The 61,221-nt window shown below is 45.4% G+C and overlaps 1 protein-coding gene, 1 pseudogene and 1 gene segment (V, D, J or C); 2 read left to right on the plus strand and 1 right to left on the minus strand.

Moving 5' to 3' along the window:
* Positions 1-5,753: 5,753 nt before the first annotated feature.
* On the plus strand, positions 5,754-7,962 carry LOC120031878. The segment is given in 4 exon segments: positions 5,754-5,813; positions 6,025-6,145; positions 6,794-6,853; positions 7,646-7,962. Coding segments are annotated over 4 exon segments (558 nt in total).
* Positions 7,963-25,300: 17,338 nt separating this feature from the next.
* Positions 25,301-29,225, minus strand: LOC120031879 (annotated as a pseudogene).
* Positions 29,226-33,211: 3,986 nt separating this feature from the next.
* LOC120032170 (protein mono-ADP-ribosyltransferase PARP12-like) lies at positions 33,212-57,154 on the plus strand. 2 transcript variants are annotated; one of them, XM_038978143.1, is made up of 12 exons: positions 33,212-33,653; positions 34,118-34,253; positions 44,877-45,180; positions 47,820-47,870; positions 48,158-48,284; positions 48,588-48,753; positions 48,861-48,981; positions 53,525-53,621; positions 53,781-53,865; positions 53,972-54,102; positions 54,661-54,812; positions 54,923-57,154. In XM_038978143.1, exons 1-12 carry the CDS (start codon positions 33,379-33,381, stop codon positions 56,824-56,826), a joined length of 3,549 nt encoding a protein of 1,182 aa, XP_038834071.1. In that variant the 5' UTR covers positions 33,212-33,378; the 3' UTR covers positions 56,827-57,154. The 2 variants fall into 2 exon arrangements, with proteins under 2 accessions (XP_038834071.1, XP_038834070.1); XM_038978142.1 differs by having other exon boundaries at positions 33,213-33,653; positions 53,778-53,865.
* Positions 57,155-61,221: the final 4,067 nt, after the last annotated feature.

Consider the following 61,221-nt stretch of genomic DNA (forward strand, 5'->3'; position numbering starts at 1 on the left):
AAGCATGTGCTGCCAATACAAAGTGTCATCTCTATGCAAATAGCCCTCCTGGGGCAAGGCACTTACCACCCAATATTAAACAAAACACACACACACACACACACTTGCACACGCACTCACACTCACACACACACACACACACCCACAAACACATAAAATAGATTTATTTGGAACTTGTTTCAAATAATGTATGCCTCATTCGGTAGCATATGGGATATACACTGAGTTTACAAGACATTAGGAACACCTTCCTAATATTGAGTTGCACCCCCTTTGGCCCTCAGAACAGCCTCAATGTGTTGGGCCATGGACTCTAGAAGGTGTCGAATACGTTCCTTCCACAGGGATGCTGGCCCATGTTGACTACAATGCTTCCCACAGTTGTGTCAAGTTGGCTGGTAGTGGATCTCTACTCTGAATTGCTTGTTCTATCTCATCCCACATATGGCCATTTGTATTGAGATCTGGTGACTGGGCAGGCCACTGCAGTCAGCTGAATTTACTGTCATGTTCGTAGAACCGTTCCCGGACAACCCTAGCCTTGTGGCATAGAGCATTATAGAGCTGAAAAAATAGATTTGCAGATGGATACACTGCTGCCTTGAAGTGATGCACATGATTGGAAATGATGTTCAGATTTCCTGTGGTATAAAACGTTGCTCAAGGGGCCCAATGTCTTCCATGCAAACACCCCCACACCATCACACGACCAATGTTGAGATGCGGCATGATGGATACATGCACTCATGTGGTTTTGTCCATACCCTAGTCCTCACATCAGCGTAAAACAGAAGAAAGCGGGATTCATCAGACCGGGCAATGTTTTTCCAATTCTCCAGTGTTTTCGTTTTATACCACAGTGGAAAAGTGGAACTCTGTAAGGTTGTCGGCTGACATACCGCATTCATGTCAAGGTACAACGAGTTGTGCATTCTTTTATGGGTCTTTGGGCACCACTGTTGTACTGGACTGTCAGCTGACTAACTGTAGCCCGTCTGTTGCTCTGCACAATTCATGTCAGCCTCATTTCTCCTCTTTCATCAATGACAGATTTTTGACCACTGGCCTGCTGTTGGCTGGATGTCTTTTGGGTGGTGGACCATTATTGATACACACTGGAAACTGTTGAGCGTGAAAAACCCAGCAGCGTTGAAGTTCTTGGCACACTCAAACCGGTGTGCCTGGCACCTACTACCATACCTTGTTCAAATGCACTTCAATATTTTGTCTCAACCCATACATACACAAACCATGTATTACTTGTCTCAAGTCTTAAAAATCCTTCTATAACCTGTCTCCTCCCCTTCATCTGCCTTTATTGAAGTGGATTTAACAAATGACATCAATAAGGGATCATATTTTTCACCTGTATTCACCTGATCAGTCTGTCATTGAAAGAGCGGTGTATATCATTCATTCTGTGACTGTTTTCAGTTTGAGGTGTTGGTCAGTCAAATAATAAAGGGAACCAATGATACTCTAGACTGTAGTCCTCAACACTATAACTGTGTCTAGTCTCTAACACTATCATTAGTCTGGTCCTCCACACTATTACTGGTTTAGTCCTCAACACTATCACTTGTCTTGTCCATAACACTATCCCTGGTCTAGTCCCTAACACTACCACTTGTCTAGTGCTCAACACTGTCACTGGTCTAGTCCGTAACAATATCACTGGTCAAGTCCTCAACACTATCACTGGTCTAGTCCCTAACACTATCACTGGTCTAGTCCTCAACACCATCACTGGTCTAGTCCGTAACAATATCACTGGTCAAGTCCTCAACACTATCACTGGTCTAGTCCCTAACACTATCACTGGTCTAGTCCTCAACACCATCACTGGTCTAGTCCTCAACACTATCACTGGTCTAGACCTCAACACTATCACTGGTCTAGTCCTCAACACTATCACTGGTCTAGACCTCAACACTATCACTGGTCTAGACCTCAACACTATCACTGGTCTAGACCGCAACACTATCACTGGTCTAGACCTCAACACTATCACTGGTCTAGACCTCAACACTATCACTGGTCTAGTCCCTAACACTACCACTTGTCTAGTGCTCAACACTGTCACTGGTCTAGACCTCAACACTATCACTGGTCTAGACCTCAACACTATCACTGGTCTAGTCCCTAACACTACCACTTGTCTAGTGCTCAACACTGTCACTGGTTTAGTCCTCAACACTATCACTGGTCTAGTCCATAACACTATCCCTGGTCTAGTCCTCAACACTATCACTGGTCTAGTCCATAACACTATCCCTGGTCTAGTCCCTAACACTACCACTTGTCTAGTGCTCAACACTGTCACTGGTCTAGTCCTCAACACTATCACTGGTCTAGTCCATAACACTATCCCTGGTCTAGTCCCTAACACTACCACTTGTCTAGTGCTCAACACTATCACTGGTTTAGTCCTCAACACTATCACTGGTCTAGTCCATAACACTATCCCTGGTCTAGTCCTCAACACTATCACTGGTCTAGTCCATAACACTATCCCTGGTCTAGTCCCTAACCCTACCACTTGTCTAGTGCTCAACACTATCACTGGTCTAGTCCTCAACACTATCACTGGTCTAGTCCATAATATTATCACTGGTGTAGTCCCTAACACTACCACTTGTCTAGTGCTCAACACTGTCACTGGTCTAGTCCTCAACACTATCACTGGTCTAGTCCTCAACACTATCACTGGGCTAGTCCATAATATTATCACTGGTGTAGTCCCTAACACTACCACTTGTCTAGTGCTCAACACTGTCACTGGTCTAGTCCTCAACACTATCACTGGTCTAGTCCATAACACTACCACTTGTCTAGTGCTCAACACTATCACTGGTCTAGTCCTCAACACTATCACTGGTCTAGTCCTCAACACCATCACTGGTCTAGTTCCTAACACTATCACTGGTATAGTCCTGAACACTATCACTTGTCTAGTCCTCAACACTATCACTGGTCTAGTCCTCAACACCATCACTGGTCTAGTCCTCAACACTATCACTGGTCTAGTCCTCAACACTATCACTGGTCTAGACCTCAACACTATCACTGGTCTAGTCCTCAACACTATCACTGGTCTAGACCTCAACACTATCACTGGTTTAGTCCCTAACACTACCACTTGTCTAGTGCTCAACACTGTCACTGGTCTAGTCCTCAACACTATCACTGGTCTAGTCCATAACACTATCCCTGGTCTAGTCCCTAACACTACCACTTGTCTAGTGCTCAACACTGTCACTGGTCTAGTCCTCAACACTATCACTGGTCTAGTCCATAACACTATCCCTGGTCTAGTCCCTAACACTACCACTTGTCTAGTGCTCAACACTATCACTGGTCTAGTCCTCAACACTATCACTGGTCTAGTCCATAATATTATCACTGGTGTAGTCCCTAACACTACCACTTGTCTAGTGCTCAACACTGTCACTGGTCTAGTCCTCAACACTATCACTGGTCTAGTCCATAACACTATCCCTGGTCTAGTCCCTAACACTACCACTTGTCTAGTGCTCAACACTATCACTGGTCTAGTCCTCAACACTATCACTGGTCTAGTCCATAATATTATCACTGGTGTAGTCCCTAACACTACTACTTGTCTAGTGCTCAACACTATCACTGGTCTAGTCCTGAACACCATCACTAGTCTAGTTCCTAACACTATCACTGGTCCAGTCCTCCCCCTCAGCACCTGCAGCAGGTTCCAGCTGTAGCAATGCAGTCACTGTGCAGTCTGACTGAGGGAGGTTATGGATGTCTCTGTATCACTGTGGAACACATGTTTACCATTGGGAAGGTGTAAACTCTGATGGTAGTAATCTCTTGTATCTTCAGCCTGGACACCACTGACGGTCAGAGTGAAGTCACTGCTAGATTCATTGCCACTGAATTGAAATGTAAGTCAAGAGGTGCGAGTTCTAATAGAGTGGATCAGGAGTTTGGTTTTATTGTCAATATATCGGTTGACACCGCAATAAACACTCATGTCCATGTGTACTGTCCTCCTTATGGTATATGCAACCATAATTTGACAGCCAGCCAAACTTTCCGTAAACCTCTAGTTTTATAGTTGAAATTGTGTAAAAGGCAATGCTTTATGAGGGCATAACAAGAAGGATGGCAGAAGATAAACAGCAGTATTATGTCACTCTCTTCCAACAATGAGGCTGAACTGCATAATTTTATACTTCCTGTTTTACCACCAACAAGGAAGTAGCACAGCTTAGTACACGCTAGCTGCGACTACACAAAACAGCCACTGGACGGCGCCAAATCAAAAGGTGCTTACCAAAAGGCAGAATACTCCCCGTCTGGCGTCTGAAAGAGGCCACTATTAATTAATGTTACACACATACCTCAAAGACTAGCAAACCTTCAATCTTCCATGGCTAAAAGGAGTATGACCTCTGAGGCGGGTCTCAGAAACTTCTTAGTGGTCCCCTGAGCAGTAATCTTGAGTTCCACTTTGCACACATTACTGTCACTGCTGGTGAAGGTGGAAGTGACCAGTGCCATGGGCCACTCGTTGCGAGTTAACTGATTGTCTTTTACGAGCATGAGATCCCCCTCTTGTAGGTTGCGGTGAGCTTCAGTCCACTTGCGTCGGCAGGGAGGTACTCACGGCTCACAACTCAAGGTCTTTGTCAGTGAAGTCTCTGGGAGGAGGTGGTGCCCCAAACTTTTGGGTAAGCAGCATAGCGGGAATCAGGATGAATGGTGAGTCTGGATCGGTGGAGACAGGAACTAGAGGTCTGGCATTGATTATGTCTTTGACCTCAGGGTGCACAGAACTTAATGTGAAAGGAGACTTGTTCTGTAGCAGCATGGAGTCAAGGATTCTGTGTGCCACTCCAATCATGCTCTCCTAGGCACCTCCCATGTGTGAAGAGTGAGGAGGGTTGAATTCCCATGTGCAACCTTGTTCACTTAGGTAGCTCTAGACCTCTGACACTGCTCGTTTCCGAGTTCCAACTCCTTACAGGCTCCTATGAAGTTTGTTCCACAATCTGATCTTAGCTTTTTTGCTAGTCCACGAATGGCGAAGAACCTCCTGAGGGCGTTGATGCAGCTGGAGGTGTCCATGGACTTTATGACTTCAATGTGCACTGCCCGAGTGCTCATGTAGATGAAGAGCACTGCCGAGCATTTGCTTTGAGCTTGACCTCCTCTGGTATGGCGAGCAGTGACTGTCCAAGGGACAAAGACATCCAAGCCCATATACGTGAAGGGAGGGGATGTGCTGAGGCGTTCGGGTGGCATGTCTGCCATTTTCTGTTCTTCCTGTTTCCCACAGATTTTCTGGCATGTGAAGCACATGTGTAGGACAGAGCTGATGAGCGGCTCCTTCTGTGAAGTGGTGGCCTTGGTGTTTCACCTGCTCGTGGTAGTACCGTACTAGCAGTGTGGAGATGTAGCTGTGTCTTGGTAGGATAAGTGGATTATTCTCGCCACTGTTCAGCCATGCATGCTTTAGACGGACTCCTACTTTGATGAGACCTTCATCCGAGATGCAATTCAGCTTTGAAAATGAACTGCTCTTAGAAATGTTTATTTTCACTTTGTGTGCAGTGAACACCTCAGGATAGGCTTCTCTTTGAACTGACCTGATGATTAGATTTTTGGTTTGAGACAGCTCTGTTGGAGTGTGGAGTTTGCTGCACTGATACCAACCTCTGCGTTTGTTCGGCTGGCCCGTTGGGTCTGGCTTGAGAGTGCAAGCAACTTGGATGATGAATGCGACAGCTCTCAGTAGGGATTTCCAGGAGGAGAAGCGTTTGAAGTGCTCTGAGGTAAGTGGTTTGTCTTTGACTTGAGTGATGTAGCTTGTCACCTGCGGGACGGGTTTCACCATCCAAGTCTGGACTGACCTTTTCGAAGGGAACTTGCGTCTCTGGGTGAGCTTGGTTAGGTTTGTCACAGAACGCTGGTCCCGTAAACATTGATGTACTGAGCTGGGAAACTGAACCAACCTTGGTCGGCGTGACTGTGTTCTGTGGGCAGAGACTTGAGCCCATCATCCACATAGAAATCTCTCTCCACAAACTGTTGAGTGTCTACTACGTGGTATTGCTCACCTTCTTGAGTGGCTCGACTGAGCCTGTAGATGGCGACGGCCGGAGATGTGCTGTTACCGAAGACGTGGACCTTCATCCTGTACTCAATTATGCCTTTTGGCATGTCATTGTCTCTGTACCATAAAAATCGCAGGTTATATCTGTGATCTTCTCTCACAACGAAGCAATTAAACATCTGTTGGATATCTGCAGTTATTGCTACAAGTTCTTTCCTGGGGCGGATGAGAACTAGCTCATATGAAGTGTTTCTTGTACCTTGTTAAATGGTATTTGTGTTGTTAAATGGTATTTGTGTTGATTATGATTCTGAATGAGTGATCTTCACTGTTACAGCTGCAGCATCACATCACAGAGAGGTTTTTGTACGAGTGGTAATAGGGATTGTATCACTGTGGTGTATTTTTGGTAGCGGCACCAGACTAGATGTTGGAAGTAAGTCAACACCAAAATTAAGAACTTTTTTCACTTTTTGATAGTACTCAAATGTATCTGTAAATTGTGTGACATGTTGAACAATTCTTATTTTTAATAACAATATATTTTATTATAAAACAATTTTTTTTAAATCAAAAAACGATTTAAAATAAAGAATCTAACGTTATATTTGGCGAGTATTCATATGAGTACATGATTTATTTTAAAAAATGTATTAAGTGTTCAACTTGCCCAATGAGTAGGAGGTTTTGTACGAGCAGTAATAGGGATTGTATCACTGTGGTGCACTTTTGGTAGTGGCACCAGACTTGATGTTGGAAGTAAGTTTCTTGATGTTTGTCTGATTCCATTTTTTTTTACTCTTTCATCTCTATTAAAAGATTTACATTTGAGATATTTTACTTTCCCAAAAATATTGTTCTATATTTCTATGACTGTGCCTTGTTTCAACAGTTTATTGAATCGCATTGTTAAATTGTAGGCATTTATTTGCATGTTTGATTTGTATGATTGCAGACTATATAACTCTTGTTCTGGTATGATAACTATAGTATCTCTTATTGTAGTCGTCTCATGATAGCCTACACTGTTAATGTGGATTCTGTATATGAGGTTATTCTGATCAGATACATTCCTAAAAAAATATCTGTATGACTAGTAATGGTAGAGTTAAACACTTCCCACTGGGCACAGACGTCAGTTCAACGTTTAGTTTTGATGTACATTTGTTTGAGTTGTAAACTAAAGTAAAATCAATGTGAAATCAACCAAAAATGTCATTGGATTTAGGTTAAAAGTCGGGTTAAAAAAAACGAACTGCCTTTACTTTGACGACTTTTGGCAAAGCCAATCAGTTTTCCATGTTGATTCAATGTCATCACATATATTTTTGGGGTTGAAATGATGTGGAAACAACGTTGATTCAACCAGTTTTACCCAGTAGGTGCATACTTGAATGCTTTCTACTTGTATACTTGTACTCTGCATTATATAATATTACTGTTTGTGTTTTCTTCAAATCCTTTAGCAATCTAACTATATTCATATACAGTTTTAGAAGTAATTTCCAAAGTGTTTTCTTTGACGTAATTGATGTGTTCTGTTTGTTCCAGGTAACAGTGCCCCCACCCTCACCGTCCTGCCCCCCTCTAGTGAGGAGCTGTCCAGTACAGCAACAGCCACACTAACGTGTCTGGCCAACAAGGGCTTCCCCTCAGACTGGACCATGAACTGGAAAGTGGACGGGACTAGCAAGATCCAGGAGGCCAGTCCCAGGGTCCTGGAGAAGGACGGTTTGTACAGCTGGAGCAGCACCCTGAATCTCACTGCCCAGGAGTGGACCAAGGCAGGAGAGGTGACCTGTGAGGCCCACCAGATCTCCCAGCCTACAGTCACCAAGACCCTGAGGAGGTCTGACTGTTCTGGGTAGGACCCATCAGTCACACACCCTGTAGAGAGAGATTGCTGGTTCCTCTGCTTTGACTTGCTTTGTTCTAAGATCAGTCATTCTCTGATTTAGTGATCACTCTCATATAGACAAACAGGGGGCTTGGCTTGAGTTCATGTAACAATCCATTCTGTATGGATTTTGTTCGTTTTAGATTTGATGTGATCTGTTTTATTCACTATCATGTTTGCTTTGATGCTTCAACTATGTAATAATGGAATCAAATAAAGATGTATTTTTGCAATCCATAATTGTGTTGTTTCTATTAGTTAACTGTATCATAGATATATTTGTAATATTCTGGAAAAATAAATGTCATCAGTAAGGCTGATTCATGGTGTCTTTGAAAACTGTCAGGCCTAAACCTCATTCTCACTTAACATCATCATTGACCAGTAATTAATACCATCTCAATATACTATGATATAATAGAAGAGGCTCTGCCATGGTAGTAGTTGATGACTGTCTTTACTCATCAGGATACTGAGTCTGTGTCAGACCTGCTCGACTTGACAGACTTTACAATATTTAAATAAGAACTATCAAACGGTCAACTGATATCTTGGACTCTCACGTGTGTTATAGGCTGTGATTCGAAGCTAAATACATTTTAAAAAATTACAAATATTACAAGTGCCACTACTTCAAAATATAGCAGCGTTTTGCAAACTCAGTCCTTGGGATCCCAATGGGTGCATGTTTCGTTTTTTCCCTAACACTACATAGCTGATTATCAAAGCCCGATGATTAGTTAATTATTTTTATCAGCTGTGTAAAGCTAGGGCAAAAAACAAAAAAGTGCAACCCTTGGGATCCCAAGGAATGAGTTTAGGAAACGCTGCAATATAGTGTAGTGACAGTCATCTCTACCTCCAACCCCCTGGGACAAAGTGAGCATCTGTTGACAGTGCTGCTCTATTCTGGGACACGCAGAACCACCGAGCCCTGTTTATGTAAATCTGTTTCACTCCCACAGCTACCAGTCTAGTTTCAGTTTCACTGCCTGGACTGGGCCAGATGTGAGTGGGTTGACTAGTTTTACTGTAACCTCTATGGTGGATTCAAGGAGGGGGACTTTCTTACAATGAATAAACCAGCATGTAATAGATGAAATAAAGATGGGTATAACTAAAGACAGGCATTGACAGTTACTGACATCAAATTCTAATTCCTAATTCTGTTGTTACGGACATGTGTGTAATGTCTGAGCTCAAAATATTTTGAGGGAAAGTGAGGGAAAGTGTCCAGATGAAGATGGTGATAAAAGTAATTGTTGATGTGGGTTCTGTTGTCATGAATGACAGCTCTCAGTCATGAAGTGTTCAACTCACAGAATTTCATGGACCCACTGGGAGAGATCTTCTTCTTTGGTATAAGGCCCTGCAGTCCCCAGCATCACTCCCATTCCCCAGGCGCTCTCATTTGTTGACTTGTTGACAACCGTAAAATCATTGGTTTCATGCTTGTTAAACTAAAATTTTAAACTTAAAATAGTGTCTGTGAGTATAACAGAACTGATTTGGAGTATAACAGTATAACATAACCAACCTGGATGTCCTAGCCATGTCTGAATCCTGGTTTAGGAAGGCCACCAAAATTCCTGAAATGTCCATCCCTAACTATAACATTTTCCGACAAGATAGAACTGCCAAAGGGAGCTGTGTTGCAATCTACTGTATAGATAGCCTAGAGATGTGTCCTACTATCCAGGTCTGTGCCCAAACAATTCAAGCTTCTACTTTAAAAAATGCACCTTTCCAGAAACAAGTCTCTCACCGTTGACGCTTGTTATAGACCCCCCTCAGCATCCAGTTGTGCCCTGGACACCGTATGTGAATTAATCATCCCCCATCTATCTTCAGAGTTTGTACTGTTTGGTGACCTAACTGGAAAATGCTTAACATTTAACACAATCTAATCTAGATGCCCTCAATCTCACACAAATCATCAAGGAACCTACCAGGTAAAACCCTAAATCCGTAACCATGGGCACCCTCTTAGATATCATCCTGACCAACCTGCCCTCTAAATACACCTCTGCTGTCTTCAACCAGAATCTCTGCGATCACTGCCTCATTGCCTGCGTGCGTAATGGGTCCGTGGTCAAACGACCACCCCTCATCACTATCAAACGCTCCCTAAAACACTTCTGCGAGCAGGCCTTTCTAATCGACCTGGCTCGGGTATCCTGGAAGGATATTGACTTCATCCCGTCAGTAGAGGATGCCTGGTTGCTCTTCAAAAGTGTTTTCCTCTCCATCTTAAATAAGCATGCCCCATTCAAAAAATGTAGAACTAAGAACAGATATAGTCCTTGGTTCACCCCAGACTTGACTGCCCTTGACCAGAACAAAAACATCCTGTGGCGTAATGCATTAGCATCGAATAGCCCCCGCGATAACTTTTCAGGGAAGTCAGAAACCAATATTCTCAGTCAGTTAGGATAGTGTCAGGACCCGGTGTGAGAAACAGTCACTAATAGTCGGCAGAACCCAGAAGATGAGGCAGACACAGCAGTACTAGAGACGGTGGTTTAATAAAGGAAAAAGATCTTCAGGCAAAAAATATAAATCCACAACGTCAAAAGTAATGCCAAGAGAAAAAATGATTATCCTCCAAGATACAATGAAAATCCACAAAGTGGTAAGAACAGCAGGGAAAGAACAAACCTCAAAAGAATAATCAAAAATAAACAAGAACAAAACCAGAGTACCTCAGGAAATGCATGGCTGGGGCTGGGTGCTAACATACAAACACAGAGCAAAGAACTGAGGAACACTAAGGGTTTAAATACCGACAAGGAAATGAGGCACAGGTGCAAATAATAACTAGAACAAGGGAAAAACAAAAGGTTCAAAAAGGCGCAATGGGGGCATCTAGTGACCAAAACCTTAACAATCCTGGCCAAAACCTGACAGATAGCTAAGGCTAGATTTTCAAACCGAAATTTGCTTCCTGTAGCACTAATTCCAAAAGGTTTTGGGACACTGTAAAGTCCATGGAGAATAAGAGCACAATCATCCCAGCTGCCCACTGCACTGAGGATAGGAAACACGGTCACCACCGATAAATGTATGATAATCGATCATTTCAATAAGCATTTTTCCACGGTGGCCATGCTTTCCACCTGGCTACCTCAACCTTGGCCAACATCTCAGTACTTCCTTCAGCAACTTTCCCCCCCGCTTATCCTTCACCCAAATCCAGACAGCTGATGTTCTGAAAGGACTGCAAAAACTGGGTCCTTACAAATCAGCTGGGCTAGACAATCTGGACCTTCTCTTTTTAAAATTATCAGCAGAAATTGTTGCAACCCCTATTACTAGCCTATTCAACCTCTCTTTCATATTGTCTGAGATCCCCAAAGATTGGAAAGCTGCCGCTGTCATCCCCCTCTTCAAAGGTGGGAGACACTCTAGACCCAAACTGCTTTAGATCTATATCCATCCTGCCCTGACTTTCTAAAAATCTTCGAAAGCCAAGTTAATAAACAGATCACCGACCATTTCGAATCACACCGTACCTTCTCCACTATGCAATCTGGTTTCCGAGCTGGTCATGGGTGCACCTCAGTCACGCTCAAGGTCCTAAACGATATCATAACCGCCATCAATAAAAGACAGTACTGTGCAGCCGTCTTCATCGACCTGGCCAAGGCTTTCGACTCTGTCAATCAACGCATTCTTGTCGGTAGACTCAATAGCCTTGGCTTCTCAAATGACTGCCTCGCCTGGTTCACCAACTACTTCTCAGATAGAGTTCTGTGTGTCAAATCGGAGGGCCTGTTGTCCGGACCTCTTGCATTCTCTATGGGGGTGCCACAGGGTTTAATTCTCGGGCCGACTCTTTTCTCTGTATATATCAATGATGTCGCTCTTGCTGCTGGTGATTCTCTGATCCACCTCTACGCAGACGACACCATTCTGTATACTTCTGGCCCTTCTTTGGACACTGTGTTAACAAACCTCCAAACGAGCTTCAATGCCATACAACACTCCTTCCATGGCCTCCAACTGCTTTTAAATGCTAGTAAAACTAAATGCATGCTCTTCAACAGATTGCTGCCCGCACCCTCCCACCCGACCAGCATCACCACTCTGGACGGTTCTGACCTAGAATATGTGAACAACTACAAATACCTAGGTGTCTGGTTAGACTGTAAACTCTCCTTCCAGACTCACATTAATCTCCAATCCAAAATGAAATCTAGAATCGGCTTCCTATTTCGCAACAAAGCATCCTTTACTCATTTCGCCAAACATACCCTCGTAAAACTGACTATCCTACCGATCCTTGACTTCGGCGATGTCATTTTTCAAAATAGCCCACAACACTCTACTCAGCAAGGTGGATGTAGTCTATCACAGTGCCATCCGTTTTATCACTAAAGCCCCATATACTACCCAACACTGCAACCTGTATGCTCTCGTTGGCTGGCCCTCACTACATATCCGTCGACAAACCCACTGGCTCCAGGTCATCTATAAGTCTTTGCTAGGTAAAACCCCACCTTATCTCAGCTCACTGGTCACCATAGCAACACCGACCTGTAGCACTTACTCCAGCAGGTATATTGCACTGGTCATCCCCAAAGCCAACAATTCCTTTGGCCGCCTTTCCTCCCAGTTCTCTGCTGCCAATGACTGGAACGAATTGCAAAAATCTCTGAAGCTGGAGTCTTATATCTCCCTCTCTAACTTTAAACTTGAGCTGTCTAAGCAGCTTACCAATCACTGTACCTGTACACAGCCAATCTGTAAATGCACACCCGACTACCTCATCCCCATATAATTGCTTACCCTCTTGCTCTTTTGCACCCCAGTATCTCTACTTGCACATCATCATCTGCACATCTATCACTCCAGTATTAATGCTAAATTGTAATTATTTTTGCCTCTATGGCCTGTTTATTGCCTACCTCCCTACTCTTCTACATTTGCACACACTGTATATAGATTTTTCTATTTTTATTTTCTTTTGTGTTATTGACTGTACGTTTGTTTATGTGTAACTATGTTTATGTGTTGTTTTAGTCGCACTGGTTTGCTTTACCTTGGCCAGGTCGCAGCTGTAAATGAGAACTTGTTCTCAACTGGCCTACCTGGTTAAATAAAGGTAAAATAAATAAAATAAATAAAAAAGTCTGTCAAGAGAAATTCATGGAGACAGTGCAGCTCTACAATAGGCAGGGGTACTGAGCTGGCAGATGTATGGTCTATGATGAAGAAGATGACTGAAAGAGGAAACGCCACTTGAATTCCAGTTATGGTTGTGCGTCAATAAATGTTAAAGTAAAAGCTGACTTGTTGGGGAAGACATTTGCTAGAGTACATAGTGGGGTTACTTTGGACAAAGTATATAAGCAACACAGGTGTGAGATTTGAAATGCTCATGTTAATGTGTATAAGAAAAAGGAAACTGTTGACTCTTTGGATGCTGATTTTACCATACATAAGATGCATTCAGTCTTAATAGGCTGTGGATATAGAGCCCCATGTCATGATCATTTGTGCTTTGTAATGTTTAAGCATATACCTGATGAGATAATATAGTGCATCGGTTTACTCTGCTCCTGTCACGTTCCTGACCTGTTTTCTCTTATTTTTGTATGTGTTTAGTTGGTCAGGGCATGAGTTGGGGTGGGCATTCTATGTTATGTGTTTCTATGTTTGTTTAAATGGGTTGCCTGATATGGTTCTCAATTAGAGGCAGGTGTTTGACATTTCCTCTGATTGAGAACCATATTAAGGTAGGATGTTCTCACTGTTTGTTTGTGGGTGATTGTATCTCGTGTCTGTATGTGTTACCACACAGGACTGTTTCGTTTGTGTAGTCTGTTCCTGTTCGTGCGTTCTTCGTGTTTATGTAAGTGCTCAAGTTCAGGTCTGTCTACGTCGTTTTGTTGTTTTGTAATTTTTCAAGTAGATTTTCGTGTTAGTGTTCGTTTACGTCTTGTTAAAGAAATTAATTCATGTCTTCATCACCCGCTGCGCCTTGGTCCAATCTCTCTCCGCAAGACGAACGTTACAGAATCACCCACCAACAAAGGATCAAGCAGCGGGGAAAAGGAAAGCAACAGCGCACGAAGGAGGAATGGACATGGGAGGATGTTTTGGACGGCAAGGGTTGCTACACATGGGAGGAGATCCTGGCTGGTAGAGATCGCCTCCCATGGGAACAGCTGGAGGCAATTAGACGAGCAGAGGCAACCGGAGAGAGGAACCGGCGTTATGAGGGTACGCGGTTAGCACGGAAGCCTGTGAGTCAAGCCCAAAAATTTCTTGGGAGGGGGCTAAAAGGGAGTGTGGTGAAGTCAGGTAGGAGACCTGCGCATACTCCCTGTACTTACCGTGGAGAGCGAGAGTACGGGCAGACACCGTGTTACGCAGTAGAGCGCATGGTGTCTCCTGTACGTGTTCATAGCCCGGTGCGGGTTATTCCACCTCCCCGCACTGGTAGGGCTAGATTGGGCATTGAGCCAGGTGCCATGAAGCCGGCTCAACGCGTCTGGTCTCCAGTGCGTCTCCTCGGGCCGGCACACATGGCACCAGCCTTACGCATGGTGTCCCCGGTTCGCCTACATAGCCCGGTGCGGGTTATTCCACCTCCCCGCACTGGTCGGGCGATGGGGAGCATACAACCAGGTAAGGTTGGGCAGGCTCAGTGCTCAAGGGAGCCAGTACGCCTGCACGGTCCGGTATTTCCGGCGCCACCTCCCCGCCCCAGCCCAGTACCACCAGTGCTTACACCACGCACCAGGCTTCCTGTGCGTCTCCAGAGCCCTGTTCCTCCTCCACGCACTAGCCCTATGGTGCGTGTCTTCAGCCCGGTACCACCAGTTCCGGCACCACGCACCAAGCCTCCTGTGCGTCTCCAGAGCCCTGTTCCTCCTCCACGCACTAGCCCTGTGGTGCGTGTCTCCAGCCCATTACCACCAGTGCCTACGCCACGCACCAAGCCTCCTGTGCGTCTCCAGAGTCCTGTACGCACTGTTCCTTCTCCCCGTACTCGCCCTGATGTGCGTGCCATCAGCCCGGTACCACCAGTGCCGGTACCACGCACCAGGCCTATAGTACGCATTGAGAGTCCAGTGTGCCCTGTTGCTGCTCCCCGCACTAGCCTGAAGGTGCGTGTCCTTAGCCCGGTACCTCCAGTTCCGGCACCACGCACCAGGCATACAGTGCACCTCAGCCGGCCAGAGCTGTCTGTCTGCCAAGCGCCGTCAGAGCTGCCCGTCTGTCCCGAGCCGTCAGAGCTGCCCGTCTGTCCCGAGCCTTCAAAGCCGCCCGTCTGTACTGAGCCTTCAAAGCCGCCCGTCTGTACTGAGCCTGCAAAGCCGCCCGTCTGTACTGAGCCTTCAGAGCCGTCCGCCAGACAGGAGCCGCTAGAGCCGTCCGCCAGACAGGAGCCGCTAGAGCCGTCCGCCAGACAGGAGCCGCTAGAGCCGTCCGCCAGACAGGAGCCGCTAGAGCCGTCCGCCAGACAGGAGCCGCCAGCCAGCCATGAGCAGCCAGAGCCGCCAGCCAGCCATGAGCAGCCAGAGCCGCCAGCCAGCCATGAGCAGCCAGAGCCGCCAGCCAGCCATGAGCAGCCAGAGCCGTCAGCCAGCCATGAGCAGCCAGAGCCGTCAGCCAGCCATGAGCAGCCAGAGCCGTCAGCCAGCCATGAGCAGCCAGAGCCGTCAGCGAGCCATGAGCAGCCAGAGCCGTCAGCGAGCCATGAGCAGCCAGAGCCGTCAGCGAGCCATGAGCAGCCAGAGCCGTCAGCGAGCCATGAGCAGCCAGAGCCGTCAGCGAGCCATGAGCAGCCAGAGCCGTCAGCGAGCCATGAGCAGCCAGAGCCGTCAGCCAGCCATGAGCAGCCAGAGCCGTCAGCCAGTCCGGAGCTGCAGTCCCTCAGTCCGGAGCTGCAGTCCCTCAGTCCGGAGATGCAGTCCCTCAGTCCGGAGCTGCCGTCCCTCAGTCCGGAGCTGCCGTCCCTCAGTCCGGAGCTGCCGTCCCTCAGTCCGGAGCTGCCGTCCCTCAGTCCGGAGCTGCCGTCCCTCAGTCCGGTGCTGCCGTCCCTCAGTCCGGTGCTGCCCCTTATCCCGGTGCTGCCCCTTATCCCGGTGCTGCCCCTTATCCCGGTGCTGCCCCTTATCCCGCTGATGCCCCTTAATTTAGGTGGGTTTATTTGGAGGGTGGTCATTGGGAGGAGGCTACAAAAGCGGGGATTGACTATGGTGGGGTGGGGACCACGCCCAGAGCCTGAGCCGCCACCGTGGACAGATGCCCACCCAGACCCTCCCCTAGACTTTATGCTGGTGCGTCCGGAGTTCGCACCTTGAGGGGGGGGTTATGTCACGTTCCTGACCTGTTTTCTCTTATTTTTGTATGTGTTTAGTTGGTCAGGGCGTGAGTTGGGGTGGGCATTCTATGTTATGTGTTTCTATGTTTGTTTAAATGGGTTGCCTGATATGGTTCTCAATTAGAGGCAGGTGTTTGACATTTCCTCTGATTGAGAACCATATTAAGGTAGGATGTTCTCACTGTTTGTTTGTGGGTGATTGTATCTCGTGTCTGTATGTGTTACCACACGGGACTGTTTCGTTTGTGTAGTCTGTTCCTGTTCATGCGTTCTTCGTGTTTATGTAAGTGCTCAAGTTCAGGTCTGTCTACGTCGTTTTGTTGTTTTGTAATTTTTCAAGTAGATTTTCGTGTTAGTGTTCGTTTACGTCTTGTTAAAGAAATTAATTCATGTCTTCATCACCCGCTGCGCCTTGGTCCAATCTCTCTCCGCAAGACGAACGTTACAGCTCCCCCTGTCCTCTGAGCAGCTCTCTGGGGGCTCGGCCACACTGGCCTGCCTGCTGAGTGGCTACTCCCCCCAGGGGGCGATGGTGAACTGGGAGGTGGACGGAGCGGAGGGGGAGGAGGGGGCCCTGACCACCACAGAAAAAGAGAAGGGTGGCCGCTACAGCACCCTAACCCTGAGCAAGGCATGCTGGGAAGAGGGAGAGGTGTACACATGCAGGGTCTCCCACGACTATACCAGGGAATACGGCTGCCTTCCGGAAAAGTCACTTGTCTAGAGACTGGAGAGGCAATTGTAGTCCCCACATGGTGCTAGTTCTGGAAACATTAGTGTTTTAGAGCTGATGTTACAGTATAATAGTCAATAATATTAGTAGTGCTGTATGCTCAATTAATTTTGGGGTTAAGTTGTGCATTGTCTTCTTGCCTCGGAGTTCAAATACAGCTTGTTTTAATTGAAATATAACCGCAAGTGTTACTTTAATCATGATTCCTGTGAACACTGTCTAATGAAGGCAGCACATTTCATACACATTTTGATTTAAAGGGCACCTGACACTGAAACTGGAGCAGCAATACCAGTGATAATAATTAGTGATATTTAGTGATAAACCTAAGATCTGCTCTCAGAACTCACACTGATAAACAGTACATTTCCATAACTTATTTATTTCAAATGTTTATTTTCTAAAATGATTTTATTCAATTGTTTCTGCTATGGTTTTTAACCATGTGTAGTCTACACTGTAGCTTCCCTGGGTTTTCTCAACTTCCAACTCCCTGGGGACAGGCTGAACATCTGGTGACAGTACTCCTCTACTCTGGGACAAGCAGAACCACTACCTAAATTCTACCAGCACATTGACCGTTGTACCCGATCAAATAACCTCCACCTTAGACCCACTTCAGTTTGCATACCGCCACAACAGGTCCACAGATGATGCAATCGCCATCACACTGCACACTGCCCTATCCCATCTGAACATCTGGACCATTGTAGGAATGCTGTTCATTGACTACAGCTCAGCATTCAACACCAAAGTGCCCTCCAAGCTCATCATTAAGCTTAAGGCCCTGGGTCTCAACACCGCCCTGTGCAATTGGGTCCTGGACTTTCTGACGGGTCGCCCACAGGTGGTGAAGGTAGGGAACAAAATATCCACTTCGCTGATCCTCAACACTGGGGCCCCACAAGGGTGCGTGCTCAGCCCCCTCCTGTACTCCCTGTTCACCCATGACTGCGTGGCCATGCACGCCTCCAACTAAATCATCAAGTTTGCAGCCGACACAACTGTAGTGGGCTAGATTACCAACAACGACGAGACAACCTACAGGGAGGAGGTGAGGGCCCTGGCGGTGTGGTGTCAGGGAAACAACCTCTCACTCAACGTCAACAAAACAAAGGAGATGATCGTAGACTTCAGGAAACAGCAGAGGGAGCACCCCCATCCACATTGACAGGACAGTAGTGGAGAAGGTGGAAGGTTTTAAGTTCCTCGGCCAACACATCACGGACAAACTGAAATGGTCCACCCACACAGACAGCGTGGGGAAGAAGGCGCAACAGCGCCTCTTCAACCTCAGTAGACTGATGAAATGTGGCTTGTCACCTAAAACCCTCACAAACTTTTACAGATACACATTGAGAGCATCCTGTCGGGCAACCGCGACTCGTCAGGGAAGAGCGCTTTCTGCCAGTCCTGTCTGGTCCAGCGATGGTGGGTTTGTGCCCATAGGCGACGTTGTTGCTGGTGATGTCTGGTAGGGACCTGCCTTACAACATGCCTACAAGCCCTCAGTCCAGCCTCTCTCAGCCTATTGCGGACAGTCTGAGCACTGATGGAGGGGTTGTTCGTTCCTGGTGCAACTCGGGCAGTTGTTGTTGCCGTCCTGCACCTTTCCCGCAGGTGTGATGTTCGGATGTACCGATCCTGTGCAGGTGTTGTTACACGTGGTCTGCCACAATCAGCTATCCATGTTTTACAACTGAATGTTACAGTATAATAGTGAATAATATGAGTAGAGCTGTGTGCTAAATTAAGTATTTTGAGATTAAGTTGTACTTGCCCTTGATTTCAAATAAAGCTTATTTTGATTGAAATATAACCCCAAATAATCCTCATTCCAGTCATCACTATCTCATAAATAGGCAGAACATTTCATACTAATTTAGATCAATCATTTCAGCATTGTAGCATATAGCTACTCTCATGTTCTCAAACATAATTAAAAGGACATCTGATCCAACAAATACTCTGCAATCATTTCTACAACTGAATGATCCTGTTATACTGTAGCACCAATACCAATGATAATCATTTGTGGCATTTGATAATAAACCATAATATATATATTTATAACGGTTAATTCCTAATATGGTGACAGTACTGCTCTATTCTGGGACAAGCAAAACCACCCAGCCCTGTCTATGCAAATCTCAGTTTCACTCTCACAGCTATCAGTCTAGCAGTTGAACAGTTTCACTGCATGAAGTACCCTGGACTGGGCTGGTTTTAACCTCTATGGTGGATTTGGGGCGGGAGATATGCCACCATATAATTCATGACAGATAAAATGGATATTAAACTTTATGTAGATAGTGTATGTAGTGTACATGTGTCTCATGTTTGAACCCAGCATCATGTCTCATTCACAGATCTAACAGTCAGGAACCTGCTCATGAAAATAGTTAATATAAGGCTGTGAGATCAAATCCATTTCAATTTGGTTGTGAGCTCCATTTTTGGAATTGTTTTCGGGGCTGAAGTGATTGTAACGTTGAAGTAATGTTGAGGTCATAACATCTTTCGTTTTACTTCTTATTTTGCATTTGGACAGGTATTGTGTTTTCAAAACCTCAAATAACTTTTATATGATCTTTCAGGTCATAAAAAATATAACGAGTCACAACCATGATGATGGAGAACATCTGATTTAAATTAGGCTTTCTATCCTTATTCAAGGTTTCCTCGCTGATCAGTGTTCCATGTCACTGTCTCTTCCCCCTCAGCACCTGCAGTAGGTCCCAGCTGTAGCAGTACAGTCACTGTGCAATCTGACTGAGGGAGGTTTTTGTACGGCTCTGTATCACTGTGTGAACACTGGACCATCGTGGTAACTCTGACAGTAGTAATCTCCTGCATCTTCAGCCTGGACTCCACTGATGGTCAGAGTGAAGTCACTCCCAGATCCACTGCCACTGAATCTAGATGGAGTCCCAGACTGAAGTGTTGTAGCACAGTAAATAAGGAGTTTAGGAGCTCCTCCGGGTTTCTGGTGGTACCAGGCCATACAGGTGTACCAGAATACAGAACAAGCATTTGATACAGTCACACTGGTTTTACAGTTTATAATAACTGTCTGTCCTGGGAGAACAGTTTTCTCTGTAGGAGTCTGAGTCACAGTGACCTGTCCTCTGGATCCTGAAACAGAGACGTTTTAAGTTTTTTTTAACTGTGTTTGTTTTGTCTGAATTTTAAATAATGTCATTCTCTCAAGGAAGAGGCAATAGTTTGATGTAATACTTCGATAAAAAAGTAAATTTAAGAGCATGATATTACAAAATCTTACCCTGAATTAAGAGCATCGATATCCACACAAAGCACCTGATAAAAGTCATTGTTGAAGTTCTGTTGTCATGAAGGACAGCTCTCAGTCATGAAGTGTTAAACTCACAGGGATATAAATACTCCCAGAGCACTGAAGCATGTGCTGTCTATGCAGAGCATCATCACTATGCAAATAATCTTTTGGCCTGCTCCCCATCCACCATTATTCAGTCAACCTAGACCACTAAGGATCCATCAGATTAGAACTGAGAATCTGTTACAACCTGAAGATCTTGCTCCCACAATTGTCACCTAATAATCCTAGAAGTCCATATGAATATTGAAAATAAATCACGTGCATAAATTCAATGCTATTATTGGTTTAAGTACCATAACATATGATCACTATCAATGTTGTTTAGCAAGACAATACCATAATGAATACTGGATAATGTCACTTCTGAACATACAGAATATCACTTTGTCTGTTGACTAGTGTTATGGTAATATGGTATGGTTGATTAGTGTTATGGTAATATGGAATGGTTGATCGTGTTATGTAATATGGTATGGTTGATTAGTGTTATGGTAATATGGTATGGTTGATTCGTTTTATGGTAATATGGTATGGTTGATTAGTGTTATGTAATATGGTATGGTTGATTAGTGTTATGGTAATATGGTATGGTTCATTAGTGTTAATGTAATATGGTATGGTTGATTAGTGTTAATGTAATATGGTATGGTTGATTAGTGTTATGTAATATGGTATGGTTGATTAGTGTTATGGTAATATGGTATGGTTCATTAGTGTTAATGTAATATGGTATGGTTGATTAGTGTTAATGTAATATGGTATGGTTGATTAGTGTTATGGTAATATGGTATGGTTCATTAGTGTTAATGTAATATGGTATTGTTGATTAGTGTTATGGTAATATGGTATGGTTCATTAGTGTTAATGTAATATGGTATGGTTGATTAGTGTTAATGTAATATGGTATGGTTGATTAGTGTTATGGTAATATGGTATGGTTCATTAGTGTTAATGTAATATGGTATTGTTGATTAGTGTTATGGTAATATGGTCTGGTAAAATATTGATATCTATGGAAAAGAGGAATACCAGTCAGTTTCCACCTCCCGGTGATCACTGAATCACATCCGGCCATGATTGGGAGTCCCATAGGGCGGTGCATAATTGGCCCAGCGTCGTCCGGGTTTGGCTGGAGTAGGCTGTCATTGTAAATTAGAATTTGTTCTTAACTGGCTTGCCTAGTTATCTTTATTTTTTTGTTGTTTATGGTAATGTGCCTCCCCCTGCAGGGAGAGTTGTGTTAGTGCAGGGAGCTATGTGGACTGCTGGACTACTGGACTGATACTGAGAGAAGAGGGGCTCCACTGTGCAGGACTGCTACTCTGTTCCTGACTGAGTTCAGCTCCCTCCCTCCTCTCCTGTGTCTCTGATCAGACCATCATTACAGTACATGAAACCCAGCATCTCCTCAACTTCTTAATAATACAATGTCCAATGGGTCTGAAGTCATTTTTTTTAAATGTCAAGGTATCAGGAAGTCTGTTTTGTATGATACTAGATTTGAAGGATTTTTGAAGATACGGTTCTCCATGACCTCAAGAAAAATGTGTCAAAGAACCCATGGGATAGTGGCTGAATATGATCTAACAGCTTTGAGTTATCAGAAAAAGATATTGTTGTTCAGCTCTACTACACACTGTGTCATTGTACTGGATCATCTCCTCCCCTCAGCACCTGCAGTAGGTCCCAGCTGTAGCAGTATAGTCACTGCGCAGTCTGACTGAGGGAGGTTTTTGTCAGACTCTGTATCACTGTGTGAACACTCCACCACTGTGGTAACTCTGACAGTAGTAATCTCCTGCAGCTTCAGCATGGACTCCACTGATGGTCAGAGTGAAGTCAATATGAGTTCCACTGCCACTGAATCTAGATGGAGTCCCAGACTGAAGTGTTGTAGTATAGTAAATAAGGAGGTTAGGAGCTCCTTCAGGGTTCTGTTGATACCAGGCTAGGTAGACATCACCGCTGGTTTACTGCTGGTTTTACAGTCAATAGTGACTTTCTGTCCTGGGAGAAGTCACAATGTACTGTCCTCTGGATTCTGAAAAATAGAATAAAAACATGTATATGAAATAAATATTACATATAGTAATGAATAGTTCTGAATATAAATATTATTATTGATATACAGTGGGGAGAACAAGTATTTGATAACCTGCAAAATCGGCAGTGTTTCCTACTTACAAAGCATGTAGAGGTCTGTAATTTTTATCATAGGTACACTTCAACTGTGAGAGACAGAATCTAAAACAAAAATCCAGAAAATCACATTTTATGATTTTTAAGTAATTCATTTGCATTTTATTGCATGACATAATTATTTGATACATCAGAAAAGCAGAACTTAATATTTGGTACAGAAACCTTTGTTTGCAATTACAGAGATCATACGTTTCCTGTAGTTCTTGACCATGTTTGCACACACTGCAGCAGGGGTTTTGGCCCACTCCTCCATACAGACCTTCTCCAGATCCTTCAGATTTCGGGGCTGTCGCTGGGCAATACGGACTTTCAGCTCCCTCCAAAGATTTTCTATTGGGTTCAGGTCTGGAGACTGGCTAGGCCACTCCAGGACCTTGAGATGCTTCTTACGGAGCCACTCCTTAGTTGCCCTGGCTGTGTGTTTCGGGTCGTTGTCATGCTGGAAGACCCAGCCAAGACCCATCTTCAATGCTCTTACTGAGGGAAGGAGTTTGTTGGCCAAGACCTCGCGATACATGGCCCCATCCATCCTCCCCTCAATACGGTGCAGTCGTCCTGTCCCCTTTGCAGAAAAGCATCCCCAAAGAATGATGTTTCCACCTCCATGCTTCATGGTTGGGATGGTGTTGTTGGGGTCGTACTCATCCTTCTTCTTCATCCAAACACGGCGAGTGGAGTTTAGACCAAAAAGCTCTATTTTTGTCTCATCAGACCACATGACCTTCTCCCATTCCTCCTCTGGATCATCCAGATGGTCATTTGTAAGTTGCTCTGGATAAGAGCGTCTGCTAAATGACTTAAATGTAAATGTAAAAATTGGCAAACTTCAGACGGGCCTGGATATGCGCTGGCTTGAGCAGGGAGACCTTGCGTGAGCTGCAGGATTTTAATCCATGACGGCGTAGTGTGTAACTAATGGTTTTCTTTGAGACTGTGGTCCCAGCTCTCTTCCGGTCATTGACCAGGTCCTGCCGTGTAGTTCTGGGCTGATCCCTCACCTTCCTCATGATCATTGATGCCCCACGAGGTGAGATCTTGCATGGAGCCCCAGACCGAGGGTGATTGACCGTCATCTGAACTTCTTCCATTTTCTAATAATTGCACCAACAGTTGTTGCCTTCTCACCAAGCTGCTTGCCTATTGTCCTGTAGCCCATCCCAGCCTTGTGCAAGTCTACAATGTTATCCCTGATGTCCTTACACAGCTCTCTGGTCTTGGCCATTGTGGAGAGGTTGGAGTCTGTTTGATTGAGTGTGTGGACAGGTGTCTTTTATACAGTTAACGAGTTCAAACAGGTGCAGTTAATACAGGTAATGAGTGGAGAACAGGAGGGCTTCTTAAATAAAAACTAACAGGTCTGTGAGAGCCGGAATTCTTACTGGTTGGTAGGTGATCAAATACTTATGTCATGCAATAAAATGCAAATGAATTACTTAAAAATCATACAATGTGATTTTCTGGATTTTTGTTTTAGATTCCGTCTCTCACAGTTGAAGTGTACCTATGATACAAATTACAGACCTCTACATGCTTTGTAAGTAGGAAAACCTGCAAAATCGGGCAGTGTATCAAATACTTGTTCTCCCCACTGTATATTACTGTGGTATAGATTTAATTAATTTAACAATAAATTCAGAAAATGTTAACCTTGAAAGCAGACAGCCAGTGTCCAGATGAGGATGGTGATAAAAGTAATGGTTGTTGTGGTTCTGTTGTCATGAAGGACAGCTCTCAGTCATGAAGTGTTAAACTCACAGGGATATAAACACTCCCAGAGCACTGAAGCATGTGCTGTCTATGCAAAGTGCCCTCTCTATGCAAATGGTCTTCCCGAGGAACAACCAACATCATCAATGCTGAGAACAGGATTTGTTTCAACGGCTATCTCACTGTGGTATCTAAAAAATAACATATGAGAAAGCAAAAAGTAGGGGCCTGTGATTCCAGAATTCTAGTGGCTACTTACTGTGGGACTCCAGAAAATCGGTTGAGGATAAAATAAGATCGTCTCAGTCTCCCCCAGTTGTTAGAGCTGGTAACAACAGAAAAATCAGTGTTTGGATGAACCTAGATATAGGATTAAAGACATTGAGAGAAAGATATAGCACAGTAACAGAAATGATACAGTAGCCAACTAGTCAGGCAATTACACCCCACTCAAAAGGAATTTAATCTAAATTAGTTCACTTGAAATTGGGCCTAAAAGCATAGAGTTTGCTAAAAACACAAATTGCAAATCATAATGCAAAATCAAGATGTTCAGAATGTCATATGGTTTACCAATTCTCGTTAAAGGATTCACTCAATCCAATCCATTTTAAAGGTTTCGTTAAGTTAATTGAATAGGTCCCTCTGTCACAACACACATACTATACATGACATAAAACATTCAGATAGTCCATTACACTTAGATCAAAGCACCTATACAAAAGTGAAATATGTGTCTGATTTCCGACAGAAAAAGTGGAATGGATGTTCAGTCTCTTCAGCAATATCCAACAAAGCAACAGTGCCTCTTTGATAGAATACAGAACCTCTCCAAAAACAACGCAGGAGACAAGAGAGACACAGGTCATTGTAATTGTTAATACACCTCTTTTCCAAAGTCATTGTTGTGTCATTGCAGCTTTCCTGTGGTGCTACAAAACTGTCTTCAGATGTTCCCTAATGCTTCCTCGTCTTCAGATTGGAATAATACTCAGGTTCAGTTGCGTCGCCCTCGTCTGGCACTGCTCTGCTGTTTTCATGAAGCCCTGGTCAGCCATCATTTGAGAGATCTCTGTATAAATGTGTTCCAGTTCAGTGTTTCCCCTCAGGACCTTTTGGATTCTGTCACTTCCCCACATGTCGAGGAGGGCTTCAGTCTCCTCAATGCTCCAGCGGAGATCTAGTTCCCATGGTGATGGACAGCTGCCTGATTCTGGAGAGCCTAAAAAAAACAAAAAAACAAAGGCCCAACGTTGATAGTATAACGTAAAAATAGCATTTACTGTACAGAGATTAGGAGATTGTTTCCTTACCTGTTTCTTGGACTTGTCCACCTGGGACCTCTCCCATGTCTGTGGCGCCGTTTGATTCCTCAGCCAGAGAGTCACAGGATAGATACTTGTTCCCAAATATTTGCACAAACTGATCCTAGAATTTGCACTCCACTTTTTCCCCTCCAACCCTGGGAAAATAGAACATAACATTTGGTTGTTGACTCAATGCTTATTCCTCATATCTGGTTAGTTAATGAGCTTTGCTTATCTAAAATGAGCATGGCAAACCTCTGACCATGAATACACAACTGTTCCATCAGTATGGAACAGTATGGAACAGAATCATAATCAATTCACAATTATAAATAGAGGTTATCAATTTCAGATCCATATCTTACTGTTTGCTCTCACAGAACTGGCGGAAGTTGGCCTTTAGCCGCTTCACTCTAGACGGGCACTGTTCGGCTGTCCTCAGGTAGCCCTCGTTGGCCATGGCCTGAGAGATCTCGGTGGAAATGTGTCTGTTTTTGGTGCAGCCCTTCAGATCCTCCTGGACCTCGTCACTCCCCCAGATACTGAGGAGGACCTGGGTCTCACTGTCGCTCCAGGGGAACTTGGAACCGTCGATTAAAGGACGGCTAGCTGAAGACAAAGACACCCAATGAAGACATTGTTTTCAATTGGAAGGGGGTTAGATTACTTGAAATAAGACAACTCATAGAATGTTTCATGAACATTTAAAGGTATGGTATGGCTTTGTTTTACCTTTCCTTTGGTCAACTTCATGTGTAGACTCCCAGACAGCAGCTTCCTCATTGTCTAACGAATCTTCGGCCAAACTGTCGACGTTGAGCTCTCTAGAGAAAATCTCCTCCATCTGGTCGTAGAACTTACATTCCCTTCTGAGGAAAGGGAAGATTAGACACACTTTTCAGAGGGAATTTCAGTTGGATCATTATATCCTCTGACCACATGTACTATGTAACAATAACAGTGATATAAACAAGACTGCAATTACTTAATTTCATCTCATTTAATAAACTAAGTAAAGCATCAATTTATATCCGATGTTGTGGTGTAATTTATAAAGTATAGACATAAAACAGTAGTTATAAATCCTTTGCACTCACTTGTCATGGTGGAAGCTGGCCTTGAGTCGTTTGATGCGGGTGTGGCACTGCTCAGCCATCCTTATGAATCCTTGGGCCGTCATCCTCCGTGAGATGTACTCAAACACGTGTCTGTTCTTCAAGCAGCCGCGGAGGGAGAGCTGCACGTGGTCCTCACCCCAGACCTCCAGCAGAGCCTGGGTCTCCCGATCGGACCAGGGCATCTTTCTGCTGGTCTCTGTCACAGCGTAACTGACTGAGCCCTGGCCTTCAAAAAACAAAAATGAGACACGCATATGGAAGGTATGAGCGGTAGGGATTAACCTGCGCAATATGTTTTTGAGAGGCTTTAGGTGGCTACTAAAATATATTTTTTAAGATTGATTATGACTAGGGTCCTGATTTGACCTGACCGGGACAAACAACTGCTGGCACTGACACAGGAAAAACACAGGGCCCTAATTATATTAGACTTAGAGGGTTAGGATGATGAGGAGGCACTATACATGTTTCCTGATCTGGTTCCTCAGTGGGATCTGGATTGAAGTCATCACACAAATCACAATCTCTGCATCGAGGGAGAGAGTGTTGTTGCCTAGCACCGGCTCCAGGAACCTGTAGTATCTGAAGAGTAAGGGCTCCCCTCCGTTTCTGTAGGTACAGAAATAGAGGGAGGTGGAGAACAGAGGCGAAGGGTTCATTTGTAACAGGTCCCAATTTAGGCACCATGACTCGCCTTACCCACAAATAATCTGTGTTTTGCACTTACGTCCTGCTGTGGAGACACCGTCGGTAAGTTTTCCTCAGCCGCTTAACCCTCGAGTGGCACTGCTCAGCCGTTTTGAAGTGCCCCATGGTGGCCAGCTTCTCCGCGATGTCGGCGAAAATGTGCCCGTTGCCGACGCAACCTCGGAGGCTTGTCTGGACCTCCGCGTTCCCCCACAGCTCAATGAGGGCCAGCGTCTCTGGCTCTGACCACGGGGTGTATCTCATCCCATCAGCACCTGCTCCGGGAGACATATACATTGGCAACCTCCAGATCGTAGGTACGGCTCTGCTGATCGGATTGACTGAGTCTTCAGTGTAAACAGACAACTGTCTGTACTACCACTGTACCTGTGTCCTGGTCTACTGTTTGATCATCTCTTTCATCATACTCATCAATGGAGACCGCTTCATGACCAAGTATTCGCTCCAACTGATTGTAGAACTTGTATTCCAGTCCCTTTCTTCCACATCTGAGAACAGCAGACAGAAAATGAAGCCATTTAAAAAATTGAGATGGAGTATTCTGGCTATGGGTTAGACTAGAGTATACTTATTTGTATGTTTCTGCAAATTAATATCAACATAAAAACATCAGAAAGTGTCCAATTTAAATCTGTGAGGTACAAACATACTTTTTCGTGTCGAAGCACTGACGGAAGTTGTTCCTCATGGACTTGACTTTCCAACGACACTACTCTGGGGTCTTGGAGTACCCTTGGTCATGCATCTTTTCTGATATGTCCATGTAAATGGGGCCGTTATGGACAAAGTCTCTCAGCACCCTCTGAACCTCGTCCTCCACCCAGATGTCAATGAGGGCCAGGGTCTCAGGATCTGACCATGAGCCTGGTGTGATCCTCTCAGAAGTGGTGTTCTTGTCTACTTCTGTACACTCTAAATACAAAACAGCCCAATAACATGAACGTTTCCCTGTATAGACTTGGCAAAGGTACTTGTGTTGAGGGGATGGCACCTACAGTAGAACCAGTAGCTAAATTTGATATAACAAACAGGGATCAATCTGACATACCCATGCAGGGTGTCATTAGAAAGTTTGCATAGTTTGATGTGAGCTGAACTTTTACCTTGAAGTGAGTCAATGTCTGATTCCTCTGATATGTCATTGGTCAAGTCTGTCACCACTGTGCTGGAGGGAGGCTGCATCTCAAGTATTTGATCTAAAATATTGTAGAACTTAAAATCAACCTGCTCAGATCCAGATGAACTAGGAAGAGCACAGGTAGAGAGAGATTGCAAAATTAGAATCAATCTGTAATCTAATTCACATTAGCTAAATGACAAATGTATCAATAATAGAAGCTGAAACGCAATGGTTACCAGATGGTTTCCTGGGACTGCTGATAGCTGGCTTTCAAACGCTTTATCCTGGTGTGGCACTGCTCTGCAGTTCTGTAATAACCACGGAAGTTGAGCTTATCCGAAATCTCTGAGTATATGTGACTGTTGTGCGGGCAGAGCTTCAGGTTCTGCTGCACAGTGTCGTCTCCCCAGAGCTCCAGGAGGATCACCGTCTCGCCGTCCGCCCAGGGGATCTTCTTCCTGTCCTCTGGCACGCCCACCGCAGCCTCTGGATGGATCAGAGTCAAAGGGAAAGAGTGTGTGAGAAAGATTGGCCCAATCCATCCCCTCACCTTTATCCCTAAACCCTTGTTGACTCCTCCTCACAGATATCAAAGAATGAGTCAGATATGCTAGGTTGAGTTTCTTCCCAGTCCTTCCATACCCATACAGGGGTCTTCAAGTTGATCTTATTATAGTTTACTAGTGAAAGAGGAACTGGTTAACCAGTAGAGAGAATGTGACCTTACCCCTCTCCTGGGAAGAGTAAACAGAGCACTCGTTGTCTGCTGACCATGATTCTCTAGACTCCATGTCAAGACAGTTTTCTGACATCTCCACATATGAGGGAAGCTCATTCCCCAGTATTCTCTCCAGCAGGTCATAGAATTTGCATTCTACTTGCTCTCTGCCTTTCATGCTGCGTTTGGGGAAAGAAAACAAAGCACATTTTCAAAGCAAAGCATTTTTCTGGCTCAAATAGACAAAATGTAAGCAATGACAGGATATCAAACAAGAATGCAAAGGCCCGAGCATATATCCCTGTGGGACTCCCAATGCACAAAGAAAATGATTGTTAAACTATAACTGACATACTTGTTCTCGTAGCACTGTCGGAAACTCCGTTTCAGTCTTTTAACCCTCGTCTGGCACTGCTCTGCAGTCCGGATAAAGCCCTGGGCAGACATCTTTTGGGATATCACAGCAAAAAGGTGCCCATTTCTATGCATACTCCTCAATTCCCTCTGCATTTTGTCATCTCCCCATATGTTGATTAGGGTGAGGGTTTCCAAGTCTGTCCAGGGAACACTTCTGGTTCCTTCAGTGAAAATAGAGACAAACACAACAGCAGTGATCACTGATTATTAATCATTTGATTGATTTAGATCAGGGCTGCCCAACCCTCTTCCTGGAGATCTACCTTCCTGTGGGTTTTCAGTCCAACCGTAATTTAACACACCTGATTCTACTTATTAGCTGTTCAACAAGATCTTAACTATCTGAATCAGTTACGCTAAATTAGGGTTGAACTTAATACAGGACAGTAGCTCTCCAGGAAGAGGGTTGGGCAGCCCTGATTTAGATGAATCACATTGCACATTCCAAATGTAAAATCAGTTGTATTAACATTCTAGCAGTTTGACCTCTTTGTAAGGTCGTGGACAACATGCTGCATGCAAACACACATTAGTCACTTTCCCAAGAGCCAATATTATGTGATTTACCAAGAAAGGCACAATCGGACCATACCCATCTCTTCTACACCAGAGTGGCCAGGGAACACCCAATCATCAGTGTCTTCTAGCTGGTCATCTGTCACCTCTTTAACATCATAGGTGACCTCAGGAACAGTTAAGGGGGACACGTTCCCAAGTATTCGCTTGAGCTGGTCAAAAAATGTACACTCCACTCTGTACATAGGGAATGGTTTCAGTGTGAGAATATAGACAAGCACATTACAGGGATATTGTCCCCATGTCCATAATTATTATTTTTTAATTAAAATGTATACATACACTGCTCAAAAAAATAAAGGGAACACTTAAACAACACAATGTAACTCCAAGTCAATCACACTTCTGTGAAATCAAACTGTGCACTTAAGAAGCAACACTGATTGACAATAAAATGTCACATGCTGTTGTGCAAATGGAATAGACAAAACGTGGAAATTATAGGCAATTAGCAAGACACCGCCAATAAAGGAGTGGTTCTGCAGGTGGTGACCACAGACCACTTCTCAGTTCCTATGCTTCCTGGCTGATGTTTTGGTCACTTTTGAATGCTGGCGGTGCTTTCACTCTAGTGGTAGCATGAGACGGAGTCTACAACCCACACAAGTGACTCAGGTAGTGCAGCTCATCCAGGATGGCACATCAATGCGAGCTGTGGCAAGAAGGTTTGCTGTGTCTGTCAGCGTAGTGTCCAGAGCATGGAGGCGCTACCAGGAGACAGGCCAGTACATCAGGAGACGTGGAGGAGGCCGTAGGAGGGCAACAACCCAGCAGCAGGACCGCTACCTCCGCCTTTGTGCAAGGAGGAGCACTGCCAGAGCCCTGCAAAATGACCTCCAGCAGGCCACAAATGTGCATGTGTCAGCATATGGTCTCACAAGGGGTCTGAGGATCTCATCTCGGTACCTAATGGCAGTCAGGCTACCTCTGGCGAGCACATGGAGGGCTGTGCGGCCCCAAGAAGAAATGCCACCCCACACCATGACTGACCCACCGCCAAACCGGTCATGCTGGAGGATGTTGCAGGCAGCAGAACGTTCTCCACGGCGTCTCCAGACTCTGTCACGTCTGTCACATGTGCTCATGTGCTCAGTGTGAACCTGCTTTCATCTGTGAAGAGCACAGGGCGCCAGTGGCGAATTTGCCAATCTTGGTGTTCTCTGGCAAATGCCAAACGTCCTGCACGGTGTTGGGCTGTAAGCACAACCCCCACCTGTGGACGTCGGGCCCTCATACCACCCTCATGGAGTGTGTTTCTGACCGTTTGAGCAGACACATGCACATTTGTGGCCTGCTGGAGGTCATTTTGCAGGGCTCTGGCAGTGCACCTCCTTGCACAAAGGCGGAGGTAGCGGTCCTGCTGCTGGGTTGTTGCCCTCCTACGGCCTCTTCCACGTCTCCTGATGTACTGGCCTGTCTCCTGGTAGCGCCTCCATGCTCTGGACACTACGCTGACAGACACAGCAAACCTTCTTGCCACAGCTCGCATTGATGTGCCATCCTGGATGAGCTGCACTACCTGAGCCACTTGTGTGGGTTGTAGACTCTGTCTCATGCTACCACTAGAGTGAAAGCACCGCCAGCATTCAAAAGTGACCAAAACATCAGCCAGGAAGCATAGGAACTGAGAAGTGGTCTGTGGTCACCACCTGCAGAACCATTCCTTTATTGGGGGTGTCTTGCTAATTGCCTATAATTTCCACCTTTTGTCTATTCCATTTGCACAACAGCATGTGACATTTATTGTCAATCAGTGTTGCTTCCTAAGTGGACAGTTTGATTTCACAGAAGTGTGATTGACTTGGAGTTACATTGTGTTGTTTAAGTGTTCCCTTTATTTTTTTGAGCAGTGTATATTATACACGTTGTATTTAAAGCAATGATCGCAGGCAGTGTTGTAAAAACGTAGGCCAAACACTGCCCAGGTGGTGAAATAAAATCAGTATTTCGAAAAAGTCACACACCTTTGTAATTTTCTGTAAGGCTTCTTTCCATTGCTTGTTTCCAATTTTCAAAAAATATCAATAACAGGGTTATTTAGCTTGTTGTAGTAGTGTCAACGCAAACCAAAATGCTCTGATGCTATCTTGAACAAATATGGATGTATTTCTAATCAAAAACGTGCAGCATTATCATAATCATTCTGCAGGACGAAATAGATATCTTTGAGCGCATAAATCATTCAAAAATATTAGGAGACTGCTTCTCGCAATTTGAACCTGGATGACCGAAAACAAAGATTCTGGTCTAAAACGCTTTAGTCCGGGTCACATGAAGCCTGATTCCCCCATTGGTTGTGGAGAACCACAATTGCCCGGTTTTGCTATTGAAGGCCACTAGGCGGAGTCACCGCAACTTCCGGGTTGATTTTAAGGCCAACTGAGATATAGGCCAAAACATCCATATATATCATGTTTCCATGTGTTTCATATATTCATTATCCATATATGGCTAATCCCCTTTAAACAATCAAGTGTGTGTGTGTGTGAATTACACACTCTCCATTTAGAAACTCTGTGATACTGTATTTACTGTCGTTGCTTTGGCCTTTTTCCCTAAATGTCGTTTTTCTTTCATCACAGCTGATGAGGAAGAGTGTAGCCACATCAACATTGCCAGACTTCCGGGAACGCTGGCGAAACAGACCAAACAGATCACGCCGGGGTTTGGGATTTGAGAAGTCAATGAGAGAAATTAAACATTATTCCTGAGTTGTTCATTTTCTCGAAATCTAAAGAAACAACCTAGATTCGATACAATGTCTTAAGTATTTTAACATGTTTTTACTCCAACCTCGTGAAATTGACAAACTGACACCTTTTCATTTTCGTCAAAACTACTTTATATCGAAGGAATGCCTTTGATTTGACTGGCCGCACATGCGCGGTTTGGCGTGAGACGCAACGACGTATTTCTACGCATATGCGCTTTGCTAGCCAACGTCGTCATGACATCGCCGTGTGTGATCGGGGATTTCTATTGGAGGAGCAGTTTTAGCCTATCTTCATACTGTACTGTCTTTGATGTAGCGGTATCCTGTGGTCCACTGTCCTAAACCAGGAAAAACAGTCGCGTTAGTCATTGCGAGATGGCTCAGCAATTGTTATTAAAAGTAATTTGCAATCATCAGGGAACATTGGACTATGCAGATCTGGCAGATATTGGGTGTGGGGCAGATATGTTCTGCGCTCTTGATAAACTTGTTGAAAACGATTTATGTTCTATAGCAGTGTCCAAAGGAAATGAACGCATTATTGCAAAAACGAAAGTTAGACGCTGCAAGGCTCAGCAATGTGATGGCTGCAATGATCTACACCTATGTAAATTGTATCTATTTGGGGACTGCACGAATAGTAGGGGAAGGTAAGCATAAAATATGTTTTATACGATATGCGCTAAATAGGTTGCGTTTAGACAGGCAATCAAATTCGGAACTTGTTTCCCTAATCTGATCTTTTTAGAGCTGATGTGATTGGACAGAGGACCAATTATTGAAAAAAGATCAGAATTGGGCTGCCTGTCTAAACGCAACGATAGGACCAGAGAAGTCTTAAAGTAGGACAGTTTGTTTTGCATGGCCTGGTTAAACTCATCCAGGGCACCAGGCCATGCAAACGAACTCGACCAAAGTTAGACTGTGTGCCTACACATTAAATGTGTCATTGCAACTGGTTATTACTATTATTACATTTGAGGTATTTCAGGCCAAAACTTGAAACTGCAACAGTGTTGAAAAATTCAATGGGGTTTAGATGTTGAATTAATTCAGCAAACTGAATTGTGCCTTGCATGTTTATTGACCTGTTTATTGATACTTTGACTCCCAGACGAACATGCCGCTTTGGCCATGACCTGCACTCTGAACACAACTCCAGAGTTTTGAGAGAGCATAAACTTGAGACGCTGAGTAGACAGGAACTCCGGCAGCTATTATTACAGAATGACAATTCCCTCCTTCCACCGGTAAGAGCCAACCGTTTACCGTCTAACTGCTGATGTGGATCAGTGGAATGTGTGTGTCTGTGTGTGTGCAGGGCCAGATCCAGGCATAAGCAATGGGGTGGGGGAATCTATCGGGTCTCAATTTATTGTTGAGAGTTAGAATAGTGTAATACACAAGGTGCAATTTCAAAATTTGTTTGTGTATCAGCAATTCTTCTCTTATTAGGTCAGTCACGGACAGTTACTCAATTAGTCATGTCAGCTAACCATTTTGAGATTGGTAAATTAGTCTATCCAGCTATCTAAACTTGTAGTAATCATGGCCAAATACCAACCAGGCATGCAGGGCACATGCCCAGGGCCGCTGACCTCCAGAGGGCCCCCATTGATTTTGTTAGTTACTTTCACTCAGATATCATTAACATGGCATAAGTCATGGCAAAATGTGTGAGGTGAGGGGGCAACCAAATCTCTCTTAGAGGCCCCAAAAGGATAGAACCTACCATGTGTGTCTGTGTGACTGATGAAGAGGTGCTTTCTGAACATATTCAAATCCATTTGAATTCAATCACTTTTTGACAGCATCCCATTTTATGTAAATAAAACTTTCCATATGTTTGCCCATGGAAGAAGTGGTCAGATAGTGATCTTTTGGACTTGAACCTGTGCATGTTCATCCACTCCAAAATAACCGTCATCCATACTTCATGTATACTTTCCATTTGATGAATGGAAATAGACATCTGTTACAAAACACCAAAAAGTGCACCTAATGACATTCAGGGATTACCATTTATTAGCCTCCATTAACTGACAAATGTACCTTTTTTGTAGCCTGAAAAGTCAGAACACCTGACATGGGGCTGAAACTGTCCTGGGAAAACTGGGATGGTCACCCTAACACACATGGTCAACTTTACCAGACTAGGCTACAATGTGTATTACCATGAACTTCTAATAGGCCTACCGGTAGCCAGAGATGTTGTGGTAAAAAAAAAAAGATGGGTAAACTCTGATTGCCGGTCACGGTGAAAAAAGGAACGCTCCCTATACTTTCAATGCATTTTTCTGAAAAAGGTGGGTAAATGGAATTTACTTGCGTTTACCCTCCAGTAGGCCTACAGCACTGCCGGTAGGCTACCCTGTCAACCGAGACAATTTTACACACATGAACACATGCAGAACGGGTAGCCTACATTCAATATAATAGGCCTAGGATTTGAATCAAAACATGTTTACACCCTACAGTGCATACGGAAAGTATCCAGACCCCTTGACTTTTTCCACATTTTGCTACATTACAGCCTTATTCTAAAATATATATTTTTTTAAATACCCCATTATGACAAAGCAAAAACAGGTTTTTAGAAAATGTTGCAAATAAAAATAAACGGAAATATGACATTTACATAAGTGTTCAGACCCTTTACTCAATACGTTGTATGACGCTACAAGCTTGGCCCACCTGTATTTGGGGTGTTTCTCCCATTCTTCTCTGCAGATCCTCTCATGCTCTGTCAGGTTGGATGGGGAGCGTTGCTGCACAGCTATTTTCAGGTCACTCCAGAGATGTTCGATTGGGTTCAAGTCCGGGCTCTGGCTGGGCCACTCAAAGACATTCAGAGACTTGTCCTGAAGCCACTCCAGCGTTGTCTTGGCTGTGTGCTTAGGGTTGTTGTCCTGTTGGAAGGTGAACCTTTGCTCCTGTCTGAGGTCCTGAGCAGGTTATCATCAAGGATCTCTCTGTACTTTGCTCCAGGAATTATACATTTACAGTACATTCAGAAAGTATTCAGACCCATTCCCTCTTTCCACATTTTGTTACGTTACAGCCTTATTCTAAGGATCCGCAAATTTTTCAATTTTCGCCTAAAATGACATACCCAAATCTAACTGCCTGTAGCTCAGGACCTGAAGCAAGGATATGCATATTGTTGATACCATTTGAATGGAAACACTTTGAAGTTTGTGGAAATGTGACAGGAATGTAGGAGACTATAACACATTAGATCTGGTAAAAGATAATACAAAGAAAAGAAAAAAAACATTTGTTTTGTATTTTTTTGTACCATCATCTTTGAAATGCAAGAGAAAGGGCATAATGAATTATTCTAGCCCAGGCGCAATTTAGCACTGTATGTGCAAAGTTTTAGAGCGATCCAATGAACTATTGCATATCTATTCAAAATGTTGTATCAAGACTGCCCAAATGTGCCTAATTGGTTTATTGATACATTTTCAAGTTCATAATTGTGCACTCTCCTCAAACAATTGCATGTTATTCTTTCACTCTAAAAGCTACTGTAAATTGGACAGTGCAGTTAGATTAACAAGAATTGAAGCTTTCTGCCCATATCAGATATGTCTATGTCCTGGGAATTTCTTTTGTTTCTTACAACCTCATGCTAATCGCATTAGCCTACGTTAGCTCAACCGTCCCGCGGACAGGACACCAATCCTGAAGGAGTTTTAAATTGATCAAATATTTTTTTTCCCCCTCATCAATCCACACACAATACCCTATACTGACAAAGCGAAAACAGTATTTTTTTTGTTTTTTGCAAATGTATTAAAAATGTAAAAAACAGATACCTTATTTACATAAGTGTTCAGACCCTTTGCTTTGAGACTCGAAATTGAGCTCAGGTGCATCCTGTTTCCATTAATCATCCTTGAGATGTTTCTACAACTTCATTAGAGTCCACCTGTGGTAAATTCAATTGATTGGACATGATTTGGAAAGGCACACACCTGTCTATATAAGGTCCCATAGTTGAGAGTGCATGTCAGAGCAAAAACCAAGCCATGAGGTCGAAGGAATTGTCCATAGAGCTCCGAGACAGGATTTTGTGAAGGCACAGATCTGGGGAAGGATACCAAAAAATGTCTGAAGCATTGAAGGTCACCAAGAACACAGTGGCTTCCATTATTATTCAATGGAAGAAGTAAAGGGTCTGAATACTTATGTAAATGTGATATTTCAGTTTTTTATTTTTCATAAATTAGGAAAAATTTCTCAACCTGTTTTTGCTTTGGCGTTATGGGTTATTGTGTGTAGGTTGATGGGGGGGGGGGGGGGGGGGGGAGAATAAGGCTGTAATGCAACAAAATGTGGAAAAAGTCAAGCGGTCTGAATACTTTCCGAATGCACTGTATGGATTTTTATGGTATTGTTTTCTCTTTATTCAACCCACCTGCCACACAATATTTAATGACCTTATACCTGCCCGCCCCGCGGATATAACTACGGGGACTGCAGGTTATAATTCAACTCGCACATTGCTACTTCAGAACAATTTAGCTAGTACACCATTGAAATGTAAATTGAATTGAAATTTTAACTTCTAATTTCTACCACAAAGATGTCACGTTCTTCAAAATGAGCGGACCAAGGCGCAGCGTGCATTGAGTTCCACATCTTTTTATACAAAGTGAAACTAGAAACAAAACTTACAAAGAACGTGAAGTTGTAGTGCCCAAACACACTAACAATATCCCACAAATGCAGGTGGGGAAAAAGCCTACCTAAATATGATCCCCAATTAGAGGCAACAATTACCAGCTGCCTCTAATTGGGAACCACACAAACCACCAACCTAGAAATCTAAAAACTAGATAACCCCCCCAGTCACGCCCTGACCTAAACACCATAGAGAACCGAGGGCGTGACAGTACCCCCCCCGCCCCCCAAAGGTGCGGACTCCGGACGTAAAACCTGAAACCAAATAGGGAGGGTGGGGGGGGGGGGTGACTAGTGTCGGTGGCGGCGCCAGTGCGGGTCTTTGCCCCCGGCCAGACCACGGGTCCGGCCATGGAGCCAGGTAGAACGCCGTGCCCGGACATCGGAGCAGAGGAGGGCCCCGGCCATGGAGCTGGGTTGGACGCCGCACCCGGACTGGGCACCGGCGCAGAGGAAGGCTCCTGCCATGGAGCTGGACTGGACGCCGTGCCTGGACTGGGCACCGGCGCAGAAGAAGGCTCCGGCCTTGGAGCGGGACTGGACGCTGTGCCTGGACTGGGCACCGGCGCAGAAGAAGACACCGACCATGGAGTAGGACTGGACGCCGTGCCTGGACTGGGCACCGGCGCCGAGGAAGGCTCCGGCCATGGAGCTGAGTTGGCCGCCGTGCCTGGACTGGGCACCGGCGCAGAGGACGGCTCCGGCCTTGGAGCGGGACTGGACGCTGTGCCTGGACTGGACATTGGCGCAGAGGAAGGCTCCTGCCATGGAGCGGGACTGGACGCCGTGCCTGGACTGAGAACCGGCGCAGAAGAAGGCTCCGGCCATGGAGCTGGACGCCGTGCCCGAACTGGGCACCGGCGCAGAGGAAGGCTCCGGCCATGGAGCTGGACTGGATGCCGTGCCTTGACTGGGTACCGGCGCAGAGGAAGGCTCCTGCCATGGAGCGGGACTGGGGAGGCGCACTGGAGGCCTGGTGCGTGGAGCCGGCACAGGTGGCACCGGACTGGTGACACGCACTTCAGGGAGAGTGCGGGGAGCTGGCACAGGACGTACCGGACTGGGGAGACGCACTGGAGGCCTGGTGCGAGGAGCCAGCACAGGTGGTACCGGACTGGTGACATGCACCTCAGGGCGAGTGCGGAGAGCTGGCACAGGATGTACCGGACTGGGGAGACGCACTGGAGGTCTGATGCGTGAAACCGGTGCAGATGTCACGTTCTTCAGCACGCCTGTGCTGCAGCATTCTCATCGCTACCACCTCTCTCCGGAACCTTTCATCAAATTCCTCCCCCGACTCCCAAAAAGGCTCTGGCACTTTCCTTGGGTCGACCGTCTCTATCGTCTCCCTGACGCTCTCTGGCTCTTCCCTCTGCTCAGCCGCCAGCTCCATGTGCCCGCCCCCCAAAAAATCTTCAGCTTTCTGTGGCTGTGGTCCCCAGCGTCGTCGCTGTCCTTCCTGCCAAGGAAGGGTCTCGTGTTATCCCATGATCTCCTCCCAGGTCCAACTTACTTTTCCCATCGTTGCACGCTGCTTGGTCCTTGTTTGGTGGGATATTCTGTCACGTTCTTGAAAATGAGCGGACCAAGGCGCAGCGTGGATTGAGTTCCACATCTTTTTAATACAAAGTGAAACTAGAAACAATTGTGCACTCTCCCCGCTAATTGGGCAACTTTTGTAAATGTTTTGTTGACTGAGTGAGAGAAATGCTGTTAAATAAGAGGACTCAATGTACAATATCTTGAAATATGAGACGTTGAGGATTATAATAAATGCTGCTTTGATGTCATACAAGCAAGCCAAACACCTGTCCAAATGTGCACTTCACATTTTCTTATCATAAAACTCATATCATATACAGTGTCTACGTTTATGATCACTGTTTGTACAGTTACAATATGACATGGCATCATACCCTGAACAGAATAAGCCTATGTTTGTCTACTGTGAAAAAAAAATGCTGCTGCACAGGCACGTGAATGTATTCATGAATCCTTTTCTATGTGCACCAAAATTACAATCGGTTTCCTGAACTGCATTGTGAAAGCCTGACACTGTAATATCATATTTTATAACTTAGCTAGTCTTGTTGGCAATAGAACAAGCTTTCAAATCATGCACACCTGGCTCAGATTGCAATTGATAAAAATCGCTACAGATGGCTATATCGGTCAGGACTAGTAAAGGCCCAAATTGTGAATTATTTAAAAAAGAAAAATCAAAATGTCTATTTTTTATTATTATGATTTTTTATTTATTATGATATTTCAGGGGATGCGCAGCACCCCTACTTCCCGCGGCTATGGGAAAAGCCAATGGCGATGAGGCATCGCCAGCGGTGAAATTTATAGCACGCTTCAGACAACCACGGCCAATATGACTGTACAGCAAATGTTGCAATGGTAAAACGTTTGATACAATTTTCGCCTGACATTTTCACTCTAATTCCTGCCTAATATGTTGGCATGCATCATTAATTTTTTTTTTTTTTTACCAATTTCGATATTTTGAATAATGTGAAAGGCATTTTGCACTGATTCATACAGTATAATGGTTTAAAAACTGAATTTGTATAGTATTACCGTTATAGCCACATACTCTGCACTCCCGTTAAACAACTCTAAATCGCTTTGGCACAGTCATTACTTGCCGATATTGTTGCATAAACATTTGAAAGGTCTATCATTTTTACCGAACACAATGCCTTCAATTGCCCACTTATAGGCATTACCAATTTTTAGGTATCTTTATTAACAATGTGATATTCTGCTTGAAATAACATGTAGGTTAATGAAATAATCGAAAGAAAAATTTGATTATTTATTAGCCTAGTGGTAGGCATATATCATGTGAATTAGGCCTCGTGTAAAATCATTGTCAAAAGCGCAAGAGGTACTGTTGCATGTAGGTCTAGATTATTTATGGGTTGATCATATAGAAATATCAACACAGTCTTTCAACTCCAAAGCAATTGCCTGTCTATGGTACCGGATCCACTGACTCACTGCCTTTTTCTATATCAAGACACCTGCTGGTAACTCTTATCTGGTTAGGACAGCTCATGACGTGTCCTAAACATCTGTCGTCTAGGTGTGATTCTTACGACTAAAGATGCTTCTTGCATAGCTTTTTTATTGTCTCTATGCTCCGCATTTATGGACAATTGTCTACCCTGAGATGCTTTGTGGATACGACCCCAACTCTCAGACGCTCAAAGAAGAGGTCGTTGCCCTGATCAGTGAGATGCACGCCATCCCTAAGGTACTGCCCAGGGATACAGTACTTTATGGCAGAGTGGCAGATTGTGGGCATGCGCCTGTCACAGAGAAATGCAAACACCAGCTGGTTGACGGAGCACTGTGCCATCTCTATGCGCTTGTTGATGTTCCCCATCCCACTGAAACATCCAACTCCTCCACTGTGGGATGTCAGAGTAGGTCACCGTTGTCAGATATTCAGATGACTACCTCCAAATCAGCTCACATCTGACGCACCAGGGCTGTCTCCTTTGTGTGTCCCACGTCGCGTCCACCGATGTGGATGACTATGATACATTCACAGTCACACCTCGCCTTGGTGAGAGAGAATATTTCAGAACCCTTCCATTAAGAACAGCTCATCCATTTTTCGCGCTAGTGTAGTCATCTAGCCACATTGTGTAATTGCATAGTAAATATTTGCTTCAGTCTTTGTTTCCTTGCTCTCACCAATTTGCTTTGAGCAATGATCAATAGGATTATGAACTGGGATCTTATCAATAAATAAAATGCACAACATTGTGAGGGTTCACAGGGAGAGCATGTGTTAAGCTGTATAATAATGTTGAATAATCACTTTCTGGTGAAAAACCATGGAAATGAAAAACAAAAAACTATGTTTTAAGTGAGAATAGGCATTGGTCTGAAGCCGAAAAAGAAATGAAATTCACACGAGCACCACAATGTGTCACGCCCTGACCTTAGAGAGCCTTGTTTATTCTCTATTTGGTTAGGTCAGTGTGTGACTTGGGTGGGCAAATCTATGTTTCTATTTCTTTGTTGGCCTAGTACGGTTCCCAATCAGAGGCAGCTGTTTATCGTTGTCTCTGATTGGGGGGCATACTTAGGCAGCCCTTTTTGCCAACCTTAGATTGTGGGATCTTGTTTTTGTACTGTTGCTTTCCAGCGCTACAGAACTTTACGTTCGTTTTTATATTTACATTTTTTTGGGGTGTCATCAATAAAATAAAGATGTACGCCTACCACACTGCACCTTGGTCTCATTCCAACAACGGACATAACAGAAGATCCCACCACAAACGGACCAAGCAGCGTGGTCAGGAGGAGAAGACACGACGGAAACCCGAGAGGCAGCCCCCCCCAAAAAAAATTGGGGTGGCAGATGACGTGGGCGTCGGTGCTGAGGGGTGACTCCGAGACCGAGGAGGAATTCTTGGACCGTTTGAGCGAGGAGTGATTCGCAGTGGAGAGGGATGAAAGAGTTTGGAGAACTTGGAGTCTGGAGCAAGACAGTCACTTTGAGGAGCGTGTGACCCTTCAGGCACCATGCTTTGCGGTTACACGTACTGTGTCTCCGGTACGCATCCACAGCCCGGTGCGCTCTGTGCCAGCTCCCCGCATTTGCCATGCTAGAGTGGGCATTAAGCCAGGATGGATTGTGCCGGCTCAGCGCTCCTGGTCAACGATGCGTCTCTTCGGCCCAGGATATCCTGCGCTAGGGCTAGGGTGAGCATCCAGCCAGGACGCGTTGTGCCAGCTCTACGCTCCAGACCTCCAGTGCTTCTCCTCGGCCCAGGATATCCTGCGCCGGCTCTGCGCACTGTATCTCCGGTGCGCCTTCACAGCCCAGTGCATCCTGTGCCAGCGCCCCGCAGTTGTCGGGCTAGGTTGAGCATCCAGCCAGGACGGGTTGTGCCAGCTCTGTGCTCCAGACCTCCGGTGCGTCTCCACGGCCCAGTATATCCTGTGCCAGCTCCACGCACCCGGTCTCCTGTGCGTCTGCCCAGCCTGGTAAGCCCTGTGCCAGCTCTACGCACCAGGCCTCCAGTGCATTTCCCCAGCCTGGTAAGCCCTGTGCCAGCTCCACGCACCAGGCCTCCAGTGCGTCTCTCCAGCCCGATGTGTCCTGTGCCAGCTCTACACACCAGGCCTCCAGTGATGATCCATGGCCCGAAGCCTCCAGTGGTGATCCATGGCCCGAAGCCTCCAGTGATGATCCATGGCCCGAAGCCTCCAGTGATGATCCATGGCCCGAAGCCTCCAGTGATGATCCATGGCACGAAGCCTCCAGTGATGATCCATGGCCCGAAGCCTCCAGTGATGATCCATGGCACGAAGCCTCCAGTGATGGTCCATGGCACGAAGCCTCCAGTGATGATCCATGGGCCGAAGCCTCCAGTGATGATCCATGGCCCGAAGCCTCCAGTGATGATCCATGGCACGAAGCCTCCAGTGATGATCCATCGTCCGGAGCCTGCAGTGATGATCCATGGCACGAAGCCTGCAGTGATGATCCATGGCACGAAGCCTGCAGTGATGATCCATGGCACGAAGCCTCCAGGGATGGTCTGCAGTCCAGAGCCTTCAGCGACAGTCTGCAGCCTAGAGCCTTCAGCGGGGGTTCCCAGTCCGGAGCCGCCTGCGAGGGTTCCCAGTCCGGAGCCTCCAGCGACGGTCCCCAGTCTGGAGCTTCCAGAGACGGTTCCCAGTCCGGAGTCCGCGACGACGATCTACGGTCCGGAGTCCGCGACGACGATCTACAGTCCGGAGTCCCCGGCAACGATCCCCGCACCAGAGGCGCCACCAAAGTGGGGGGAGCCTCAAGCGGAGCAGGGTCTGCGTCCCGCACTGGAGCCTCCACCGAGATGAGATGCCCACCCGGACCCTCCCCTATAGGTTCATGTTTGCGTCCGGAGTCCGCACCTTTGGGGGGGGGGGTTACTGTCACGCCCTATTCTCTATTTGGTTAGGTCAGGGTGTGACTTGGGTGGGCAAATCGATGTTTCTATTTCTTTGTTGGCCTAGTATGGTTCCCAATCAGAGGCAGCTGTTTATCGTTGTCTCTGATTCGGGAGCATACTTAGGCAGCCCTTTTTCCCCACCTTAGATTGTGGGATCTTGTTTTTGTACTGTTGCTTTCCAGCGCTACAGAACTTTACGTTCGTTTTTGTATTATTATATATATTTTTTGGTGTCATCAATAAAAGAACGCTTACCACACTGCACTTTGATCTCATTCCAACGACGGACGTAACACAATGCCTATTCCACCCATGCTCTACCAAGGTTTTCCAGCACACAGCTTTGACCTACTACAGTAGCTATGTTGGTCTATTGTACTTCAAACTGTGTAGGCAGGTTGCTTAGGATTCAAACCTTCTCAAACAGCCGAATTCATACTCTTCAGGGGGATATTGGACTGTACAGTGTATTATTGTTGCATAACCATCTTTATTGCAAAAATAAATACAAGTACAAACAACTTTAAGCTACATCGAATTTTGACATCGGTAATGAACTGTCCATTGATCAGCACAGCAATTGATAAAACAGGACCCTATTTGAAACACAAGTGGTTTGTCAATATTTGTCAATATTACAGTTACAGAAATGAGGTATGCAGACCTGTTGGGCACATACTGACCAAAAAAGGATGTTATTTTTTCAATGACATGTATTGCTAAAATAAAGGTTTAAGAAAATACAGGGATGCACCACATTACTACAAGACAAAACAGTTCAATCAAGCCTGATCGTCTTGTAAGTATAAAAGCAAAGCTTGTTTTAATTACATTTTTTTTAAAGCATGAAAAGGTAGCGTAATGGTATAATGTCTTACTGTGGTGGGTGAAGAATCCAATGCTTTACCTTGTATGTGGTACAAACCACATTATTGTGGAAGCACCTCTTCTAAGAGTATGAATTAGGCTGTTTTATTCTCACTTAAAACATAATTTTTTGTTTTTAATCTCTTGAATGTTTTGGCATTAAGGTCCAAAAACTGTAGCACTTCTACATTGGGTAAATATGTATGGAAAGTTCTGTTCAAATCAATAGGGGTTCTGTCAAAAAGTGATTGAATTTAAATGGGTTTACCCAATAGCTCTGTGTGTTCATCTCATGCTTTCTTGCATATAGAGTATGGTAAACAAGTATTTTAAAAGCCTTGTCACTCACTCTTTCAGGTGTGCAACTCTTATAACAAAGGCACTAGGCCATATGGCAACTGCCCGGATCAGGAGGGGTGCAGGAGACTTCACGTGTGTGACAGGTACATCAGAGGAACCTGTTCCTCGGGAGCCGACTGCAACAGGTGTCATGACTTCTTTGAGCCCCACCCACGGTGGACCCTGCAGCAGAGGGGAGTGCCAAACGATCTAATGGCGTCCATGTTGTCCACCTACCGGAACATCCAGGCCATGAAAAGTGAAGGTGCCAGCGGTGCTGCTTCTATCAACAGGCCCCAGAGCTGTCCTCAGAGAAATACAGGTAGATGGCTGCAGGAACAAACATCAGGGTTGTGTTCAGTGGGGAATAATGTTTCAGAACAGTCACTATAGTTGTCTGCAAACCCTTACTTGGAAGTATTTCTCTATGGACTTGCTTGCCAGCCAGGGTTGGGGTCAATTCTATTTAAATTCCAGACCAGTCAATTAAATAAGTACAATGAAATTCCAATTCTCTGAAATGCTTTTCAATAACTAGGTTTCCATTAAACCTTTTTATGCGAGTAAAGTACAGTTGAAGTCGGAAGTTTACATACACTTAGGTTGGAGTCATTAAAACTCGTTTTCAGCCACAATTTCTTGTAAACAAACTATAGTTTTGACAAGTCAGTTAGGACATCTACTTTGTGCACGACACAATTCATTTTTCCAACAATTGTTTACAGACAGATTATTTCACTTATAATTCACTGCATCACAATTCCAGTGGGTCAGAAGTTTACATACACTAAGTTGACTGTGCCTTTAAACAGCTTGGAAAATTCCAGAAAATGATGTCATGGCTTTAGAAGCTTCTAATAGGCTAATTGACATAATTTGAGTCAATTGGCGGTGTATCTGTGGATGTATTTCAAGGCCTACCTTCAAACTCAGTGCCTCTTTGCTTGACATCATGGGAAAATCAAAAGAAATCAGCCAAGACCTCAGAAAAAAAAGTTGTAGACCTCCACAAGTCTGGTTCATCCTTGGGAGCAATTTCCAAATGCCTGAACGTACGACGTTCATCTGTACAAACAATAGTACGCAAGTATAAACACCATGGGACTACGCAGCCGTCATACCGCTCAGGAAGGAGACGCGTTCTGTCTCCTAGAGATGAACGTACTTTGGTGCGAAAAGTGCAAATCAATCCCAAAACAACAGCAAAGGACCTTGTGAAGATGCTGGAGGAAACAGGTACAAAAGTATCTATATCCACAGTAAAACAAGTCCTATATCGACATAACCTGAAAGGCCGCTCAGCTAGGAAGAAGCCACTGCTCCAAAACCGCCATAAAAAAGCCAGACTACGGTTTGCACATGGGGACAAAGATCGTACTTTTTTGAAAAATGTCCTCTGGTCTGATGAAACAAAAATAGTACTGTTTGGCCATAATGACCATCATTATGTTTGGAGGGAAAAGGGGGAGGCTTGCAAGCCATAGAACACCTTCCCAACCGTGAAGCACGGAGGTGGCATTATCATGTTGTGGGGTGCTTTGCTGCAGGAAGGACTGGTGCACTTCACAAAATAGATGGCATCATGAGCAAGGGAAATTATGTGGATATATTGAAGCAACATCTCAAGACATCTGTCAGAAAGTTAAAGCTTGGTCGCAAATGGGTCTTCCAAATGGACAATGACCCCAAGCATACTTCCAAAGTTGTGGCAAAATGGCTTAAGGACAACAAAGTCAAGGTATTGGAGTGGCCATCACAAAGGCCTGACTTCAATCCTATAGACAATTTGTGGGCAGAACTGAAAAGGTGTGTGTGAGCAAGGAGGCCTACAAACCTGACTCAGTTACACCAGCTCTGCCAGGAGGAATGGGCCAAAATTCACCCAACTTATTGTGGGAAGCTTGTGGAAGGCTACCCGAAACGTTTGACCAAAGTTAAACAATTTAAAGGCAACGCTACCAAATACTAATTGAGCGTATGTAAACTTCTGACCCACTGGGAATGTGATGAAAGAAATAAAAGCTGAAATAAATCATTATCTCTACTATTATTCTGACATTTCACATTCTTAAAATAAAGTGCTGATCCTAACTGACCTAAGACAGGGAATTTTTTACTAGGATTAAATGTCAGCAATTGTGAAAAACTGAGTTTAAATGTATTTGGCTAAGGTGCACGTAAACTTCCGACTTCAACTGTACATGTTGGATGAAAAATGTCATGACAGGCCTGAAAAATAAAATGTATTGGTAAACTTTCCAAATGTCGACATAAAAATACGCTGGACAACGTAAGTTATTATGCGAGAAATGGCGGAAACGCTTTTATTCACAAATATTGAAGTAAACTTGGAGTCACGGGATGACATGTTGTGTGGTCCTCCCCCTACGACTCGGGAAAGCATGCAGTTTACCAGGCCACAGATGAAACAAGTTATGATGAACTTCTCAGGGTGGTGAAAGTGCAAGGTGATAAGCTTGATGCTCCTTTCCAATAAACATTGAGGGTTTTATTCTGGTGACATGATCATCAATGCTTGGCTGCCATTTGACAAGTAAAAATTATCTTGCTCTTTTGTCCATAATAATCTCATCATGTAGACTGTACCCACAACTGTATCTGCGAGCTGGTGGCTAGAGCGCACGTGCCAATACCTGAGTGGGCACATTCGCTATATAACGCAAAAACAATTATTCGGTACATGGGAATTTAACGGCAAAAGTAATTTTTCTGTTCACTATGTCATCATGCACATCCTTTTATCCACAACAGTTCAATTTGATGGAAACACGTCTCTGGTGGGAAAATGCGCAGATAGTTTGGATGGAAACCTAGCTAGTGAGGAAAATGTAGAATTGGAATTTGGTTTACTTCATGAGTGAACTGGAATTGACCCCAACCCTGTTGCCAACTTTGATTTCATGTAACTAAATGTTTGTTTGTTAATTTGTTTATTTACAGTGAGGAATGAGATCTGCCTGTTCTTTGTCAAGGGGGACTGCAAACAAGGAGGTACATTTAACGACGGAGATATTGTGTGTGGAGGCAGAGTGACTAGAGGATAGCTTTCCCATGTTTACTTTGGCAGAACAGCTGCAAGGGCTTTGCCCCATTTTTACTCAGGAAGAAGATATGGCAGCCGGCCGGATATGAGTTTATCTATAACTTTCAAGGTTGTCAGTAGATACACAATACAAACCCTGTGAAACCACAATTCAGGGACAAATCAGGCTGTTACCCAGGTGCAACAATGATACTCAGCAACATATCACATCTCACTGCAAATGAATCACTTTCAGAGAAATGCTCGAGAGTCCACTTCAAAATGCCCTACAAGTGGGAAGTGAACGATGGACAGACTTGGTCAGCTCTGCCAGAAAACGAAGCAATCGAGAGAGACTTCTGTGACCCTTCTAAGATACACAGGTACAGTATGTTGTTATTTCATACTTAAAGATAGACTCAGCAATTTCCGCAACAACTAAGAGCGTTGGAGCGCAAGCCTCAACTATCCACGCTGTTTTGGTCCCGTGGCTACCACATTGTAACAGCGTGAAGCAAACCCGTGCACATGTGCAGATTTAGTACTGTGTGTGACTGTCCTGCATCTCGCTCATCTCAATATCTGCGGTGCTGCTCGTGACAACGTCATTTCGCTGAGTCTACCTTTAACTAGCAAAAGTTTTTTTAACCATTTTTTAACCATTTACATTTGTTATGCCTTAACAGTGAGGGAGCTGAGCGTGTGCGTTTCGACTCCATGAGCCGCGGATTATGGGATGTTCGCCGTCTCTCCACAGTTTCCTCTGTGACCAAGCCCACATACGTACTCACCACAGAGTGGGTGTGGTTCTGGGAGGACGAGTACGGCAAATGGGTCCAGTACGCATCCATCGTAAGTGGTGTAAAACACTCAAACAGGCTGATGTGTTATGAGGACAATAATAGAGATGGTAAACTGTTATTCCCCTTGAATTTGAGTTATTTTTCTATAAATCACAGAAAGAGATGCACAGATTGTCATCCATCACCAGTGAAGACCTTGAGAAAAGGTTCCAGGAGGATCAAAGTGCTGTGGCGAAGTTCACTGCAGGCCAGCAGTCTTATGAGCTGAGTTTCAGAGGTAACACATTTCAAACTATTGAAAAACAGCTCTCATGTGCAACCTTCTGTAATAGTAATAGTAATAGTAATAATAATAATATATTTTAGTTATAAGCGCTTAACACAAGTTACAGTTAGAGTCTAAAAGGCTACTCTTATATACTACCTGTCAAAAGTTTTAGAACACCTACTCATTCAAGGTTTTTCTTTATTTTGACTATTTTCTACATTGTGTAGAATAGTAGTGATGACATCAAAACTATGAAATAATCATGTACTAACCAAAAAAATGTTAAACAAATCAAAATATATTTTATTTTGGAATTCTTCAAATAGCCACCCTTTGCCTTGATGACAGCTTTGCACACTCTTGGCATTCTCTCAACCAGCTTCACCTGGAATGCTTATCCAACAGTCTTGAAGCGGTTCCCACATATGCTGAGCACTTGTTGGCTGCTTTTCCTTCACTCTGAGGTCCGACTCATTCCAAACCATCTCAATTTGGTTGAGGTCAGGGGATTGTGGAGGCCAGGTCATCTGATGCAGCACTCCATCACTCTCCTTCCTGGTAAAATAGCCCTTACACATCCTGGAGGTGTGTTTTGGGTCATTGTCCTGTTGAAAAACAAATGATAGTCCCATTAAGCCCAAACTAGATGGGATGGCGTATCGCTGCAGAATGCTGTGTTAGCCATGCTGGTTAACTGTGCCTTGAATTCTAAATAAATCACAGACAGTGTCACCAGCAAAGCACACCCACACCATAACACCTCCTCCTCCATGCTTTACAGTGGGAAATACACATGCAGAAATCATCCGTTCACCCACACTGCGTCTCACAAAGACACGGCGGTTGGAACAAAACATCTCCAATTTGGATTCCAGACCAAAGAACAGATTTCCACTGGTCTAATGTCCATTGCTCGTGTTTCTTGGCCCAAGCAAGTCTCTTCTTATTATTGGTGTCCTTTAGTAGCGGTTTCTTTGAGGCAATTCGACCATGAAGGCCTGATTCACACAGTCTCCTCTCAACAGTTGATGCTGAGATGTGTCTGTTACTTGAACTCTGTGAAGCATTTATTTGGGCTGCAATTTCTGAGGCTGGTAACTCTAAATAACTTATCCTCTGCAACAGAGGTAACTCTGGGTCTTCCATTTCTGTGGCGGTCCTTATGAGAGCCAGTTTCATCATAACGCTTGATGGTTTTTGTGGCTGCACTTGAATAAACTTTCAAAGTTCTTGACATTTTCTGGATTGACTGACCTTCATGTCTTAAAGTAATGATGGACTGTCATTTCTCTTAGCTAATTTGAGCTGCTCTTGCCATAATATGGACTTGGTCTTTTACCAAATAGGGCTATCTTGTGTATACCATCCCTAACTGGTCACAACACAACTGATTGGCTCAAACGCATTAAGAAGGAAAGAAATTCCACAAATTAACTTTTAAGAAGGCACACATGTGTAACGATTGTCGTCTGGAGAAGGAGAAGAGGACCAAGTTGCAGCCTGGTAAGTATTCATAAATACGTTTCTTTAATAAATATGAACACTAACAAAACAACAACACGACAAACGAACAGTTCTGAAAGGTGACGACAAACACTAAACAGAAAATAATCACCCACAACTCAAAGTGGGAAAACAGGCTACCTAAATATGGTTCTCAATCAGAGACAACGATAGACAGCTGCCTCTGATTGAGAACCACACACGGCCAAACAAAGAAATAGACAACATAGAACACCAGACATAGAATGCCCACCCAAACTCACGCCCTGACCAACCAAAATAGAGACATAAAAAGGATCTCTACGGTCAGGGCGTGACAGTACCCCCCCCAAAGGTGCGGACTCAGGCCGCAAAACCTGAACCTATAGGGGAGGGTCTGGGTGGGCATTTCACCGCGGTGGCGGCTCTGGTGCCCTCGCAGCGGGCCCCAGACAGGAGGGAGACTCCGGCTGCTCCGGACAAGAGGGAGACTCCGGCTGCTCCGGACAAGAGGGAGACTCCGGCTGCTCCGGACAAGAGGGAGACTCCGGCTGCTCCGGACAAGAGGGAGACTCCGGCTGCTCCGGACAAGAGGGAGACTCCGGCTGCTCCGGACAGGAGGGAGACTCCGGCTGCTCCGGACAGGAGGGAGACTCCGGCTGCTCCGGACAGGAGGGAGACTCCGGCTGCTCCGGACAGGAGGGAGACTCCGGCTGCTCCGGACAGGAGGGAGACTCCGGCTGCTCCGGACAGGAGGGAGACTCCGGCTGCTCCTGACTGAAGCCCGTCGCTGGAGGCGCCGGACTAGAGGGCGTCGCTGGAGGCTCCGGACTAGAGGGCGTCGCTGGAGGCTCCGGACTAAAGGGCGTCGCTGGAGGCTCCGGACTAGAGGGCGTCGCTGGAGGCTCCGGACTAGAGGGCGTCGCTGGAGGCTCCGGACTAGAGGGCGTCGCTGGAGGCTCCGGACTAGAGGGCGTCGCTGGAGGCTCCGGCCTAGAGGGCGACGCTGGAGGCTCCGGACTAGAGGGCGTCGCTGGAGGCTCCGGACTAGAGGGCGACGCTGGAGGCTCCGGACTAGAGGGCGACGCTGGAGGCTCCGGACTAGAGGGCGACGCTGGAGGCTCCGGACTAGAGGGCGTAGCTGGAGGCTCCGGACTAGAGGGCGTAGCTGGAGGCTCCGGACTAGCGTCCTTCGTTGGAGGCCTCATGCCATAACTCCTCACTGGAGGTTTCGTGCTATGGATCCTCACTGGAGGCTTCGTGCCATGGATCATCACTGGAGGCTTCGTGCCATGGATCATCACTGGAGGCTTCGTGCCATGGGTCATCACTGGAGGCTTCATGCCACGGATCATCACAGGAGGCTTCGTGCCATGGATCATCACGGGAGGCTTCGTGCCATGGATCATCACGGGAGGCTTCGTGCCATGGATCATCACGGGAGGCTTCGTGCCATGGATCATCACTGAAGGCTTCATGCCATGGATCATCACTGGAGGCTTCTTGCCATGGCTCATCACTGGAATGGAGAGACACACAGGAGGCCTGGCTCTGGGAGAAGGCACAGGACTCACCAGGCTGGGGAGACATGCAGGAGGGTTAGGGCTTAGCACAGGCACAGAACTCACCAGGCTGGGGAGACATGCAGGAGGCCTTGTTCTTGGCCGAGGCACCGGATGCACTGGACCGTGGAGGCGTACTGGCGGTCTCGAGCGCAGAGCTGGCACAACTCTTCCTGGCAGGATCCCCCCTGTAGCCCGGCAAGTGCGGGGAGTTGGAACAGGCCGCACTGGGCTGTGCTGGCGAACCGGGAACACCGTGCGTAGGGCTGGTGCAGTATACCCCGGGCCGAGGAGACGCACTGGAGACCAAATGCGCTGAGCCGGCATCATCCCTCCTGGCTCGATGCCCACTCTAGCCCGGCCGATTCGAGGAGCTGCGATGTAACACACCGGGCTATGCGTGCGCACTGGAGACACCGTGCGCTTCACCGCATAACACGGTGCCTGCCCAGTCACTCTCTCGCCACGGTAAGCACGGGGAGTTGGCTCAAGTCTCCTACCTGAGTCCGCCAATCTCCCCGTGTGCCGCCCCCCCAAAAAAAATTCTGGGGCTGCCTCTCGTGCCAGTTACCTCGCGCCACATCCTTGTAGTGTCGCCGCTCCGCTTTTGCTGCCTCCAGCTCCTTTTTCGGACGGCGATACTCTCCCGGCTGTGCCCATGGTCCTTTGCCGTCCAAAATTTCCTCCCATGTCCAGGAGTCCATGTTCCCACGCTGCTTGGTCCTTTGTTGGTGGATGATTCTGTAACGATTGTCATCTGGAGAAGGAGAAGAGGACCAAGGTGCAGCGTGGTAAGTATTCATAAATACATTTCTTTATTAAATATGAACACTAACAAAACAACAACATGACAAACGAACAGTTCTGAAAGGTGACGACAAACACTAAACAGAAAATAATCACCCACAACTCAAAGTGGGAAAACAGGCTACCTAAATATGGTTCTCAATCAGAGACAACGATAGACAGCTGCCTCTGATTGAGAACAACACACACGGCCAAACAAAGAAATAGACAACATAGAACTCCAGACATAGAATGCCCACCCAAACTCACGCCCTGACCAACCAAAATAGAGACATAAAAAGGATCTCTACGGTCAGGGCGTGACAACATGTTAATTGAAATGCATTCCAGGTGACTACCTCATGAAGCTAGTTGAGAGAATGCCAAGTGTGTGCAAAGCTGTCATCAAAGGCAAAGGATGGCTATTTGAAGAATCTCAAATATAAAATATATTTGGATTTGTTTAACAATTTTGTGGTTACTACATGATTCCATGTGTTATTTCATAGTTTTGATGTCTTCACTATTATTCTACAATGTAAAAAATTGTAAAAATAAAGAAAAACCCTTGAATGAATTGGTGTTCTAAAACTTTTGACCGGTAGTGTACGCCCCTCGTACACATTCTAGTACTAAAATCGGCAGCAGGTAGCCTAGATGTCAGAGATGTTGAACGGTAACTGTAAGGATGCTGGTTCAAATGGTTATTATTGTAATTACAGACATGACGCAATATAACGAAAGATTTGGTACTATAAGGATGGTCAGACGACGTCCTGTCTTTGTTTCAACTGTGGACGCACAAGCTGCAAGAAGCAGGTAATGTATGAATGGGAATGGACTGAGAATGGGTATATGTTCTGAATCAATTTTTTTTTTATTACACCATTTCTATATTTACCTAATAGATTACTTATAATCATAAAGTTCTTTTCTTAGTGTTGTATATGAAGGTTTTTTCATATGTCCTTTCAGGAGAAATGGACCACGCAACCCCTCTCAGAATTTCAGAGCTGTTCCTGGATCTTGGGACAAGTCTGCGATACCTGACATTGGATACAAGGTAACTTGTTTACATGAGATTCTACTGCTTTGACTTGCAGGGAAGTTTAACATTGCCTTTCATTTGGTTTCAGCTGTGACAACCATTTTGTTTTCCCCTCCTGCAGACAGTCACTCTTCTGAGTTCTGACAGGGACTATCAGAATGTCCAGGAACTTTTCAACAACACCATGAGGGGCTTCCAAATCACCAGCATCGAGAGGGTCCAAAACAGGGACCTCTGGGAAGTCTTCCAGTGGTATGTTTACATCAACTCTCACACACAATCCTAGCATGTTACTTCCAAACTACTATGTAAAGCCTGGCTTGAATGCGATTATTGGTAAGCAAGAATTGAAAACCAGGGTGTGTAGAAATGGGTGTGTAGAAATGGTCAGGGTGTGTAGAAATGCTAGACACAAAATATAAGGTGAACATCTCCTATATTTAAAGGTTTATTAGACAAGAGAGACATAGACATACATGTTCATGTAAGAGGTCTTCAACAAATCTCACCCCCTCCCCCCTCAGGGGAGGGCTGACCTAAATACTCTTGCCTATCTTTTTTCACTGCCAAAGCATTAAATCAGGGCAGAGACCTTGAGGTTGAATAGACTATACATTTGAAACGTCTTAATCGCTTAAAGACACCCATAGACGATTTTATGTCTTAGGGGCCCAGATACCAGTTACTGAGAGCTGCTTTACGGTGACCTCTGGCCTTACAGACGGTACATAGAGGCCAAATTTCAATAGGGAATAACCGTCCAAAAATATAATTCTTAATAGCAGCTAATGGTAATTTCCTCTTTCTCAGGAAAAGAGATTTGATGAAGAAAAACAATGGGGGTAAAAACAGCAAGGAGCTACATCTCTTCCACGGAACGGACCCAAAACACGTAGACGCCATTTGCAGAGATAACTTCGACTGGAGGCTGTGTGGAACCAATGGAACTGTGTATGGCGAAGGTACCTCATGTTAACCAACTGTCAGAAGTGTAGTCAGATTTTAGAAGCAGTCATGATCTCACTATAGTCAGTCATTTTGTTTTACTGATGATCTTCTCTGTTTGTTTAAGGGAGTTACTTTGCCAGGGATGCCAAGTACTCACACAGCTACACCAGCCACTCAGGAGTGAGGTCCATGTTTGCTTGTCGGGTGCTTGTTGGCGACTACACAAGGGGTAATTCGGCGCTCCGTCGTCCCCCTCCAAAAGGCGAGGGAAGCCCGACTCTCTATGACAGCTGTGTGGACAATGTCCTGAACCCATCCATATATGTGGTTTTTGAAAAGCACCAGGTGTACCCCGAGTTCCTCATCAAATACGATGATGGCGTCATGCACTGGACCTCTTCGGCTCCAGCTCCACGCAAGACTGTCTCTATCCAATCCACTTCCTTGACCCCAACATCCAACCGGATTCAAGCCACAGCTGCTGCTACCACATCGAAGAGAGATCCATCCACTTTGAGTCCATCTAAAACTGCAGCCACAACTTCCTCAAATCCAACCCGTTCTCTTCCCGCCTCGCTGTTTCTCCCAAAACCTGACCAAACCCCATTAGCATTCAGTCAATCTCCAGTCCTCATAAAGCCAGCCCTAAGTTCTCAATTGGTGGATACCACCCTAGGCCCAGATATCACTCCCTCATTTGCAAACCTCTCTCACACACTCACTACCCCAGCCGGCACCCCCTCTCGTACTCTCACTACCCCAGCCAGTACCCCCTCTCGTACGCTCACTACCCCAGCCAGTATCCCCTCTCACACACTCACTACCCCAGCCAGCACCCCCTCTCGTACGCTCACTACCCCAGCCAGTATCCCCTCTCACACACTCACTACCCCAGCCAGTACCCCCTCTCGTACTCTCACTACCCCAGCCAGCACCCCCTCTCGTACTCTCACTACCCCAGCCAGTACCCCCTCTCGTACTCTCACTACCCCAGCCAGTACCCCCTCTCGTACACTCACTACCCCAGCCAGTACCCCCTCTCGTACACTCACTACCCCAGCCAGTACACCCTCTCGTACACTCACTACCCCAGCCAGTACACCCTCTCGTACGGTCACTACCCCAGCCAGTACCCCCTCTCTTACGCTCACTAACCCAGCCAGTACCCCCTCTCACACACTCACTACCCCAGCCAGTACACCCTCTCGTACGCTCACTACCCCAGCCAGGACCCCCTCTCTTACGCTCACTAACCCAGCCAGTACCCCATCTTATACACTCACTACCCCAGCCAGTACCCTCTCTCTTACGCTCACTAACCCAGCCAGTACCCCATCTTATACACTCACTACCCCAGCCAGTACCCCCTCTCGTACGCTCACTAACCCAGCCATTACCCCCTCTCGTACGCTCACTAACCCAGCCATTACCCCCTCTCGTACGCTCACTACCCCAGCCAATACACCCTTTCGTGCATTCACTACCCCAGCCATTACCCCCTCTTATACATTCACTACCCCAGCCAGTACCCCCTCTTATACATTCACTACCCCAGCCAGCACAGCCTCTCGTAGACTGGCTCTCCAACCCCCCAGCCCCTCTCCTACACTCACTCTCTCAGCCAGCACCCTGTCTCCTGCACTTTCCCCTTTAACTGGCACCCTATCTCTGGCTCACACCCGCTCAACGACTACTACTCACACTCTCTCTGCCAGCAGTACCTCTCACCCACTATCCCCTTCATACTCATTGAGCACACCTTACCACACACTTTCTCACTCATCATACACCCCCACTTACACACAAACTCTCTCACACACTTCCCCCTCCACGTTAAGCAATTCTCCAAGCACACTCTCCCCCTCAGCAAGCAACCCATCTCGGGTGTTCTCTCCCTCGGCAGGTGCCTTCTATCGTCCACTATCTACCACAACAAGCACCACTAGATCTCCTCCTGAGTCACTGTATAGTGTTCCAACAGCTCAAAGGAGGGACACCAAAGAAAAAAACAAATGCCTTCTGCAATAACTTGACTTTGTCAGGGTGGAGCAGTAAGTAGAATGTTTTGATGGCAAACTTCTAAAAAAGAAAAGAAAATAAGAAAGAAGATGTATTAAAATTATGAATGATCATTTAATTTGCATATCAAAGATGTAGTATAGCTGTGTATCTTTACCTGTAAGGGCTACATAACAGTAAAGCTGTTAACAACAAACCAGACGTTTGTAATTTTGCACAAATATGAATTTGATGAGCATGTTTCCTTTACTCAGGTCTGCTGACACAGTCCATACATTTTGTAAATGAAACCAGTTTGATGTCTGTGTTTTAAACTGAATAAACTCAGAAAATCATTGATTGTGGATGTTTTTTGGACAAGCCTACTCTTTTCTAAGAGATTTGGAAACACCCTAATGTCAGAAACGTAATTTTTGGGGGACAAAAATCGTCTTTATTGACATTAAACTGAATCAATGACTCACTACTGCTGCTCCTGTGTGTCTAACAGGCCTATTGTGATGTAAATGAAGGTTCCAAATGCCACTGGGACAGAGTTCAATTTGAGTATTTAAAAGGGTTTGTTCTGTCATTAGTGTTTTCCATTGCCTGTTTGTTATACTTGGCTACCTTCATAATAGGGGAGTGGTTACATATGCTGTAAGTTTCATTTAGTCAGAAATGGTTTTGTCGCATGCTGGTCACCTGTTTCGTAGTTAATGAAGGGCAAAGTTCTACTTCAGATTTGACAATATATGTACAGTTTTGCGAGGGCCAACAGTCAGGTGTCCTATGGTGACTGACATGGATACAACAGCTCTGATCTACAAGGTCCTCTGTGCCCAAAATGGGTCCTTTGAGCTGGGAGAATTACGTGCCAACATTAGCACGATGGAAGATGACATGGAAAGTGTTTTAGGGAATCAGGAGATGTTTACCAGGGCTGTCTCTAAGGGAAACAAACTGATAGTTGCCAAGACGAAGAGGAGGTTCTGCAGAGCTAATGGATGTAGTGGCTGCAGCAATTTACAGCTGTGTAAGTTTTATCTGTATGGAACATTTATTTTTATATTTTATTTCACCTTTATTTAACCAGGTAGGCCAGTTGAGAACAAGTTCTCATTTACAACTGTGACCTGGCCAAGATAAAGCAAAGCAGTGAGACAAAAACAACAACACAGAGTTACACATGGAATAAACAAACAGTCAAAAACACAAAAGAAAAATCTGTATAGTGTGTGCATATGAAGTAAGGAGGTAAGGCAATAAATAGGCCCTAATAGCGAAGTAATTACAATTTAGCAATTAACACTGGAGTGATAGATGTGCAGATGAGGATGTGCATGTAGAAATACTGGTTTGTAAAAGAGCAGAAAAACTCAAACAAATATGGGGATGAGGTAGGTAGTTGGATGGGCTATTCACAGATGGGCTGTGTACAGCTGCAGCGATCGGTAAGCTGCTCTGACAGCTGATGCTTAAAGTTAGTGAGGGAGATATAAGTCTCCAGCTTCAGTGATTTTTTTTTTGCAATTCATTCCAGTCATTGGCAGCAGAGAACTGGAAGGAAAGGTGGCCAAAGAGGAATTGGCTTTGGGGGTGACCAATGAAATATACCTGATGGAGCGCGTGCTACGGGTGGGTGCTGCTATGGTGACCTGTGAGCTGAGATAAGGCGGGCATTACCGAGCAAAGACTTATAGATGACCTGGAGCCAGTGGGTTTGGCGACGAATATGTAGCGAGAGCCAGCCAACGAGAGCATACAGGTCGCAGTGGTGGGTAGTATATGGGGCTTGATGACAAAACAGATGGGACCAGACTGCATCCAATTTGCTGAGTAGAGTGTTGGAGGCTATTTTGTAAATGACATCGCCGAAGTCAAGGATCGGTAGGATAGACAGTTTTACGAGGGTATGTTTGGCAGCATGAGTGAAGGATGCTTTGTTGCGAAATAGGAAGCCGATTCTAGATTTAATTTTGGATTGGAGCTGCTCAATGTGAGTCTGGAAGGAGAGTTTAGAGTCTAACCAGACACCTAGGTATTTGTAGTTGTCCACATATTCTAAGTCAGAACGTCCAGAGTAGTGATGCTAGATGGGAGGGCAGGTGCGGGCAGCGATTGGTTAAAGAGCATGCATTTAGTTTTACTTGAATTTAAGAGCAGTTGGACGCCACGGAAGGAGTGTTGTATGGCATTGAAGCTCATCTGGAGGTTTGTTAACACAGTGTCCAAAGAAGGGCCAGAGGTATACAGAATGGTGTCGTCTGCGTAGAGGTGGATCAGAGAATCATCAGCGGCAAGAGCGACATCATTGATATATACAGAGAAAAGAGTCGGCCCGAGAATTGAACCCTGTGGCACCCTCATAGAGACTGCCCGAGGTCCGGACAACAGTCCCACCGATTTGGCACACTGAACTCTGTCTGAGAAGTAGTTGGTGAAACAGGCGAGGCAGTCATTTGAGAAACCAAGGCTGTTGAGTCTGCCGATAAGAATGCAGTGATTGACAGAGTCGAAAGCCTTGGCCAGGTCGATGAATACGGCTGCACGGTATTGTATTTTATCGATGGCGGTTATGATATCGTTTAGGACCTTGAGTGTGGCTGAGGTGCACCCATGACCAGCTCGGAAACCAGATTGCCTAGTGGAGAAGGTACGGTGGGATTCTAAATGGTCGGTGATCTGTTTGTTAACTTGGCTTTCGAAGACCTTAGAAAGGCAGGGTTGGATAGATATAGGTCTATAGCAGTTTGGGTCTAGAGTGTCTCCCCCTTTGAAGAGGGGGATGACCGCGGCAGCTTTCCAATCTTTGGGGATCTCAGAAGATACGAAATATAGGTTGAACGGGTTAGTAATAGGGGTTGCAACAATTTCGGCTGATAATTTTAGAAAGAGAGGGTCCAGATTGTCTAGCCCAGCTGATTTGTAGGGGTCCAGATTTTGCAGCTCTTTCAGAACATCAGCTATCTGGATTCAGGTGAAGGAGAAATGGGGGAGGTTTGGGCAAGTTGCTGTGGGGGGTGCAGAGCTGTTGGCCAGGGTAGGGGTAGCCAGGTGGAAAGCAGGGCCAGCCATAGAAAAATGCTTATTGAAATTCGCAATTATCGTGGATTTATCGGTAGTGACAGTGTTTCCTAGCCTCAGTGCAGTGGGCAGCTGGGTGGAGGTGCTCTCATTCTCCATGGACTTTACAGTGTCCCAGAACTTTTTGGAATTAGTGCTACAGGATGCACATTTCTGTTTGAAAAAGCTAGCCTTTGCTTTCCTAACTGCCTGTGTATATTGGTTCCTAACTTCCCTGAAAAGTTGCATATCGCAGGGGCTATTCGATGCTAATGCAGTACACCACAGGATGTTTTTGTGCTGGTCAAGGGCAGTCAGGTCTGGAGTGAACCAAAGGCTATATCTGTGCTTAGTTCTACATTTCTTGAATGGGGCATGCTTATTTAAGGTAATGAGGCAGTAATCGCTGAGATCCTGGTTGAAGACAGCAGAGGTGTATTTAGAGGGCAGGTTGGTTAGGATGATATCTATGAGGGTGCCCGTGTTTACGGATTTAGGGTTTTACCTGGTAGGTTCCATTATAATTTTTGTGAGATTCAGGGCATCTAGTTTAGATTGTAGGACGGCCGGGGTGTTAAGCACATCCCAGTTTAGGTCACCTAACAGCACAAACTCTGAAGATAAATGGGGGGCAATCAATTCACATATACACAGCTGTGAGCTGAGGGGGGTCTATAAAAAGGCGGCAATAGTGAGAGACTTATTTCTGGAAAGGTGGATTTTTAAAAGTAGAAGCTCAAACAGTTATGGCACAGACCTGGATAGTATGACAGAACTATGCAGGCTATCTCTGCAGTAGATTGCAACTCCGCCCCCTTTGGCAGTTCTATCTTGGCGGAAAATGTTGTAGTTGGGGATGGAAATTTAAGAATTTTTAGTGGCCTTCCTAAGCCAGGATTCAGACACGACTAGGACATCAGGGTTTGGCGGAGTGTGCTAAAGCAGTGAATAAAACAAACTTAGGGAGGAGGCTTCTGATGTTAACATGCATGAAAGCAAGGCTTTTACGGTTACAGAAGTCAACAAATGATAGCGCCTGGGGAATAGGAGTGGAACTGGGGGCTACAGGGCCTGGGTTAACCTCTACATCAGAGGAACAGAGGGGGAGTAGAACGAGGTTACGGCTAAAGGCTATGAGAACTGGTCGTCTAGTGCTTTGGGAACAGAGAATAAAAGGAGCAGATTTCTGGGCGTGGTAGAATAGATTCGAGGCATAACGTACAGACAAGGGTATGGTAGGATGTGAGTACAGTGGAGGTAAACCTATGCGTTGAATGACGATGAGAGCGGTTATGTCTCTGGAGGCATCAGTTAACCTCGGTGAGGTCTCCGCATGTGTGTGGGGTGGGACGAAAGAGC

This window comes from Salvelinus namaycush, chromosome 38 (assembly GCF_016432855.1).
Source record: "Salvelinus namaycush isolate Seneca chromosome 38, SaNama_1.0, whole genome shotgun sequence".
Lineage (NCBI taxonomy): Eukaryota > Metazoa > Chordata > Actinopteri > Salmoniformes > Salmonidae > Salvelinus > Salvelinus namaycush.

Coding starts and splice junctions, on each gene's coding strand:
- LOC120032170 (XM_038978142.1), top strand. CDS start 33,379: ATGGCTCAGCAATTGTTATTAAAAGTAATTTGCAATCATCAGGGAACA. Junction 48,754..48,860: donor GGGTCCAGTACGCATCCATC/GTAAGTGGTGTA, acceptor TATAAATCACAG/AAAGAGATGCACAGATTGTC. Junction 53,866..53,971: donor TACCTGACATTGGATACAAG/GTAACTTGTTTA, acceptor CCCCTCCTGCAG/ACAGTCACTCTTCTGAGTTC.